General features: G+C 42.6%; 1 protein-coding gene across 1 annotated transcript; it reads left to right on the top strand.

Annotated features, from left to right (window-relative positions):
- Positions 1-12998: 12998 nt before the first annotated feature.
- Positions 12999-27133, top strand: CD83 (CD83 molecule). The gene is made up of 5 exons (XM_048837170.2): positions 12999-13273; positions 13406-13536; positions 22445-22676; positions 22815-22918; positions 25136-27133. Exons 1-5 carry the CDS (start codon positions 13231-13233, stop codon positions 25307-25309), a joined length of 684 nt encoding a protein of 227 aa, XP_048693127.1. The 5' UTR covers positions 12999-13230; the 3' UTR covers positions 25310-27133.
- The last annotated feature ends 44956 nt before the right edge of the window (positions 27134-72089 follow it).

A 72089-nucleotide genomic window follows, 5' to 3' on the forward strand; every position in this document is an offset into this window, starting at 1 on the left:
CCTTCAGAACTCTTGGTTGTATTAACTGTCTTTTTGGTTGGCTAAGTTATGCAATGACTTAAATGTTGAGAGAATGATTCAGAAACATTGCAGGCATGGAACTGCAGACATTCACAGGCTTAATTTGAACACACAATTAGCATTATTATTCATGCAGTTACCATGATTGCACACACAACTTAGGTAATCATGTGTGTAAATCATCAATACAGCATTTAACTGGTTTTTGTACGCATAGCTTCAGTGTTGTGCATGCAAATGAAACACACAAAGGTGCGTCTAAACTGTTTGACAAGTAGGCGCTTTTTGGATTAATCTTTTCAATGTAGGGTATCAGAGGAAGCCAACAATCTAGGAGTGAATCTGGCCTTGAATGCTCTTGACAGCTTGTTGCTGGTCAGATCACCTGGAAAATTTGCTTGGAAATGCTATTTATTTTTGCCTATGTATAAGCAACATTAAACAGTATTTTTCGGTGTTCTATCCAGTCTATGGTCAGACAGTGTGCTGTTGCCACCTAGAGTTGGTTTGTCAAAACAAATTTTATGTTTAAAATGAAAATGACAATGACTATACTAACCCTTCAACTTCCTTATCCCAAAATAAAACTCTTGTTACTGAGGGTCCAGTCCTGATAGACAAAGCAGACAGTAATGTGAGGAGAAAGCCAGGTCTTCTCAGGGTGTGGAAGAACGTTAAATCAGCATTTGTAAAATATTGTGCAATACAAGACAGCAGGCGAGATGTAACAGAAAACCAAATCCCTGCCAAAAATATGAGTGCATGTATGGAAAGGCAACTTATGATGCTATGAATTCCTGTAGCTAATTATACCTTCCATATTAGATTTAGGATTCTGCTAGAAAAGCATTTCCTACCATACCACTGCTTCTTGACATCTGTTGATTTACCATTCAAATAATGTAGCATCATTGATAGTAGGTATACCAACCTCAGTATTAAAACATTCTGCTTTGACAGTCAGCAATTAAAACCGCACAGCTTGTGTTGCTCCTGCAAAATCTGAAAGTATGTATGTGTGGCATATGTAGATCTGTACTGTAATTGTTACAGTTTTGTTTTCTGCATTCTGCACTTTTAAATGTCTAGGACTCTGCTGTCTGCGGAGGCAAGTGCCATTTAGTGAGGCAGAGTTGGTGCAGCATGTTAGAGAGGGAAGACACACACTATACTCTCTCATGGAGATTTGACTGATTCCACCTTGATTTGTTGTTTTCCTTCACCTAAAACAAGTAATTGACACTGACAGCATCTGGAAAATAACATGATGAAACTGGTATTCCTGGAAGAATATTACCTTTCTCCCCGAAAAATATCTTGGTCTTTTTCCCCAAGATGAGCCAAAAATATAGATTTTTAGAGTCTGAGATGTAGCAGGTCTAACCTAGCTACACTAACGTAGCTCCCTGAAAAGCCATAGGATAATCCTTAGACCTGAAAGCATCATAACAAAGCACAAGAAACAAATGTCATGTTCTACCTCATTTGGTTTTGACATTTTAAAGTTTTGCTCTCAGATTCATGTGACTCTAGTTTCCCTTCTGCTTTAGGTATATGTAGGCTAAATGACACAGCTAAATACCATATTCAGGGAGATTTCTACAGGGGATTTCTCATCCAACAACCACCACTGAGGATCCTACAGCTTTGCTTACTAGCCATGAATGGAAAGGAAAGGTCACAGCTTTTTCCTGCCCACCATGATCTTGCTAGTCTGCATTGGGCCAGACTGAGGATATTGGGGGAAATTAGGGAGAAGATTCTTTAGGAAGATACCATATGTGCTTGAGGTCACCCAGCCAAAGAAGTGGAGTGCTTGTACCAGGGCCTGTGCATAAGTGCCATCATTCTTAGATCAGGTTTCAGAGTAACAGCCGTGTTAGTCTGTATTCGCAAAAAGAAAAAGGAGTACTTGTGGCACCTTAGAGACTAACCAATTTATTTGAGCATGAGCTTTCGTGAGCTGTAGCTCACGAAAGCTCATGCTCAAATAAATTGGTTAGTCTCTAAGGTGCCACAAGTACTCCTTTTTCTTTATTCTTAGATCAGTGGGACTACTACTTGTGAAGTAAGAAGGGAAACAGATAGAAGTTCAGCCATTTCAAAATTTAGAAAAAAGTTTAAAATCACACAAGAAATACAATTTTCAGAAAAGCCAACGTCCATGTTATTGATATTGGAGACCACTCAAATATTAACTGTGGCGAAGGTTGCTGAACAATTTATTGGAAAGATTTGGCTACTTTCCAAATTAAATTTTCAATACTACTGTATGTGGGAATCCAGATGTTATCCTCTGCACACCATTGAAGCAAAACATTCCAAAATGGCTATTTAAATGTTTGGTAAAAGTTTAATCAGAAATCAAAAACAGTTTCCCAACTATCAGGCTCTTTGACCTTTATTATGATGTTAGAAGAGATAGAGAAACGATAAAGCAATTTATAATTAACTGGTGTGACCAGAGAGGATGATCTTTGGATCAAGATACTCTCCAGATTATACTTAACCTATGTCATATGAAATGTGCAAGAAGCATCTGTTCTTTTTCAAATGGAGACAAACAAATCAAACCAAAATCAGTATCAAATGTAGATCCTGTTGTATTTTAAATAGGACCAGCTGAAGAGAGAGTAATGTGGGATTTATTACATGTCACATAAAGTTCACGATTTACCAGGAAGTCTAACACCTTAAAAATGAATAAAACCTGGGCAAAACAATATAGCCAATCAAAAGCCCAGAATCATTAACAAAGCACAGACTGGCAGAAACCCCAGCCCTTTCCAACCTCACAACAACAGTATAAGACGCAAGAGCAGGAGGGAAACAGTGACAGCTGAGAATGGAAGGGGCCAGTATCAGTGAGGTTTTACTTTAGAAAGGGGGCAATAGCTGTGGTTTTGAGAGATTTGGAATGAGATCCAGTAAAGAAAGATCTTCATCCTGTCTGCCTGGTATTTATATAGCACCAGTCACTATTGTATATAACTCCTCCGGCTACCTCTCCACCCCTGTGGCCACCTTCTCCCAGAGAAAAATATCAAGGAGTGAGACATAATACCTGCTTTCCCAAGCACTGGACACTTCTTTTCCTGGCTCCTTTGGCTATGGAGCCACTAGGACTGACCAGACCCACCCAGGACAGATCAGTGTGTGCCAGCAATAAAATCTGCACTTCACACCTTCAACCATGCAGCTCTTAGCTCCTCTAGCTGCTGCTCTATCCCTGTAGCTGGCTCCACCCAAAAGCTATCAGCCAAGCTGAGTTTTTAAATTTGCTTCTTCTCCCCAGACCTGACATATCATTACAGACGTTAATGGTCTTTTATTGATTATAAATTCCACTCAGCACCTGCCGGAATATCTGTTAGAGGAGCATGTAGCAAAACAAGAGTTTCTGAGGTAGGTACCTGCCTGCACCTTGTGCTTGTTGAATGGCTCCTGATGGTGAGTTTATGTTAACTTACTCTAAGGTTATTTGAGGATGCAGCCAAGGTGGTGGTGGTGGTGGTGAACTGTGAAGATACTGGCTTCAGCTAAGTTGTGCCACTCACCTGACTACTGGAGAAGATTTTACTCAATAACCCATCGGAAAGAGCAGGTAGGTGATCACCCTTGATCCACAGCATGCTACAATTTTCCCTGCCTTTCACTGAAACATGGCATGAGCATGATTACATCCTGTCTATGTTATTGGATCCATGGCTCAAAAATGCTGTGTCTGTTTTCTTCTTCAGAGATCAGAAGGACCTTACGTCAATACAATCAAAAGCCGATAGTAGATGATACAACCTTGGCCCAAAGCGCTTACAATTTAAAGGGGCCAAGGAAGCAGAGGAAAAAGTGTACAACATCCAAAGCAAAGTAGCCAGGATGATACTAAGCACATCAACTTATTACAATTACTTATTGACAATGTTACTTTCTCTTTTTAAAAAAAAACTTTTACTGAAGCCGCTGCTTATGATACAGTCTAGAAATATTATACTTAGATTAACAGTGCATCAGCAACCCTAGCCAAAGCTTTCCATTTTTCATTTCTCCATTTTTTACTGCTGAGCTGCGCACCACCTGTTTCCTTCACCTCCCACTCAAAAAATCAGTGCTTCCCCTTTCCAGCTGTCATTTGCATCACAGAATTTTTCTGACGCTACAAAGTGAGCACTCTCATTCTGTGGTCCCAGGCAGGGAGGAAGGCTGTGGGGGCGTGTGTGCCCCTTAGTCTTGGGGTAACCATTCCAGAGAGTTGGGGGGCCCAGCCGGATGCTCTTTTTCCTGTCCAGTTGCTCCTGATGGTGCTGCCTCCTCATGAAGTTAGGGTCTTGTTATAAGTAGCCCTTGGGGAGGAAAAGTCCACTGTGGAACTAGGGACCCCATAGTCTTGGGCCAGAGTGTCTTGAGTCATTAGAGGAGCTGGGTGCTTTCTCCCTCTACATTTGAATACTCCAGCTGTTGCTGTCTCCCCAGGGAAGGTTAGCACCATTATAGGATACCTATGGGGAGGTGGGGGTTGCAGCTCCATGTAGTCTGGGGAAGGTCACTGAGGGGTCAGGTGCCCCATAGCTCTTGCGAGTCCTCGCTGCTCTCTGTGCTGCCATTGTCTCCTCATGGTAGCTTGAACCTTGTTACATTCCCCATCTGGGGAGCAGGCTACAGGGCTTTAGTTTGGTTTGAGAGGCAGCGGGAAGCGGGGGAGTTATCAGTACATTAAAATAATATAAAAGTAAAAAGTAAAAAAAAAATATATATATATATATATATATATATATATATATATATATATATATATTTTAAAACCTTTGAAATGAGATCATTTTGTTCTTTAATGTCCATGGAAGTGAGGGGTATCCAGAGTACTAGAAAGGCAAATTTCCATAAAATATTATTCTGCCTTGATCAGAATAATTTCAACCATGAAAAGGAATCAACACTTTCTCTTTCTTGCTTGGCAGAATGTAGACTACAGATTACACTTTCCATTAGCATTATTCATGTTGGGGTTTTCTCTCTGAATTTGAGTAAGCCTCTCAACAGAGATGAAAAAAACCAAAAAGTATTACTGGGATGAAAGCAGAAGGTGCAAATGGCCAACAACATGGACCGGTGTAGCTAAGCAGGGTGATATAGATACAGGGCCTGCTTGTGCTCCTGCTCCAGTCGAAGTCAGTGGCTAAAATTCTTAGAACAACATTTTCAAAAGTGGTCTTCAATTTTGGGTACCCCAATTTTGGAATTACACTTTGAGTCAAATGTTCAGAGTTGCTGTACAAGTACAGTTGAAGTCAATCAACACAGCTGAAAATCAGGCCTAACATGTTTCAGGCTGGGCACCCAAAAATGTAGGTATCATATCAGTGGTCATTTAAAAACAAACACTTTGTTATCATTGACTTCATTGTTAGTAGATGCTCGTCATTATGGCAAAATTCTCTCCAAGCCATGTCACGGAGTCCCTGGGCGATGCTCTGGAACTGCTCCCCATGAAGCCAGTCAGGACTCTGGGGCAGTCGCCTTTCTGTGAGCAGCCTGTCTTCAGGACACACAGCTCACACAACTTCCACCTTCCTGGGTCTGACCTCGGAGCATTCAGCATCCTCTGCCCCTCCGTGCGCTTCCCACAGCGAGTCTGCTCAGGCAGAGCTCCTGGGGAAGCCAGAGGGGCCTGCACCCCAACTTCGCAGTCAGACGTGACTCTCAGCCAGCCAGTAAAACAGAGGTTTATTAGATGACAGGAACATGGTCTAAAACAGAGCTTGCAGGTGCAGAGAACAGGACCCCTCAGCTGGGTCCATTTTGGGGGGCAGTGAGCCAGACAACCACGTCTGCCCTTCACTCCATGTCCCAGCCAGCCCCCAACTGAAACTCCCTCCAGCCCCTCCTCCTCTGGGCTTTGTTCCTTTCCTAGGCCAGGAGGTCACCTGATTCCTTTGCTCTCCAACCCTTTAGCTCTCACCTTGCAGGGGGGAAGGGCCCAGGCCATCAGTTGCCAGGAAACAGGGTGTCGGCCATTCTCTGTGTCCAGACTCCTGCACACACATGCCCTCTAGGGCTCTGCAATGATCATACACCCTTACCCCACCACCTAGATACTTAAGAACTGCCTAGGGAAAACTGAGGCACCCCCACACTATTCAGAGGAAACATTAAGAACAGTCTCACTTCGTCACAAGCCACATATCAGATTTCAATTCTTTCAACTTGCCCAGATTCCTACTGATTTAATAGGTTATCCATGCATGTGGAAAAGCAGAATATAAATCAGCATCTGCCAAACAGGCATAAAGAAAAGTCTGCCCTTAAACTTGTGCAGACTGCAGATTATTACTAGGCTTGGCAGATTTCAATTTTCATTGTTTTAATCATTTCAATAGATAATGTTAACATTTATTTTTAACAATTTGGAGAAAAAATCAATTTAAATGTTTGCAGATGTGCAAAGTTATGGGTTATACATTTTTTTCAATTTTCATCTATTTAAATTTTCAGTTGTGTCAGACAAAAGGGATCAGACAATTATTTAATGACAGTACAAGAGATACAAAAAAGTTAATGCTTTCTAACCATTAAAAGACAGATTTTCAACATGACATGTCAAAACATACAATGTTAATATCCTTAAATAAAAACTAAATCATTTTTCTTACTTTCCCTATCTGTAAATTTTGATGATAGTTGATGGAAATATTCATCAGTTTGGGTATGAATGGTAAAATCAACATTTACCAATATTAACCCATAAACATTTAATTCTTTCAAGACTAATTATGAGTAATCTACATGCACTGCATTAGTTACAGCCCTGCAACCTTCACTAACCTATAACTAATTGGTATGGATAGCCTCAAGCACCTTCTGTGATTAAGTGGAAGCCCAGCGACTCCACCCCTGGAAAGCCCCAGAAAATACAGCAACACCTTTCAGTTTAGCGGTTGTGGATTTCTATAGCTTCTTAGGAACATTCATTTGACTGAGAGTCTTGAGAGTGCCTGTGTGTTCTAACATTTAACATAATACATTTTTAAGAAGCAGTCACCTACTGCAACATAAAACAAAAGCCATTCTGTTTTTATCAGTGGAAGGGGTACAACACTGAGCTGTTCCTTTAGAAACGGTTTCTCTTTCCTGCTCAAGGGTTTTATAATTATCCGGACTCTCATTCGGCACACAAAGAGACTAAGGACAAAACTACTGTCTAAACTGCCTTCTTTCTAATCCCAGCAAAGAGTAAACATGAGCCCTCTTCCAGCAACAGGGTGTCTAAATCCATTGCCAAGACTTATTTACTAAGGATAGAAACTGGAGCTTCTGCAGGGGTTCTAAAATATGAAAAAAAGCATTCACATACCATGTGAAGGGTGCCAACATAGGAACAAAAGTATTGTAGACAGATTTGTCACCACTGTGATCTTGCACCCCATAATGCTTTATGGAAATATGCTTATGAAAGTAAATATGACATACCTGGAATATGTTTTATTCTAGATATGCCATGTAACATCTCTCTGCAAAGGTTATGATCTACTGAATATATTCATCCTATTTGTATGCATGTATCATTTTTCAGAGTAACAGCCGTGTTAGTCTGTATTCGCAAAAGGAAAAGGAGTACTTGTGGCACCTTAGAGACTAACCAATTTATTTGAGCATGAGCTTTCGTGAGCTACAGCTCACTTCATCAGATGCATACCGTGGAAACTGCAGCAGACTTTATATACACACAGAGATCATAAAACAATACCTCCTCCCACCCCACTGTCCTGCTGGTAATAGCTTATCTAAAGTGATCATCAAGTTGGGCCATTTCCTGCACAAATCCAGGTTCTCTCACCCCCTCACCCCCCTCCAAAAAACACACACACAAACTCACTCTCCTGCTGGTAATAGCCCATCCAAAGTGACCACTCTCTACACAATGTGCATGGTAATCAAGGTGGGCCATGTCCAGCACAAATCCAGGCTCTCTCACCCCCCCCCCTTTTTTCCCCCCCCAGGGACACACACACATACACAAACTCACTCTCCTGCTGGCAATAGCTCATCCAAACTGACCACTCTCCAAGTTTAAATCCAACTTTAACCAGAACGTCTGGGGGCGGGGGTAGGAAAAAACAAGGGGAAATAGGCTACCTTGCAAAATGACTTAGCCACTCCCAGTCTCTATTTAAGCCTAAATTAATAGTATCCAATTTGCAAATGAATTCCAATTCAGCAGTTTCTTGCTGGAGTCTGGATTTGAAGTTTTTTTGTTTTAAGATAGCGACCTTCATGTCTGTGATTGCGTGACCAGAGAGATTGAAGTGTTCTCCGACTGGTTTATGAATGTTATAATTCTTGACATCTGATTTGTGTCCATTTATTCTTTTACGTAGAGACTGTCCAGTTTGACCAATGTAAATGGCAGAGGGGCATTCTGGCACATGATGGCATATATCACATTGGTGGCTGTGCAGGTGAACAAGCCTCTGATAGTGTGGCTGATGTTATTAGGCTCTGTGATGGTGTCCCCTGAATAGATATGTGGGCACAGTTGGCAACGGGCTTTGTTGCAAGGATAAGTTCCTGGGTTAGTGGTTCTGTTGTGTGGTATGTGGTTGTTGGTGAGTATTTGCTTCAGGTTGCGGGGCTGTCTGTAGGCAAGGACTGGCCTGTCTCCCAAGATTTGTGAGAGTGTTGGGTCATCCTTTAGAATAGGTTGTAGATCCTTAATAATGCGTTGGAGGGGTTTTAGTTGGGGGCTGAAGGTGACGGCTAGTGGCGTTCTGTTATTTTCTTTGTTAGGCCTGTCCTGTAGTAGGTAACTTCTGGGAACTCCTCTGGCTCTATCAATCTGTTTCTTCACTTCCGCAGGTGGGTATTGTAGTTGTAAGAAAGCTTGACAGAGATCTTGTAGGTGTTTGTCTCTGTCTGAAGGGTTGGAGCAAATGCGGTTGTATCACAAAGCTTGGCTGTAGACGATGGATCGTGTGGTGTGGTCAGGGTGAAAGCTGGAGGCATGTAGGTAGGAATAGCGGTCAGTAGGTTTCCGGTATAGGGTGGTGTTTATGTGACCATTGTTTATTAGCACTGTAGTGTCCAGGAAGTGGATCTCTTGTGTGGACTGGACCAGGCTGAGGTTGATGGTGGGATGGAAGTTGTTGAAATCATGGTGGAATTCCTCAAGGGCTTCTTTTCCATGGGTCCAGATGATGAAGATGTCATCAATATAGCGCAAGTAGAGTAGGGGCTTTAGGGGACGAGAGCTGAGGAAGCGTTGTTCTAAATCAGCCATAAAAATGTTGGCATACTGTGGGGCCATGCGGGTACCCATAGCAGTGCCGCTGATCTGAAGGTATACATTGTCCCCAAATGTAAAATAGTTATGGGTAAGGACAAAGTCACAAAGTTCAGCCACCAGGTTAGCCGTGACATTATCGGGGATAGTGTTCTTGACGGCTTGTAGTCCATCTTTGTGTGGAATGTTGGTGTAGAGGGCTTCTACATCCATAGTGGCCAGGATGGTGTTATCAGGAAGATCACCGATGGATTGAAGTTTCCTCAGGAAGTCAGTGGTGTCTCGAAGGTAGCTGGGAGTGCTGGTAGCGTAGGGCCTGAGGAGGGAGTCTACATAGCCAGACAATCCTGCTGTCAGGGTGCCAATGCCTGAGATGATGGGGCGCCCAGGATTTCCAGGTTTATGGATTTTGGGTAGTAGATAGAATATCCCAGGTCAGGGTTCCAGGGGTGTGTCTGTGCGGATTTGATCTTGTGCTTGAAGTTATGATTATTGGCTGTGTACTTGTTTGATTTTAAGTAGCCTTATTAAGGCATTTGGTCAGCTTCTATAGAAAGGGATTTGAAAGTTAAGTGACCAATCAAGAAACACTTAACAGACAATGGCTCTTGGAAGACTCCTATCCACATAAGAAGTCTACCTAAGAATGTTCAAGGTAGCATGTGAACAATGGCTGCTACCTGTAAGTTCTGAGTCATGCATGGACATGTGACTTGCCCATGTGACTCCAAAACTCCATCTTGTAGCTGGGATTCCACACAGGGGGAGGGAGGGGTATCCACCCACAAGAGAAAGTCTATTTAGACCCCTTGGAGACCCCTCCATTTTGTCTTCAGCTGGCTCTTGAGATAGCCTCTCCACCCCCAAAGGATACCTGAAAGAAACTGGAACAAAGGACAGTAACCACTGGGGTGTGAATGATTACTGGACCCAGACTAGAAGGAGACTAGTCTGTAAAAAGAAGCTGACTGGAACACCTTTGAGGGTGAGATTCCATCTGTAATCACTTTCTTACTGTATTAGGCATAGGCTTGCATGTTTTGTTTTATTTTGTTTGGTAATTCACTTTGTTCTGTCTGTTATTACTTGGATCTACTTAAATCCTACTTTTTGTATTTAATAAAATCACTTTTTACTTATTAATTAACCCAGAGTATGTATTGATACCTGGCGGGGCAAACAGCTGTGCATATCTCTCCATCAGTGTTATAGAGGGTGAACAATTTATGAGTTTACCCTGTATAAGCTTTATACAGGGTAAAACTGATTTATTTGGGGTTTGGACCCCATTGCGAGTTGGGCATCTGAGTGTTGGAGACAGAAACACTTCTTAAGCCGTTTTCAGTTAAGTCTGCCGCTTGTGGGACGTTGTTCAGACCTGGGTCTGAGTTTGTAACTGGCAAGCGTGTCTGGAACAACCAGGCAGGGTTCTGAAGTCCCAAGCTGCTTCCTGGTGGTCATTGTCTTGTAGAGAACCATATGGAGTTGAAAAGGAATTTGAGATGTCTCTATCAGGCAGACATAGGGATGAAAACTAATTTACATACCACATTATCAGGTGTGCGCATCATACTAATATCTTAGCAAACCAATATCTGATTAGGAGGGAATGAACTGATACTAATATTTATTGAACACTGTCAGTGTTCAATAAATCCCAGACTTTTCAGCACTCTCTATGACACCTTGGATTTTCACACTTGTTTCTATTTTAATTAATGGTCAACTTCCACTCTTGGATTTGACCATGCAGCTCCTGCAATTAGTTGCAGCCCTGCAAAGAGGTGGACTTATTTCATCTCACAGACTGATAAAAAGTAATATAATTCTCAGTAGTCTCCCACCTAAACTAGTCCTACTAAGCTTTGATTGCTTCTTATGTACATAAGTGGAAATGAAACTCAAAAGCCACCAGAATGCTTAAGATGAGGGGTAGGTTTGTGCTACAGAATCAATAATCATGTACATATAAGAGTGTTCAGGATCGGAAAGTACAGTCAGACTCAAAGTTTCCACAAGGGAAAATCCCTGCAAGGGAAATTTTAGAAGCAGAATGCTCTCCCACAGTCAAAGCAAATAAAATTTCACTTTCTTTTTCCATATCATGCTTGGTTGCTGTCATGGCCCCTGCAGACTGTCCGTATATTTTATTGTGAGGATGACAGACAACTGAGTTTATAAATATTTGCAGGGGGAAAAGAGCGAAGGATTTGTCTGAGGCTATAACTATCCTAGGGGAAAAAAATCATATTTTGAAATGTGTTAACTAACTTGATACTAAACACAAATTAACACCCTAGACTAGACAGGACCAAGTCATGTTTTAAAACATTTTAGCTAATGTGTTTTAAATGACAGTCTATATGAAGGGAAAAGTCTTGTTTAATGTCACGGTAGTTAAAATGTGTTAATTAAAATGTTTTAAAACTGAATGCTTTTTCCTCATGTAGACTTGAGCTAAGTGGAGAAATGTTTTCTCCAGCAGTAGCAACAAGGATACCTCTCATACCTGATTCCATCTCTTCTCCCTTTAGCAAGGATGTTATGATTGTTTACAGAAAAGGGTACAAATAAATTCCCAGATGAAAATTGACTTTGTTAAGAAAAAGGATTGGAACATATTCCCCTGTCAAACACTGTTAATAGAAATTATAATTTAAATTAAACATCACCTATTGCTTTTCATCCATGTATCTCCCAGTACAATACAAATGTGGTTAGGCATCATATCCCCATTACTCATTTAAAAATAAAAGCTCAGGTTAGGTAGAGTAAAGCTTGTAATATTTACCAGACGTCACACAGAAGCGATAATGCACAGAGATGAAAATATATGTATCATATCCAACTAAGTAAAAACATGGTAAAATAGCACTAGCAGGGCTAGCTTCCACAGGGGAAGCGGGCCTGGATTTCTAGAAGTGCTAAACATACAAAATTAGCTGCTTTTGAAAATCAGCGCATAAAACAATTGTGAAGGTTTTACGGTAAATCCCTTGAGTTCTGAGTGGACAAAAAGAACCTGAACCATTTTCAAAAATGTCAGCATCTTTTAAAGCATTATGATTCATAAATGCTTTCTGATGAACCTCAAACTTCCCCAAAAAGTCTGCCCTGAGAATGGGTTATACAATTTTAAGGAAATAACTTCGTCAGAAAGTTAGAACGGAGTGTCCGAATTGGGCTTCTGACAGAAACCATCTGAGCTTGTCTATGTGGGGAAATTTACAGGGAAAAATTTACTGGTATAATTATCTTGCTGTAGTTGTACTAGTGTAACTCCCCATGTGAATACCCATTTTCTGGAATAGGAGTGCCATATTCTGGCTTCTGTTGCTTTCAGCACAAGATAAACTAAACCAGAAAAAATGGAATATGAGTGTCCACATGGGGAATTTTAACAATACAACTACAGCTACATAATTATACCAGTCTCGTTATGCCCGTAAATTTCCCCATGTAGATATATCCTTAAAGCCTGAGCTATGGAGTCACCCTGGTGTTGTAATCTGAGGGTTTAACTATGGTTTCTGAAAAGGCAGTGAACACGGCTTGTCCTTGGCTGCACTTGCAGTTATACCATATTCAGCACTCACTGCTGACACCTACTGTCATCAGTGAGTAATTTTACTTTTCTGTTCAGTCCTGTTAAGGAGAGGGGCAGGAAAGGAGACGTCATCAGCAAAAACAGAAAGGGGAAGTGGGGGAGCCCTAGCAGGGTTAAGGGGAGGAGCCGTCACACTCCCACTCAGGGATTTTCCCTGCGTCTAGGGGACTTCAGACTCAAACTGTTTGGCTGGGACATACCCCTGCTGACCGTTCTCTAGAGCTGTTTGCCTAGGGCTGGAAACAGCAGCTGCTTCACCTCTGTTCACACAGCTCCTCCTGCAAAGAACAAATCACAACTCCTCTGCAATCCAAGACAGCAGCAAGCCATGCTTTCGGCATACTACACCCAGCTTGTTATCCTGAGCAATGGTAAACATGATGCTTTCATTTTTAATTTTACTTCTCATTGATTTCTGCAGGGTGTATTTTGGCAGTAATTCTTCTGAAGATTGGAATGCTTAGGCCTCTCTTTTTAAAGATGATTTGTACCTGTGCTTGCAGTATGGTGTTTCGTTCGTGGGACTTCTGTGGCCATTCCAGAGGTTGCAGTGATGTGTACAGAAGAAACCCTGCTGCCCTGTGAAGCTCCTCGGGACCCACACGTCACCTATGAGGCAGTGTCCTGGCATAAAGTAAGGAAATGTTACTGTGATTTATGAAGACTATGCATTTTGTTTTGCTTTCCCACCTGCTTCTAACTTTCCTCATAGGAAATGCTTGGTTGTTTTATGGAGAAGCATCTTTCTGTCAGAGCAGTGGAGGCATGAAGGTAGCATAGGCATTGCCTGCCATGACTTGTCACATGCCATAGGATATTTACACACTGCTGTATGCAGATGATTGAGCATGACTCTTTAGGTGTCCCTTGCCTGCTCACCAGCCTGCACTGTGTCAGAGTTCTGAGGATGCCCACACTGCTATTCTAGATATTCTGCTCTTCACAAGGCTGCATCTGTAATGTTGCTCCAGCCCTGGGCTAACCAATGTGCATTTGGTGCAGTTGCACAGACACCCCCATTTCAGGCCCCTCCCCCCCCCAACTACTAGAAAAAAACAACCCCCCAACTGACTGGTGCTGCAGCCCTCAGCACCTGCTCCAGTTCGCAACACCACTCGTTCACATTTGACCCAGTTGCTTCTTCCATGATGGAGGAGCGGCTGGGCCAAACCTGAGTGGTGCGGGGTGGATGATGGGAGTGAGCAGAGTTGGGTGGCCAGCACCTGGAGGAGCCACCCTAGCTTGGGATGGGAGCAGAGCAGTGGGTGGGTGTCACTGGTGAATGGCCAGGAAGAGGTCCCTACATACATAAAGATATATCTAAGTTAGTCAGAATTGTTCAGAATTTCTCTAGTTGTCCATCAATAAATCTAAAGTCTTTCTACCTTCAGGTTTTTTCCTGAGGGGTTGGGCTGAGTGGAAGTGAGTGCTTAGAAAGGAGGGCCTTCAACTTGATGGATTTGGAGAGTTTCAGTGATCCTTTTTTCCCCCCCATCCGCTTTTAAAGACTGAATAAGCAAATATTTTACTTATAAATATTTACTAATCAATTAATACCCCATGTTTCCACCTCTGCACTGGGAGCCTGTAAAATGGGGGAATTCCAACTGTGTGGGATGTTTCCCCAGGGTGGGAATCAAGGGAAACATCTCTACAGGGCTTGGTCTGGTTTAGGTCTGTGGACCTGAAGAAAATGGACAGAGGCAGGCTAAGGGTGGAAGAAAACAGGGGGACAAACTGGCTCCCAAATGTGCAAGTTAAAACAGCCTGAGGCTCTATTGTGCTGCTTCCCATACTGCGGGCAGAAACCCTCCTACATAGGGGTGAGGATCAGTTCTGATCAGTGGAGCACCAGGAAGCACAGCTCTTGCAGGAACTGTGCTTTCCAGAGCAGGAGCTGGTGGGGCCAGACAGCAGAACAGAACTGAGAACCATCATTGTGAGAGAAGAATTCTGAGGAAACACTGCAGGACTGATTCGCTGTACCTCTCTGGTGGCACAAAGAAAGAGGATCTGGCCCTTGATGAAGGCCACTGCATGCTCTCTCCTTTGGTTAACTGAGTGTTGCTCTCACCATCCACACCACTTTAAGGAGAACAAACAAATGACAGAGTGCAGCTAGGCAACCACATGTAGAATTAATCAGTTATTTAAAAAACAGCTACCGAAGGATTAATCAATGAACACCACATATGGCCCCCAAAGGGCTAATTAAAAAGTAATTCCAACAAACGGTATGAAATTTCAGACTGTAGAGTTCAAACAGCTGTTAGGCTAAATCTTTTGTACGAGGTCACTTTGAACTGTGCCGTAAATGCGAGCAATTAATCTTTGGCTTCTGCTGCTTTTTAAAAAATGATGGATGATGATGTGCCTCTGCAGTTTGTGTGGAATTAATGCTTAGATAACACACCTCGCAGGACATCATTGCCTTTTCTTAACAATTATTGGAGCACTTTTAGATTTTTTTTTTTTTTAAGATCTGCTTTAAAGAAGAGATTTTAGAATACCAGGGTTTTCAAGTTTTATCTTAAAAAACCCTTAATAATAATAATAATAATATTCTAGTGCAAAAACCAAATAAATATAATATGGGAGTACTAAGTACTACAACTATGTCCAATGTGCTAAAGTCTCAATCCTGCACGTGAGTACACATGCGCTTAACGTGGCATGCATGAATAGGCCGTTGAAGTCAATCAAGCTACTTGTGTGTAAAGTTAGACGTGTGTAAGGGTTCATAGGCTCAGGGCCTAAGTCAGTTAGCTCAAGTGCAAGGGTTTTTATTCAAAAATACTTACAGTAGTGGGGCCTAGTGGATCAGGCACTAGGCAGAGTGCCACACGCTCCTTGATGTTATTCCTGGCTTTGTCACAGATTTGCTGGGTAAGTTTCTGAAACTACACTTTTCATAACTGGGACCTGCATAAGGGTGATCTGATCTTCCTGGGATGCTGAGCACCCACAAGTACAGACAAGTCCTCTGGAGGGGTGGTGCTCAGCATCCATACAATCAGGATACTTCTATTTAAGCGGCTAAAACTTTAGGGAGCGAACTAGTGAAATTGTGGCTTTGATCACTCCATGTCTCATCTATAAAATAGAAGTGTGGATAATAAAACTTTATTCACCTACCTCTTAGGGCTCTTGTTTGTATAGAAATTTGAACATGTGAAGCATTTTGTAAGGGCTAAGAGCCATTCTTTTACTTTCAATTAATTTTAAACAGGATAAGAAGATATACACATTAAATTCTAGTCGATATCTGGCGGTTTTATTTGTGCTTTAGCTAGGAAAAACCTGATCTAAAAGTAAGTTTTGTTAAAAGGGGAAAAGCTTTTATTTAGCTGGGGGAAAAAAACTCTTAACGCTCTAGCTCTTTCTTGTATAATGTAAAAATGAGGCAAAATGCTTTGGATAAGTATCCAAAATACATATCTGATAACATATTTAAGTTAGTTTTTGTCTGATGCCTTTACATAAAGCACAGAGGGTCAGTTTCTATCCGCATATATATCCAATTAGAGCTGAGCAAAAAATTTCCATCAAAATCTTGGAAAAATGCCTTTTTGACTGCAAGAAATTTTGGGGTTTTTTTTGCTTGAAAAACATTTTTTTTCCCCTGAAAAAATTCTAAATGAAAAATTTCAGTTTTTTTTCTTAAGAATTTAATTGCAGTAGGAAAAAGACCAAAACACACTTTCACTTTATTTTTAAAATTTTTTTACACTGCGTAAAGGAGAAAATGGATTTTTTCCTCCCGATAAAAAAAGCTTTCAAAACGTCAAATTTTTTAAAAAGGAATTTAGTGGCAAATTTCAAATTAAATACAATTTTTTAATTTTGAGGGGGGTTAAGTTTCACAAAATATACTTAACTTTTTTAGATGAGTTCATGACTCAGTTTTGCCATCTGGGCACAACACTGGGTTGTTGCTGGGGCTGAGGAGAAGGGTACACTCTAGGGTAAGCAGCGGAGCATGTGTGCAAAGAGTACCTTACCTTCTCCAAATCTGGGCAATGTGTGATGGGTGGGGCAGAACAATGGCTCCTCCTCATCCCAGCACCCTTTGTGTGCTGCATGTCCTCGGGACACAGGGATGGAGAAGTCTCTGTGTTTCAGAAGGGTGTGAGGATGAATCCGCTCCTTTCATCTTTCCTCCCTGTATATACTGTGCACCATTGTAAGGCCCAGAGCACACTGAGTTTGCCTGGGTGTAACTGAGAGCAGAATGCACCGTCACATGGAACTTTTCTCTTGAAGTGAATTTACTGCCGTGCTAGGGAAGGGTAATAAATTCAGAGCCCTAAATAATAGTTCTCTTCACTAAGAGCTAGATTCTGCCAGGGGTAGAGTTCTCCAGTGGGTTTTTAAGAACTTTGCTGGATTGGGACCAGACTACACATGGGCCAGAATCTGTGACCAATACTCACACTGAGTAATACTTTGAAATCAGTGGGACTACTCACCATCAATAAGCTGGGGGGGGGGGGAGGGGGCGGGGAGGGAGAGGGGAGAAGGGGCAGACTCTGGCTCAAAATTAGGTAAAGCATAATAGCAGAAGAACAATCTTATTTTATATGCTGCCCCTCCACTAATAAGCCTAAGCACTGAATGGGAAAAAACATTTCTTCCTCATTCTGTCCTTGATCTTTGCGGCGAAAGTTCATAAGAAACCCATTAGTGCCAAGTGACCATGAAGGTGTTTTCGTGACACCAACATTTATCCACTAGGTAGTCTCAGTTCAGTTCCAGCTCATTCTGTATTAGCCACTGGACACTACACACTTGACATTTGAAAATAAATTCCTTCTTGTAATTATTTTTATATTAAGATCAACAATTTATTTAACAGCGAAAAAATTCAAGTTTATTATTCATAGTGAATTTTTAAATGAAACCATTTCCCCAAATGATCCTACACTCAGAAAAACAATAAGTTAATAGTAACACACCCACCTTGATTATGACATCAGCCTTGGAGCAATACCATTTTGCATGTAATAAAAAGCTGTTTTTATGATGAAGGGAAATGATATTGTCAATTTAATGTACCATTTTGCTTAAGGAGAGTACTATGAAAGAAAGCCATTTGATGAGACTGGAGTGTGTATGTTAACTGAATAGCCATTTTCTTTCAAACATATCTAATAAAATTAAGTTTAGTTGATTATTTTTCCCCAAAGCGCAGGGAGTTGTGTGTAGGACCTCTGCACTGGGTGAATTTCACTCTTGGTTAACGTCAGCTAAATTAGATGACGTTATAGTTTGTATTCTAAAGAACAGCTAAAAAAAACATTTTCTATCTGTGATCTAGAGAACAATTCTTGTCCCATACTGCACCTTGTTTGGTTTGCTGAAAGAAAGTCTATTACAGAATGTTTGCTGAAAGTGAATTTAAAATTTAGAATCGCAATTATTCTCCCCTGATTCCAAGAATTACATTCATCCAGTCAGAGACCAGAAGCACATTATGTAACCTATATGTTCAATCAATTTTTGGATATCAAATATTCACAAACAACACCTTGTAAACAAGCTACAGATAAAGAGCCATTTGTACAAATTATTCATCAAAATTTAAATAGTGAATACATTTGAGAATATGGCAATCTGTATGGATAATTCAGAGACAGAAAAAATACAACATTTATTTGGTAAATTATTCATTACAAATTACTTACCCAGCTCTAGTAACTACAAATTACTGTAAGGAACTAATTTTTTGGAGCAAAGTACTCTTTACATTGTGGTTTCTCGCCATTTTTCTCGCCTATCTCCAGAGAAGACAAAAGGCCTCAAATTTTGCTGTCAGTTAAACTGGTGTAACTCCTGAATAATTCCATCAAAATAATGGAATTAGTAAGGATTTACACTAGTATAAGAGTAAAAATTTGCCCTAGAGAATTATTTTAAAGAGGTAAGAAGTCTTGCAGCTCTTAAGCCCTGTCTACATTGGCTCCCCAGTCATGTTTATGAACAGTGTTTAAGTACAGTTCTAACTGAACAGTGCTTAAGCATGGTATGAATGGTGCCAAGGTACATGAAAAACCATTAAAAAAAACGGATCTAGTCTAGAACATCTAAAGATGTGTTTAAGAGAGTTCAAACATAGCAGTAGGGAGAGCCTAAGAAACCCAGTACAGAAAGGGGCCCCAAATCCAATGTTTCGGAGAACCAAAGATTTAAAATGATTTGCAGAAACAAAACTATAGTCAATCAAATTTGATATATGCCCTGGAGAAAAGACAACCTTTCCTTTTCATGAGCCATTGATTTGTATTCATGTGCTGATTCAAGTTGTAATTGGGTTGACTCAGTTTTTGTCTTCCATCCTATTTCCCCGCTTGTAAAAAAGGCACTAAATTATATTTTGTTAGGACTGGAATTTGGAAAAAATGCACACAGCTTCATGGGTGAATCCCCATGTGTTGATTGCCTCTTACCCCAGCATTTAAAGTAGCGTGCTTTTCCTCATTGCCATGAAGGTGATGAGCAACAACAAAGAGCAAGCTGTCTGGGTGGTTCTGAAAAGTTGGAAGCCTGTCAGAAATGCTGTCCCCAGGCCAAATAAATAGGACAATAAAAATAAACTCAATTCTTTCGTTGTTTAATTTATTTCAAGCAGAGAGGCAGAAGAACACTGCCTGCAGGTCCCTGTTTCCCAGCAAAATTCTTGCTTCAGTAATTCTCAGCAGCCAGCATGCTAATGAATCAATTTTTATGTAAATAAGTTCAACATTATATATTTCTGTGGGTTCCAGAATTATTCATAATGTGCCTTTTGGTTTTGAAACCTTGTAAAGGAATTACAAGAAAAAGGGGTATAGGTAAAGCCCAACTCTCTTTCATGATCCTAAGTGCTTATCAAGAACATTCAACGCTATGTAGCTCTATCAACAGTGGTAGCTCTACAACATGGGGTTGAACTGAAACACAAATCTAGGCAAAAAACATTTTGAGTCTGATTAAAGAAGAAAGAACAGGATGGTTTGTATGTGTGTGGATTGCAGCCACTTACAGTGTCCTGAATCAACATCCGCTGATTGTGTGTCGAATTAATTAGACATACCCCATGTCATCCACCTTATGTTGTGCAGTTGTGGCATCACCTGGAGAAAATTTGGCATGGATTAGTATTGGATTATCATGGGAACCTGATGTGTTAAATGTTCTGTCTAGCAAAAGTTTGCTAAGTATCATGGGAGGAGGCAAAATGATGAAGTAGCATTTTGGTGACTTTAATTAGGTTTGGGAAAAATAAGTTAGTAGTAACGTAGACATGTGTTTAAGAGACAACATGACTGCTGCCTCGCCTCTGAATATTTTGTTGACTTTATTTTTTAATGACTGTGGGCTATGCAGAGAGACTATTCAAATCCTTAAATTCCTTCAGATCTTTTTCTGCTAATTTTACAATTAAAGAAGATTTTAATATACACACACACACACACACACACGGATATATATAAAAATAAAGACTGCAAAGAGAAATTATTTACTTAAAGCATCTGAGGAAAAATAGAATCACTGATGAATGTGATGTCTTTTTACGCAAAGGCTCTAAAACTACCACCAGATGTCCCTGTAGCCTAAAACATGTAGCAGGGCTGTTATGCTGTACCCTCAAGTGTGAGTGACACTGAGAACTGTATTTTCCTGTGTTGAAAAGGAGACCACATGGAAATAAAGGAAGTACAAAAATAATAATTGTAAAGTAGAGATGGGCCAAGATCGGAACCATTTATGTGAATATTCCTTTCTCCCAATATTTAGAGATTTGGATAAAACAGGATCTGGATCCAAATAATGATCAGAGTTTCCATAAATGAGGGAGGAACTGTAGGTGGTGAAGCTACCTGTTTTTAAAAAAAAAAGTATATTCTGTATGTACAGACCATACAGAGGGTATATTTACACTTCACACTAAACCTGGGTCTGTGAGACCAGGTTTGTAGACTCAGTGTTTCCAAACCTGCGCTTGACCATCCACATGGCATTATAAATCTGAGCTTACAGTTGGTGGACCAGGTTTCACAGCTGTGCTAACGCAACCATACTGCATTATGCAGACCTTCTGACACGGGTTTGCGGCTTGACCTGCATCCACACTGCAAAATAGCAAGGCTTGGATGCAAGTCTCAGCAGGACATGGGCACTGACCCACCCCCCTACGACATGAGTCCTAGAACTCTGCTGAATGTTTGCTGATCCAAGTCAGACTGATTTGTGTGTAGACGGAAGGGAGGTTTGGGCTCAAATCTAAGTCAGGGCCTGGGTTTAGTTTGTGCAGTGTAGACATACTCGGGGTGCTTTGGTGAATGTAAACTGAAATCATCTTACTCGTCTGTCTCTCTCTAGTGATAATTCTACTATTTTGGAGTTCTATAGTCATGCCTTACACCAGACCATCTCAAAGAACTTTAGAGCTAAAAGTGAATCCTACCTCACAACACCCCGTGAAGTAGGGAAACATGATTATCTCCATTTTACAGATGGAAGAAATGAGACATCAAATGGCAAAGTCATTTGCCTAAGGTCATACAGGAAGTTAGTGTCAGGCCAAGACTAGAACTCGTGGACCTTGTTTAGTTCTCATTTGCACCAGCTTTTGGTTAGCATAATTCCATTGACTTTAGTGGTGGTTCTCCTAATTTACAACAGCATAAGAAAAGAATAAAGCATCCTATCTCCTGATTCCCAGTCCTCTGCCTTAACAACAAGACCATCCAATCTTTCCACTCACTGTTTGCTGTCAGGGAAATCAGAAATTGTACAAGAGGATGTACAAGAATCTACATAATTATCTGAAACTTATATGTAAAATGTTAAAAGGAGTGTTCTAATTGGGTAGCCGAGATACTATGAGAGCAGGACCTGTATTTTAGGGCAAAGGGATTGACAGCCAGAGCGGCTTTCTGTATTGCATTATAGGCAATTTTGCATTTCATTAGAGAGCTAGGACCAAATGCACACTTGATGGAAGCATGTCAATTCCATTCATTTCACTGAAGTTGATCCAGTCCCACCAGATCTGTATCTATTCCTGTATTAGAAGTATAGATCCCGATTTCCATATACACCACTCTGGCAGTAATAAAAGGTCTTAAAATGCTTAAGTCCATGTGACAAGGTCAAGGCGCTGCAACCTGTAAAAGGTTAACAGGCCCTCCTTGTTTGGGTGGAGTGTAACAGGAAGGGGAAGTTGAGTCAAAGGTGAATTAAGAATATATATCCAGATTAGATAGATTAAGAAACCATGTTGAATAGTTGCATGTTTGTGTGTATGCACGCACACACATTCTTAACCACTGGAAATGTAGATAAAACTCATGATGGGCAGGATCACTTCAATTGCAGGCAGAAAATATTATACCATCATCCTGGAATTTTTCCCCTTCAAATATATTGTGCATTTTCTTTTTTAAACAAAGCTTGTGTTTGTATAAAATATCATTCCCCTAAAACTGAGGAAAACTGAGGAAAGCCAGCAGATTATGCTCACTGTAGCTTTATCAATAAAATATGTTGGTGTTTTCCAGATTGTTGGAAATGGCGAAGAACTGGAAGAGATGGTACGGAAGACCCTTGAGAATGGTGTGGAATATTACTATCCAAAAGAACTTAATGGATCCTTGCAGCTCTCTAGTGACACCTCATATTCCTTGAGAATCACAAACACTACTAGCCACAACAGTGGGACATACGGGTGCAACTTGTGGGCACCAGCTGGAAAACACAACCAAAGTGGCACCATCATATTAAAAGTAACAGGTATAGTAGGGTATTTGACTTCTTCATGCTTGATATGGCAATTTAGTGATTAAAGACCATTTCAAGATATGTTTTACTTCAAAGGTGAACAGAGGTACCAATACATCTTTAAAACATCTCATTTATTTTATATTTCAGGTTGTACTGAACGATTAGATGAAAAATTTGAAAAATACAGAGCGGAACTTTTATTGCTGTCCTGCCTTGGGATTTTTTACTTGCTGCTCATCTTTTTTACCTGTGTAAGTAATGTTTTCTACATGTTTGCTTTTGCCTTTTCAAAATATTTCATTTACCAATAGAAGCTGGTTTCCATATCTAGTTTATGGCCAAATTCTGAATTCTTTGTATGCCCAAAACTTCTGTCAAAGTCACGGAGAGATTTGGGTGCACAAAGAATGCAGGATTGAGTCCTCAATAGATAAAGTATTTATTCACTCCATACACCAGTTTGACTCACTACATACTGTCCTTCCGGAGCACCAATGTGCTCATTTCTGCTCCCAGTTACGCCAAGTATAGATTCAGAGTAAGGCCATTAACTTCAGTGGATGCTCTCAGCAAACACAATGTGGCAACTGGAAATACAATTTGTCCAAGAATGAGGTACAGACCTACAGGATATCTGCTCCATTTATTATGTTCCCCAGTCTGATGGACTGCATATTGTCCAACCTGCACACTGCGATCCTGATACGTCCCTCACTGAAATCCTGAGATTTTTGCCTGTTTCCTTATCTGTAAAATAGGGATGATTACTTCAGAGGGATGCTGTGAATCTTAGTATTTGCCATTATATGTCTGTAAAGCATTTTGAGATCACTGGATGTGGAGCAGTATAGAAGTAGAAAGTAATATTATACACCAAAGGTAATGAAATCAGTAGTTTGCAATTGACCATGAATTACAGCTCATTGAAAGCAAAATACAAAAGCCACTTCTTTGACCTGGCTGCACACAGCACCACCACTTGTAATGCCACCCCGGACAAAAAACAAACAAACCAACCAACCCACCCCAAACCAAAAACAAACAAACCAACCAACCTGAAAAAATGAGAATACCATGCAATGTAAACTTTGGTCCTTACTATCAGGAGGGAAGAGCGAGAGTGAAATATATTTTTCTCCGCACACTTAACTTTGAGATGGTTATGGGGATCTGGAGAGAGTAGGCATGTTAGAAGCTAGCTAGACAGGAATGGGATGAAACATTTATGATACTAGTGAAACCATTCCCTATGGCAGAAAAACCAGGAAGTCTATAGTTCATCACCTTGAGGAGGCAAGTCCCACAAGTTTTAAGTGCTAATTAGATTTTTCAGTAATGGTTCTGTTCTCCCTCACCCCTTTGGGAATCTTACATGAGAGTTTTGGTGCATTTTACTAAAAACCCCAAACCCTTCACCATTCACTTTTAAAGTTTTCTTGGCTAAATTTTATTGGTATTATTGTCATGTTCAGTGACACAAATCATAAATGCTATCTGATTGGAGAATTAGCTGCAGCTAAAAGTAGCTTTTCATATATCTTCAGGGAGCAATTAAACTCATGTCTGCCTGTTTTTTAGATTGACAATTTCTGCCAGTAATTTGTGCCATTCAGAATAAAGTTTGACAAGCTAAATCTTGTAGAAATTTGCTAAGAAGAAAGTATGAAAGCAAGTATATCACTCATTAAAAAAAGATGCCCCCATTTTGTTCAATGTCTCTAATGTGGCTCGTGCTGGTTGTACATATTACAACTGTAAATTTTATTTGCAGTTGAAGTTTTGTGATTTAAAAAAAAAAAATGAACCTTATGCTGGAGGTGACCATCCTGATGAAAAATTACATGCGACACTCTACTAGCATGGGAGCCCAATCTCAGGGAGACTAAATCAGCTTTCATCAATGTTTAATATTGCCTTAATCTTAGCAAAGAACTTTGCTATTCAATATGTCTGTTAAATTCTTATAAGCCTCATTATTCCTGAGCGCTTAACAGCCATTGAACTCAATGGCAGTTTTGAGTGTGGATCGATGGGAGGATTGGGACTTTAATAAGATTTATACTTCACAATTTGATGAAGATATTTCAGACTTTAACTGGCATACAAGTCAGGTGAAAACAGGTTTGTGATCCAACACTAGATTGTCACTTTTCAAAAAGATTACCAAACGGAGGCCCATTTTCACCAAAGCCTGTAAATTTAAAATAAGGTTCTCTGTTTCCCTGTGGTATCTAGGTCTTCTTATTATGTGATACTTCAGATAAGTGGGTAAGCAAGACAGTTGAACATTTTCCTTTTATTGGTGAGCCACAGTTTGGTGAGAAATGAATAGAGAAGGTGTTCTAATTAATTGTGGTTAGCACTGAGCAAACTCTTAACAGTAATTTTAATGTATAATCCTTACTTTAAAAATGTATTTAAAAAAGAACAAATTAACATCAAGTGATCCTTTTCTTTGCTTTTTTTAGACATGCCTAAAAAAAGAGAACATGCTTCCAGGTTACCATAAACACAGAAGAGAACAGAAACACACACTTATCCTTGTCAGTGCACAAGAAAAGAAGATTATCCAGTGTTTAGGAAGCAACAGCACTTGCAAAAATGGACCTAATTTGAGTTCTGGCCAAGTTGATGTAGTTTAAGAAAGCATGGGCTCATTAATAAACACGTCATGAAGATGGATGGTTGGGCAGCATAGAGAGGAAATAAAAGCTAACATACTGCCTCTTTAGGGTAGCCTGATAGCTTGGGTAATCTGTCAAATACCTGCTTGTGCTGGACAAGTCTTCAAAGAGCATTTTCATACGGTACACTAGCTGGTGAATTTAAGGTGACTAACAAATACTCAGTGCCGCCTTACAGCTTTGTTACAAGGCTACTATAATGTTGGCGTGTGCTCCATTTCAATTCATTATAGCCTCTCTCAGAACAAGATGGGTATTTCTACCATCTGAAAACTACGTTACAGAGAGGATTGGACAGTGTTAATTTAGGGGATTAAGTTATCGACTGAACTAATATCTCGGCTCTTTTAACAGTCATGCACTACTGCTGCTGCAGTACAATTTTTCAGAAAGCTAAGCATATAGGCCTCACTCTCCTCTGGACGGTGAGCTCTTGTTTTTGACGGCATTTGCTACCATGACTGTGAAGTATGGCTACATAAGCATCCTGGAGTTTCACCAAAATCGAGCAGATATTTTTATTTTTGGGGAGTTAATCGCAGAGTGATTGATGGACAGAGATGTAAGAGAGATAGACAACATCCTGGAAATCTTTCCCTAGTATGCAGACCCTTCCATTAGTGCAAGGAGTGCAGATAAATAAGAGGCCTGTCAGTGATTTCCCAAGAGCACCTTTACTTGAGAGAACATTTATATGTATTACACATACATACACACACACTCTGCTACAAATTTATTATGCTTTTTAAACACACCACATCAGTGAAGAAGCACATGCTATTCAGAAGACTTATAAACAGATGGATTTTTCTATGGTTTTATAAAACACATGAGACTGAATTTATCTCTGGTTTAAATCAGTGAAATTACACTAGGGCAAATAGGGCCTGTGGCTTGTAAAATCAGTCATCTGTGGGGGGTTTTAACCTGCCCTTGGAATATACTGAGAAAGCCAAGGGATATGAGAGGAGAGCACCTACTTTTGGCTGCTCATGGTGTATACGGAGTATATAAAATGAGGATTGAGGAAAGCTAAGTTCAGGTATCTCTAGGGAAAGGAGACCCGTCACCTTGAACCAAAGAGAGCAAGGGAGGTTCCAGACCTCAGATGATGGAATCTGAGAGAACAGAACTTCCCTCACTAGCTTGCCTGCATGCACGTTCAAGTAAGAATACAATTTAGAGGAATTCTAGAAGTTTGTGCTTGAGGTTTGAATCTGTGAAATGAGGAGCATAACAGGATAGATTCACAATCACTTAACAATACCATTAAAATAATTGTATAAAAATTGGATTCAATAATTATAAAAGCTAATTGATGTAGTATAATTTTTAAAAGGGATTGCAATTCTAAATTGTGTAAAGAAGACTATCCTTTGACTGTATTGAAGGTTTAATGGGAGGAAAGCACAACTGTGTCACTCAACAACGCCCCTTTTGCCAATTAAAGTTCTGCACCAATTGAGTGTCAAGGGAATTCTGTTCAGTTGTTGGCCAGAAGGACGGTGAGGGTGCAGGACTGAATGTGTTATTTATTTGGTACATGCTAGATTACCACCACACATTTGAATTTATATGTAAAATTAATTACATAAAAGCATGTACTGTAAGTGAAATTAAATTCAGAGGTAACCTACCTACCTGTATTCCTGTGTGCCATGTATTGTAAATAAATTGCTCCATAGCAACTGTGGTTTATTTTACATCTGATACAGTTAACACATTAAGATGCCTGACTCTGTGTGTGTGTGTTTAAGTAAGTAAAACTGATTATTTCGTGTATTTCCAAGTGGTTAAAATTATTCATTTACTCCTCAAAGTTCAATTTTAGGTAAATTAAACCTGTTCCGTCGCTAATAGAGAAATGTATCCCCCCTAATTTTACTCCATCAGTGCCCACTTTTAAACGCAGGGCGCCAGTAAAAGTGATATGAACATTTAGTAGGTGATAGAGTGGATTGGACATTAATACATACAGATAAAAGAAACTATTTAAAATTTCATTCTTTTGCCATTCTAATTAGGTTTAGTTGCATGCAAACCACGATATTGAATAACACAAGCCTCTTTACTGACCCTCCTAATGGCCCCAGGTTCCATACATGTTGAACAAGAAAGGTGACAAGAAGAGACCCAATGAGATAGACTTTGGGGTGGACCAGCAATTGCCCCGCTGGACCTCTGAGAAAGAAAAGAAGAGCTATTCCATCTCTCCCTGAGATATCAACAAAACTCCACATATCAAAGGCACATGGTAGATCTAAAAGAATCAGTATGGACAACTGATCATCATCCCTCCTCAAGAATCAATAATAAACCAATCCAGTAGATCATGCTCTTCTTCTTGAAATCTTGTCCACCTTTGGCTTCTGTGACTCTGTCCCCTCTTGGTTCTCCTCCTACCTCTCTAATTGTTCCTTCAGCATGTCTTTTGGAGGATCCTCCTCATTCACCTTCCAACTTTCTGTAGGAGTTCAACAAGGCTCTATACGCTTGGTCTCCTTTTTTCCCCTCTACACTTTATTTCTGGGTAATCTCATCCACAAACAAGTTCAGCAGTAATTTAAACACCAATAATACCATCATCTCAATGCTGATGGCTCACAGATTTACCTCTCTGCCTCTAAAATCTCAGGTTGTCTCTCTGACATCTCCTCATGGATGTCTAGCCATCAGCTCAAGCTAAACATGGCTAAAACAGAGCTCCTAATCTTTCCCCCACCAAGTCCTCTCCGCTACTTCCTTTCTTGAGCACTGTCAACAACGCTGCCATCCTGCCTCCCGCTCAGCTTGTAACCTGGACATCATCTTCCACTCAGACCTCTCTCTAGATCCTCACATCCAGGCTATATCTAATCATGCTGAATCTTTGTACATATGACCGCTAAGAAACAACCATTCCTAGCTATCCACAGGGCTAAAATTCTCAGGCTTTCAATATCTCTTGATACTGCCACACCCTTGTCTCCGGCTTTGACAAATGCTATCTTGCCCTGTTCGTATCCATTCAGAATGCTGCTGCAAAGCTCGTTTTCCGAGTCTGTTCCTTTGGCCATGTCACCTGTCTCTTTGCATCTCTCCACTAGTTGTGGATCCCTCCACTGTAACAAAATAAGCCGCTTGTGTTCACTTCAAAGGTCCTTCACAGTCAGTCCCCACCTGACCTTCATCTCTCCTTCACTATTGACTCCTGCCATCAATCAGCCCATGATGCCAATACAACAATAATAAAACAGAAGATCAGTCTAGGAGCCTAAAACTTGCTAAGCTATTAAGACTTGAGGGCCAGGCAGAATCACAACCAAAATGTATGGCCAAAGACGGTAATAAGACTCAGAAATGAAAGATATTTTAAGATCAGATTCAAAAGTCCCTCTCACAGTAATCGGTGTATGAATTTCAGAAGGTTAAAGGACTGAGATCCTGAAAAGATAGGAGTTGCCTTATTCTACTGTTAATTGAATTGTCTCGTTAGACTGAAACCCCCCCGCCGGTAAGGCAACTCCCATCTTTTCATGTACTTTATATATGTGTGTGTGTGTGTGTGTGTGTGTGTGTGTGTGTGTGTCTATATAAACACACACACTTACTTATGTCTGGCTATATGTATATAGCCAGACGTAAGTATTTACACACACACCCCCCTGCTACTGTATTTTCTACTCCATTCATCTGATGAAGTGGGTTCTAGCCCACGAAAACTTAAATTTGTCAGTCTCTAAGGTGCCACAAGGACTCCTCATTGTTTTTGCTGATACAGACTAACAACTCTGAAAACCTGAGGTATAGTACTCTATGCATATAGCTACACTGCACTTATTGTGCCTTCCACCAGAAGATCTCAAAGTGTTTTACAAACATTAATGCATTTAATCTCAACACCCATGTGAAGTAGGGAAATTATATAATCCCCACTCTACAGATAGGAAACTGAAGCACATGGAAATTAAATAACTTGCCCATGGGTACTTAAGGAATCTGTGTCAGAACCAGGACGAGAAACCATATTTCCTGACTCTCCAATGTCTGCCTTAACCACAAGCACATCCTTGTTAATATTTTTTCTGTAATAGGTGGTCTGTATTTTCCCATTGGGTTATCTGAGGCTGAATGGAATGCATCCATAGGTGGCAATTTTAATTTTTTTTCCATTTCACATACAAAGTGTATATATAAATGGAGCTTGTTCAGCTTTGATCAAATCTGATGTACAGGGAAACACTGTACCAGACAAAGAAATGGCTCCAGCAAGAGATTACAATAGTTATACACTCACTGAAACTAAATGAATTTGCAAAATGGCAAGTAGAGGAAGATATAAGAAATAATTTCTGAAATGCTGAGTGCATGAATTATAGCCCTTAGCTAAGCCGGATTTGTGTGACCAGCACTTATGCAGCAGATAACCCAGGCTGACAATGACCCTTGGCAGTATTGCAACATTAATATTTTCAGTAAAGGCTGAACTATTCTTGACCAATTTCTCCTGAGTAATAGCCAAAAGCATATTTGTATTCAACATCATGAACCAAATTCAGACCTGGTGTAACTCCGGATGATACTGAGGAAGAATTTGGCTTGCTATACATACATGGGCTGTTTTCCTTTCTTCTTTCCCCTAATCTTTCACAATATGAGCGCACTATGGATAGTGTGAGAAATGTAATTCTTTCACTGGTGTACGAGTTCTCTTACATTCCCTCATATAGAAGAGCAGTGGTGCAGTAGAGACAGGATCTTGTTCCAAGCCCACGGCACAATTGCCAGTATTTAGTGACCTTCTGCACCAGTAAGTCTGTCCTTTGGGGGTTGAAATAGATTTTCCTCACCTCTGTAAGTGAGGACTACACCTTTACACTATGTTATAGATGCTGTGAGCTGCTACGTATTTCAATATACATTGACGTGCATTTTTTAAAAGTAAATACAAAAAGCTGTGCAAAATCCCAAGTTATTAACAGAGTATATGTGCAGGTTTAAAGACTTACAAACAAATACATTGTAAAACAAAATATTTGACAATCAGTTCCTCCTTTACTTAGCTGCCAAGTGGTGTTCATGATTCTCCTTTCGTGCTGACTACAGTTGGTATTACTTGCATGTAAAGCAGCGTGTAGAGTGCAGCTGATCCTCTAGGAAATCCTGACAGAATCATCAAGAGAACGAGTGTGGTGGGGTTCGCGTGGATCCATGCAAGTAGTGGCCCTGTTAGTGGTATTTAAGATCTAGGCATTATTACTAGTAGTATGTCTACACCTCATTTGAGTGGACATGAAGTCTTTCCACCCTTTACTAGAAAATATTAATATTTTGCAATGGATGAATTATCCATGCATTTATTATATTGCAAATCTTGACTAATCAGTAATGGTTATAGTTAATTATGATTATTTCAAATTGTCTGGCTTCTATCCACCGCTCAAGCCAACTCCAAAAAATGTAGATGCCGGAGGAGGGTCCGGGGGGGAATCTAGAATTTACCAACACAAAGTTTTCATTCAGATTTCCAATTACACAGATTTCAAGACTATCTACCCAGCCAGATCCCCAGATCCCACCTGATCTGTCAGCATCAAACCTTCCACTTATGAGCCCCCAACTTCCTTACGGGTTTTCAAGGAAAGATGCGCTATACAGAATGACTGGAAGGTTAAGAAATCAAGATTTTTGGAAGCACTGTCAAGGAATACCCCTCATTGTAGCAAGGGAGCTCCAGCTCAAGTGCCTCTGCTGATTGTAATAGTGGCATTACAGCATGGGCAGGGCCATCCTTTGGGATACGCAGTACACAGTGCAGTAGGGCACCCGAAAATTTTGGGCACCATTCCCCTCGCTGGCCATGGCTGGAATCCTCTCTTCTCCAGCCCCTCCCCTGTGCGGGGCCTGCAAGCTTCTCCCCGCCCCCTCGCTCGCTCCTCAGCCAGCCGGCCGAGGGTCCCAGCCTCTGGCTCTGCTGCCCCAGCCCCGGGGAGCCCAGAGCAGCGTGGCCGGTTACTGGTGGTGCAGTGGTCCGGCCCACCACTGTCTGGAGCGGAGTCTCTCCCTGGACCCTGCCTGCCTGCCTGCCTGCGCCACTCAGTCTCTGGCGGGGGCCAGGCCGCGGCCAGGACAGGAGGAGCAAAACTTCCACATGAGTCAGGGAGAGGCGGGCGTGGCGCCGAGCTGAGCGTGGGGGGAGGAAGAGACCATCCAATGAAGTGAGCTGTAGCCCACGAAAGCTTATGCTCAAATAAATTGGTTAGTCTCTAAGGTGCCACAAGTACTCCTTTTCTTTTTGCGGATACAGACTAACATGGCTGCTACTCTGAAACCAGTACACTCACTGTCTCTCACATTTCTCTAACACATGCTCACACACCCACATACACTCTGCCTCTCATGAGTCACATTCCCCCAGTACAGGTTGTCTCACACACACACAGTCTCACACTCCGCAACACATACTCTGTCACATAGTCCCCCAACACACAGTCTCTCTCTCTCTCTCTCTGTCTCTCTCACACACAAACACTTGTATTATTGTTATTACTGCTTGGTACTTCCTGTCAAAATGCTCGTGGTGAGCTAGGGGCTGCAGGAGGGCCATGGGCTTTGGCAAGATGCAGCCCCCATGTGACAGGGCGAAGCCTGCTTTGAGCCACTGCCACGGTGTCTGCTGAGTATAGGGTGACCAGACAGCAAATGTGAAAAATAAGGTCAGGGGGTGGGGGGGGGGGGTAATAGGAGCCTATATAAGAAAACGACCCAAAAATCGGGACTGTCCCTATAAAATTGGGACATCTGGTCACCCTAGCTGCGTACGAAGCTTGGTGCGTGTCAGCAATGGGGGCGGGTTCTGGGGGTCCCCGAGCGGGGGTGGTGGCAGTGCCCCCTTGACACATTGGGGTCAGCAGCGCCGGCTGGGGACTGCCTTCAGTGGAGCATGGGGCATCAGTTTAATAATACTGTGTAGGGCCCCATAAATCCTAAGGGTGACCCTAAGCATGGGGAGACAGTCTTTCAGGTAAGCCCCATTTAGGGCTTCAAAGGTTCAGACCAGCACCTTGGACTCAGTCAGGAAACTTGCTGGAAGCCAGCATCTGCCTGAGCAGTAGTGTTAGTTACTTTCTGCAGGACACACCACTCAGCAAGTAGGGAGCTGCATTAGTTTCGGTTTCCCAAGCCGTCAGGGCAGCGTCCCTGCCCAGTCTGATTTAGAGCTCATGACAGTAGCCTAGTTTGTACTGACAAAATGTATGGATGACAGTCACAAGGTCCACATAGTAGAGAAAAGGTGACACCCTTCTAGCCAGAAATAAATGCAGAAATTGCCCCCACTTCTGACCACTCCCCTTCACTATTTTGGTCTTCTCTGATTACGACTGAGCCAGTTCACACTCATTTATTCTCCATAATGTCTTCATGGCACCACGTTACTTATATTTATTCTACTGCACCACATGAATCTGTATGTCATCAGCCTGCTGAATACGCTGCCGCTCACTAACTGTCCTAGTGTCTTTAGATATATACTGACCACAAGAGTGGCATAACTGACTTCATGGTGGAAGAACAATTGCTCAAAACCACCCTTTGAGACTTCCCACCCAAGAATGAATAGAACCACCCGAGAGTCATCCACCCTCAGCCAGTAATGAACAAATGTGTCTTGACAAAATCTTGTCGTCAATGGCATCAAAGACAGATGACAGATCTAATGAAATCAACCTGGACACTTAATCCTTATCCATTGCTAAGAAAAGATCATTAACCAGCTCAATAAATACAGTCTAGTTTAGAGCAAACCTGACTATTCCCTGGCTATTGGGCTGACCTCTTAGCCAGATGATTCATACAGCAGTGACAACATCACAGCTACCTCTCCTAGCTTTTCCTGATCTATAGCATTTCTGTTAGTTGCCATCTATGTCTGAAGTAGGAGTCCATAGATTGAAACACTCATTTTCCTGTTTCTGAAATACTTTTATCATGATGTTTAATAAAGGTAATGTTTTGCATGTATGTAGCTCCTTCCATCTATAGATCTGAAAGCACTTTATACTGAAGTGCTTGGGGACAAAGGTCCAGATCCTCAAAAGTATTTAGGCCATTGATTTCAATGGAAGTTAGGCACCTAACCCCCTTTGAGGATCTGCCCCAAAGTGACTTGCCCAAGGTCACACAGGATAAGCCCATTGCACCAGTACACTCTTGTCTTGTACTGCCATCTTGCACTCAGAGAGAGAAACTTATCTTTAAGTGGATATTTTTAAAATACTTGAAGTGCAACAATGCAAAAAGAGCCATCACACTGTAAAAAAGTCAATGATGGTTGTCCCACACTGGGAGAAACTACTTGGCCTTATAGCTCCTATGCTTGGGAACTGGATTGTTGCCTTACAAAACATTTCAATGGCAGTGTTATTGTTTATCTACTTTTCTAGGCTTCCACATAGCAGAGGTGTCTGTATGTGTCAATAGGGATCACTTGCCTCTGGAGTAGAAAGTAATGGGCTTAACTTCCAGGGACTGAGCATGTACACATTGCTGATACTGTAACCTAAGGCACCACTGTGCCTAAGGAAGCATTGCTCTGATACAAGGGCCGTCTCTTTGATATAAAACTAATGTCCTTTTTGCCCACGTCTATTGGTGGTCCAGGTAGAAGGTAAACATCCAATGGCATCTTTAAAGGAGTTGAGGCACAATGTTAGTATCCTGACCAAAGGATTAGAGTTGCACAGATATCTAAGGTGGTATGAGCAATTTCAGAATACAAAAATGTCTGTCCCCTTTGTCTGCAACAATCCTTTGGCCTGTTAATGCAACATCGCCATCAACACTACTCTGGTTTGGCACACCTTTGAGTGTTTATCTGGAACACACAGCTCTATGGGCTATATTCACAAAAGAATGTAGGTGTGACAATACTGAGCATCACCATGCCTAACTTTTAGGCACCTAGAAAATCACTGTGATTCACAAAGCCTGTGTTAGGCACCTAAGCTCCCTATACAATGACTGGGGAGAGATAGGAAGCTGAGAATGGGATTCACAAAAGACAGCATGCTAGGCAGTTCCCCATCTAAACTAGCTAATGGGAGATGCCAAGGCAAAGGGAATGTCCTAAGCCCCACACCAGTCGGAGTTCAGCAGCGAGATGTGGGCTGCAGGGAGGTGCCTTCCTCTGTTTGGGATTCTCAGCTGCAAACCCTCTCTTGATGTGAGGCACCCGTTGTAGCAAGGTGGTGTGCAGAGAGGAGGAGCGGGCGCTCCCTTGTAACTGTTAGCCCAGATGCTAGAGTACTCACCTGGGATGTGGGTGAACTCTGGACCAAGTACCCCCACTGCCTAGGGGGAAGGGATTTGAAGAGTGATCTGACTACTGAGCTATAGGATATTCGGATATGGGGTTTCCACCGTCTCTTCTATTGAAGCTGTTCCATTGTGTCTAAATAATGAAAGACTCACTGGGCCAGAGAGAGGGAGTGGAAGCCTAAGAATGAATCTGTAGCCTGCTGGTTAGAGCACTCAGGTGGGAGACCCAGCCTCCCAGCTACAATGAATTTTTAAATTATTTTTCCACAGTGGAACTGCTTCAACAGAAAAGACTGAGGGAGCCCCACTGCAGAATATCCCATAGCACAGTGGTTATATTCCCCACCCCCAGGCTGGTTAGTGTGGGTTTGCAGACAGGGCCTGATCTGGTAAGCAAGCTCTGAGTCCACTTACTGGACTGGCCCCACTGGTGAAATAGTCAGAGGAACGCCTGTTTCCCCCGGTTCATGCATTGCTCTGGGGCTTAGGCATCCAGACACGTAATGTGGGGTACAGCACATATGCACAGAGGTAGAAACATAGGCACAGAGAGAACTTTTACTGAAGAATTGTAGGTGCTGAGCAAGTTTAAGGGCTTACAGGTTTGGAGGCAGCTGAGCTGGAGTTTTGTGAATCCCTGTGGGGCCTGATTCTGGGATTTAGGAGCCTAAAGTGACAGGTAGGTGTCAAAGTGCTTTTTTAGGTCTAGTCCTATGTGACTTGTTTCCTTCTCTCCTCACTCTATTTCCCTCCCCTTATGGGGGAATCTGATAGACTGAATAGGGATGATACCAACAGGGTGCTATAAACATTTAAGAGGGTTCTACAGAACTTCGTTTAATGACCCTACAGAAATTAATACAGAATGAAACCCTTTCTATAAATTTTGTACTAGTCTATAAAATTCTACAGCAAGAATATAGTTTGTCCTATAGAATTTAACAAATTGGAAAAGTCTGCAGAAAGGACATCATTGTCTATTAAATTCTACACAAGTGCCTCTTACTGGTTGCTAGGATGACCAAGTGTCTGCTTTTTGACCGGAACACCCGGTCAAAAAGGGACCCTGGCGGCTTCGGTCAGCACTGCCAACTGGACTGTTAAATGTCCGTTCGGCGGTGCTGTGGCGCTAAGGCAGGCTAGTCCCTATCTGTCCTGGCTGGCACTGCGCTGAGCCCCAGAAGCGGCCAGCAGGTTCGGCTCCTAGGCGGTGGGGCCACAGGGCTCTGTGCGCTATCCCCGCCCCGAACTCTAGCTCCGCACTCCCATTGACTGGAAACCGGCCAATGGAAGCTAGATAGGGCGATGCCGGTGGGTGAGAACAGCATGTGGCGCCTCCTGGTCCCCCGCCTAGGAGCCAGACCTGCTGGCTGTTTCTGAGGTGCGAGCAATGCAGTGCCAGGACAGGTAGGCAGCCTGTCTTAGCTCCCCACCCTGCTCCACTGACTGGGAGCTGCCCAAGGTAAGCCCATGCCCCAACCCCAAGCTCCTGCCCCAGCCCTGAGCCCCCCAAACCCAGACCCCCCTCCTGCACCCCAAACCCCTCATCCCTGGCCCCACCCCAGAGCCTGCACCCCAACCCCCTGGCCCAGCCCAGAACTGCCTCCCACACCCTGAACCCCTCATCTCTGGCCCCACCCCAAAGCTCTCACCCCCTCCTGCACCCCACCGCCTCAACCCACAGCCCCCTCCCACACTCCAAATCCCTTGGCCCCACCCCCTAGCCTGGTGCCTCCTCCTGCATCCCAAACCCCTTATCCACAGCCCCACACCCAGAGACTGCACCCTCAGCCAGAGCCCTCATCCCCTCCCACACCCTGAACCCCTCATTTCTGGTCCCACCCCAGAGACTGCACCCCTCCCACACCACAACCCCTTACCCCAGCCCAGTGAAAGTGAGTGAGTATGGGGGACAGCAAGCCACCGGGGGGGGTGAGGGGAATGTAGTGAGCAGGGGCGGGGCTAGGGTGTTCAGTTTTGTGTGACTAGAAAGTTGGCCACCCTACTGTTTGCTCCCATTCCACTTTATTTCATCCCAGGTTCTTCTTCTAGTACCATGCTCTTAGTCCCTTCTTGTCCCTTCACATATACTCCTGTGATTCCAAGACAGACAGTAATCTGCTCACTTGGACAACTTTTTTATCCCCTCTCCCTTGGCCTGTGATCTCATCATATAGGAGCTGTCCTTACACAGCTTCCTCACAGCTAGTCCACATGATTTAAAATGGAAATTAAGTGTATCATGTACTATGCTGCATAAGCTGCTAACTACTGGCTCCTCTTCCATTGATATCCAAAACCAAACATGGGCCACGGGATGGTTAAGGTCCTGATGTACCAATGAGCTCCATACAGATGGGCCCCTGCATGGGCCCCATTGATTTCAATGGCTTCACAGAGGAACAGGTGTCCTGCTCATTGCACAATACAGTTAGCATTATGTGTTACAGGTTTCCCATTCGGGGCCTACACTGTCAGCGCACCACCAGTATTTAAAGGGATAGCATAGATTTTTAAAAACTCAGATTTAAATTAAAAATATATAACTGTTAATACCACCATCAAAATTATGGCACAATTTGTAATATAATATACTTTTCATCATTTTAGGAACTTATATTACTTGTGAATTTCCCAAGACTTGGACAGTGAAATTAGACTCGTCAATTTTATTTCCTGGTTCTGAAGCACTAGCAAAATGGTCTAGTGTTTGCTTTTCCAGCAGTGCAGAAGAATGTTTCATAATTCCTTAAAACCGTAATTTTCAGTTCATTTCTGTATACATTTTATAACACATTTGTATTCATATTTAGTGTAATAAATTAAACCTAAATTTGTTACAAAACCTATGGTTTCGGCCTTAGGTACACGACAATATAATTTGAGATACTTTTAGTATGGAATGTGCTGCATAAAATCAAATTCTATTATATTGTAATTTGGGTTAAAATGAATTTTGCTGCCTTTACCCACAGATAGTGTGAGTGACTGCATAAATACAAAGCTTCGACATTAGAGAAGTCATTATTACTCACCAATTTCAATGGCGTTACACCACAGATGTATTTGACAGCCAAGATGTTTAACAGGAATAAACCCTATGTAATCACATAACATTCTGTGATAAGCCGCAGAGTATACATCTTAGAATAATTTTGGGACAAGCATTGGCTGGCTGATGCACTTACCAGGATGCACACACTGCAAGCCAAAGAGAAGTAGGGGCCAGAATTTTTTCCCTGATTCTGGTTTGCCACCAAACCCTCTGAGTGATAGGAACTGGAAGGGCATAGAATCATAGGACTGGAAGGGACCTCGAGAGGACATCTAATCCAGTTCCCTGGACTCATAGCAGGACTGAGTATTATCTAGACCAGGGGTCGGCAACCGTCGGCACGTGGCCTATCAGGGTAATCTGCTGGCGAGCCGCGAGACATTTTGTTTACATTGACAATCCGCAGACACAGCCCCCTGCAGCTCCCAGTGGCTGTGGTTTGCCGTTCCCAGCCAATGGGAGCTGTGGGAAGCAGCTCGGGCCTGGCTGCCAGGCTAACAAAATGTCTCGTAGCCCGCCAGCAGATTACCCTGGTGGGCTGCGTGCCAAAGGTTGCCAACCCCAATCTAGACCACTCCTGACAGGTGTTTGGCTAACCTGCTCTTAATCTCCAATGTTGGAGATTCCACAGTCTCCCTAGGCAATTTATTCCAGTGCTTAACCACCCTGACAGTTAGGAAGTTTTTCCTAATGTCCAACCTAAACCTCCCTTGCTGCAATTTAAGCCCATTGCTTCTTGCTCTATTCTCAGAGGTTAAGGAGAACAATTTTTCTCCCTCCTCCTTGTAGCAACCTTTTATGTACTTGAAAACTGCTATCAAGTCCCCTCTCAGTGTTCTCTTCTCCAGACTAAACAAACCCAATTTTTTTCAATCTTCCCTCATAGGTCAAGTTTTCCAGGCCTTTAATCATTTTTGTTGCTCTTCTCTGGACTCTCTAATTTGTCCACATCTTTCCTGAACTGTGGTGCCCAGAACTGGATACAATACTTCAGCTGAGGCATGAGCACAGAGTAGAGCGGAAGAATGACTTCTCGTGTCTTGCTTACAACACTCCTGCTAATACATCCCAGAATGATGTTTGCTTCTTTTGCAACAGAGTTACACAGGTGACTCATATTTAGCTTTTGATCCACTATGACCCCCAGATCTTCTTCCGCAGTACTCCTTCCTAGGCATTCTAATGCAGGGATCAGGGATTGTGATCAGTGTGTTTCATGGTCAGTGACACCACGTGACCAGGTAATGGTCCCTTTCATGAATAATCTGCATGTGGTGGGCATGTGCTCTGGCCAGTCATCCTACAGGTGCAAGAAAGAATGGTTCAACGGTTATGGTGCTTGCCTAGGGCTCAGGAGAGCAGGGTTCAGTTCCCTGCTCTATTACAGACTTCTTGTCGGACGTTTGGCAAATCACACAGGCTATTTCTAATCTACAAGGCAAGGGTGTGATTCCCAACTCATGTAGACATAGTTGGGCTAGCTCTCACTTGAGCTAGCATACTAAAAACAGTAGTGTGGCTGTACTGGCAGGGGCTAGCCACCCTGACTGCAAACTTGCCTGAAACCCACGGGTATCTATGCAGGGCTGCTAGCAGAAACCAGTCCTCCCTGTGCTACTGTGGCTACGCTACTACTGTTCCTGTCAGATGAGAGCTAGCAAGAGTATGTGAGCTGGGAATTACACCCCGAGCTCATAGTCTCTCTGGGCCTCAGTTTCCCATTTGTAAAATAATGGGGGTAATAGCACTTTCCTACCACACTGGGATGCGGTGAGGATAAATACATTAGCCATATAAGTACGATGGAGGCAGGTTGGTGCCATGGCAGAATTGAAAGCTTTGAATACTATATTATTCTTACACACTTATCTTGGAGCAGCACCTAAAGGCAAACTAGGTTGGGGCCCCATAGTGCTGGGCGCTGTGCAAACATACAGAATATGATAAAGTCCAGTGAAGCCTAAGACTGGATCTCAACCATCCAGTGGAAAAAGGGAGCAGTTAAAAAGCATCTTCTCTAAAATGTTCTTGCAACATTTGCTGTACTGTACTTTCTAAACAAAAGAATTTGGCAAAACCTCAACAGGCCCAGAATAAGAAACTCCACACTTAAATACATTTCCTGTCACCTACACAGATATCAAACCTCCTGGGTTTGTCTTCTCACAATTTCTTTCCATTTTACTCCATCTTAACAACTGTAAATGGCTTTGGTAAATTGTGCTAGAACATTTCCATTAACATTAGACAAAATTATGTCAATTGCACAGACAACAATTGTTGGCATATAGAGACTCTAATCTTTATACAGCATAAAGAACACAAGTCTGCATTACCTCTTCAGCGCATATCATACTAGTATTTCCACAACACCCCTCCTCTGTTCTCAACAGCCCCTTCTCCAACCAATCAGCTTAATGCAAAATAATTATGTTCTTACATTAATATCTGCACATCACTATTTTCTCTGTCTTCTCAATTTGCGTTGGAGTCCATGACAGTTTCCCTTCCTACAAACCCCTTCGCAAACAAATAAAGCTTGGTTTGCTTCCCTGCTATATTGCATACTGCTGTACTTATGAGTTGCTGGGGGGTGCTTGACCCCCACTTCACCCCTTCCCTCAAGCCCCCATCCCTGCCCCCACCCCGTTCCTCTCCCTTCCCCAAGTGCGCCCTGCCCTCGCTCCTGCCCAGCACCTCCTGCATGCTGCTGAACAGCTGATTTGCAGCAGGTGCTTGGAGGCAGGGGGAGGAGCTGATCGTCAGGGGCAGAGGGAGGAGGGGGGGAAAAAGAGGGCTGCCAGTGCATGCTGACCACCTTTTTTTTTTTTTTTTTTAAACTTCTCCTTCCTCTGTGGGTGCTCCAGCCCCTTTGCTATACTGAAACTCCTAGGTAACAGAAAGTATTGTTTTATTCCATTCGCAGAAATACTAAAATACATCTGAACACAGACAAGCTGTCCTGCCTGAAGTATGCATGGGTATGTCCCATGGCACTGAAACCTAATCAATTTTCAACACTAACACATTTGACCACACAAGGTGCCTCGCTCAAAGAATACTTTTCAGTATATCTAATGGCACTGCAAGTGTTAAATCTTTGTATCTATTAAATTAGCACATTTAAAACCATTTTAGTTGGGAGCAATTTTTGTACATTTTTAAAAATGTATTATAAAACTCCCCAAGTAAAGCAGTCTTTTAAGGTCAGTCACACTGAAAACAAAAATGCATGAACATTTGACATAATCACTCCATCCATAAATGTAAGCATGCCTGCACTGCAGCTGGATTTTTCTTTTACAAAAGAGCATATGGAGGCAATTGCCTGAATGTAAATGTGATAAGGAATGGATGAAATGTGAACCAAATGATGCCTTGTTACTTAATATAAAGAGACTGGTCTGTGAGATCAAAGTTCTGTGACAGGGAATAATGGACTTAACTAGAGAGAAATGTTGCCTAGCTTTTGGTTTAAAACATGGCTATATTTTGATGAAATAGCATGTAGACAAAACTGGGACGTGTTTAAGAGCTAGCCAGAAACAAACCAAATGTGTACTAACATCTACCCCCACACCCACAAGAGCAATTCCCAGGTGCTCTGGGGCTAGTAACAAGAAACTTCTCTCTGCAGCAGAGATCCAGAAATCATGGCTGCAGTATGGGAACACCCTTTTTACTCTTGCCCTTAAGAGAATGCCACAAATAATGTCTCCTTTTCTGTGAAACTCCATTTGCTTTATTGTTAATTCACCCTCCCAAATTTCCCCCCCCCCCCATTTATTTGTACTGTCCAACTTTTGCATCCTATCATGCAGACTGTGAGCATTCTGGGGTAGGGCCTGACTGTCATCTTTGTTACATGTCTGTACAGAACCTAGCACTCGATAGATGTATCTGGGTGTTATGATAACATAAATCAACAACCAACAACAACTATTCAAATCTCTGTGAAAGAGAGTGACCCGATGTCAGGGTAGTAAGCACTAGTTTAAAAAAAAAAAAAGTGTATTAAGGAAAGAAAACTGGGTCTTGAGTTGCTGAAAGCATTTTAAATAGACTGATTTTAAAAGGTCGCATAGAGAATTAAAACTGCCTACCTTCCACAGCAGTATCTTCTTGATGGGAATTTAAATGTTAAACTCCTCAAGAAATTCATTTCAGTTCTTGTTTTTTTTCAGTCTTTTGTTTTTCAATTACATTTGATAATATGGAACATTTTGTAAATTAGTATGAATCTGATGTCTCTGGCAGAACACTTGCACAAATAAGGTAAGGCATCCAATTTAACATACTTGTAATTAAAACAAAAAAATGGGGTGGGGGAAGAAGAAAACATCCTAATAAAATAAAATGGAGCCAGACATGATACTCATTTTCCAGTGATGAGGGTAAGTATTGTTTATTGAAATTACATTTTTTTTATGTAATGTTCAAAAGGTTCTTTGTGGCTTATTGAACACATAAAAAACATAGTCCCAACCTTGATTGTTTAGGAAGATTCTGACCCTGCAAACACTTACTGTTTGGTTTCAATGGGAATATTGCCCCTTCTGACACCTTGCAAGTCACCTTGCAGAATCTGATCCTTCAAGTGTAAGCCATGCCACATCTACCCCTAGTTAAAGATGTGTCTCATCTACCGGTTGACCACTCATGGTGCCCCGTTTGGGCAACTCCTTTAAAGAATCTTGATTGCACCTCCAGATGGCAAACTATGTGGGCAAGAACAAGCTTCAGACATAGCCAATGCCTATCTCATGAGAAATACAATTGTCCATTCCCCTAGTTTTGACTTTCCACGCCTTCTGTGGGCACTGCTCCATTACTTCAGATGTAGAGTGACCAGATATGCTGCAAATCAATATAAGTGGGGCCTTCATGACTCACCTCCACCGCTTTGCCACTGTGGCCAATTAGAAGATGTAGATCATATACTTGCCAGCTGCATCCATCGGCAAGGGCAGCCTGGTTCCCTCATGGCCATGCACAATTCCCTTCCCTCAGCTATTGAGGGGTTAAGACGTTTGGATTAACACGCTTGACTTGAACGTTTATGCAAATGCAATAAAAAATAAAATGGGATTATTCCCAGAAGCAGCTGCTGGCATGACATTAAGTGTCTGCAGGATCAGACCACAACCTCAGACATAAACATTACAAGTTATAAGGCAAAAAAGAGGGGGGGGGAGAAGAGATAGAAGGACAAGGGTAGTAAATAAGAAGGTGAAGTTTCCTTAGGTTAGTTACATACTCATTCAGCATGCCAGTTTCCCCCCGCTCTGATTTCCTTTCCTCTCCCCTCCATCTTCCCCCCCGCCCCCCAGCTTGCCTGGTAAAGTTAAAGAAGGCAAAGAGAAGGAGGAGGAAGGCCAGTGGCCTGGGTAAATTGGCAACAGAGATGGAACAATCAGGGGTAATGGCAATGCAGGAGGCACAGCTGCCAATAGAAACATCCCTTTGTACAGACATAACTAAGAGTTTTAAACGTGTGACCTTTATATTTCTGTAAGATCATTATTAATGTTCTACATCAAATTCAGCTCAAAGACTGGACAAATGAAGGGTTAGAGCCTTCTCCCATTGAAGTCAATAAGCATTTTGCCAGTCATTCACTTTAATGGGAGCTGGTTCAGGCCTTAAGCTTCCTATTTACAATAACTCTCGTCGTCTTCCTTTGCTCACATACCAGGGCTAATGGCCAGGTCAAAATAACTCACTATCATGGGGTCAGATCATTTGGAGCTCATTTTGTGCACTCCAGTGGATTACCAGTTTAATACTTCATCAAGCACGATTTCTTCAGAAAGAATCTTTAAATAGTCACTGCCACACTCAAGCTAACTTTAAAAAGAGATGGGACATTCACAATGTATTATGAGATCAATCCCACGTTACTATGGAGCCAATCTATTTCTACATTCAGAGGAACAGCCGTGTTAGTCTGTATTCGCAAAAAGAAAAGGAGTACTTGTGGCACCTTAGAGACTAACCAATCAAATAAATTGGTTAGTCTCTAAGGTGCCACAAGTACTCCTTTTCTTATTTCTACATTATGGATCTACTCAGAGCGAGAGTGTTTTCAGCAAGGAGTCTGACTGGAGCTTTCAAGAGCTTCAGGTTGAAGTTGTTAAGTTGGTTTGCTCTCCACAGTTTATCTATCCTTTCAGGGTTTTTCTGGGAAAGGACTACAATGGAGCCATTAGTGGATGGGAGGAAGGGTTTGAGACTATTTTGTGGGGAAAGGTTTTGAACCTTGGCTGATACACGATATGTTAATAAAAATCCATAATGTGTATGTATGTATACACAGAGTCTGGGGCCAGTCTTGCAGGCAAAACTTCCACTGGCTTCCGTGGTACCAATGTCTCTTTTTACAGGATTAACTCAGCTTTAAACTCAGAGGGCCAGTTTTTTCCTCAGTTACCCATACTTCCCACAAGTATAACTGTGAGCAGAATCTCACTCTCACCTTTGAATTTCTGCAAGATTGTTAGTAATAGTCAATATCAGACTGGACAAAAATTGAATAAAGCAAACTCATCTGCCACATATCTGTTTTAGGTAATATTTTAATCAGTCAACTAAAAGATTTAGGCCTAAATTGAAAACATGTGCAATGATCTCAGTTGCTTAACTTTGGACACCTTCAGGGTATCTGATGTTTCGAAGATGGATATTCAGCAGTCTCAGAAAAAACTAGATCCCTAATTGTTTATTTTACATTTTAATATGCTTAGAAGCACTGAGAGGATGGGGCCCCATTAGGCTAGGCATATATATTAATTACACACACAAACAGAAAAGATGATCCCTGCCCCCAAAGAACTTGGAGACTCAAAAATGTAGGCATACAAAATTATTAGTCACTTTTGAAAATCTGGGACTTAAAGTGAAGCTGTACAATGAAAAATGATTTGGTAAATGTAGCACAGGGGGGATGCATACATAGTGTCTCAGTACCTCCAGATCAGCTTTCCAGTCTTAAGGGAGGATGCATATTCCTCCTTGCTCTGCCACCAGTAGTTTCCCCTTCTCCCAGTCCACTCTCTACCCAGCTGCAGATATCCAGCCCTGGGTTGCACTATCCATGGGGTAAGAAGAAAGAGGAACAGAGCTGCAGAGATAGACACTCAATACTTTGTAGGATAGGTAAAATTCCTAAGGGGCAGTCCCTTCATACGGGAAGTCAGGGGGAAACAAACAATTTGTTACTGTACTATTAGTTAACAATTCTGTTAACAGTATGTGAACCAGAACAAATTCCATCTCTTCTAGAGTCTGTATTGGCTCTTTAGGGCTAAGAGGAGTGAAAAGCAATAAACACTTACTTTGGTCAGTAAAATCAACAGCTAGGACTCTCAATTAATGCAGGGAACACAGCAGCCAAGTTAGAAAGTGCCCAATATAGAGAGAGACATTTTCAGAGCAGAATCACACTTCAGAATGCCTGTGTGTATTACACAAGTTAATTAGCACACCAGGTGCCTGCTGTGTTCTTAATGGCTAGAAGTTCCTGGGAACAGCTGAGAGAGGATACTAATGGATTAGTCAACACCCATGTTTAATTAGTTTGTCTAGATCAGAGCAGTGCTGACTGGAATGTGTGCTGGCTTCTAAACAGGTTAGATCAGGGGTGGGCAAACCTTTTGGCCCAAGGGCCACATCAGGGTTCCGAAACTGTATGGAGGGCCTGGTAGGGAAGGCAGTGCCTCCCCAAATAGCCTGGGCCCCCACCCCCTCCCCACCCCCCTGACTACCCCCCTGAGAACCCCCAACCCATCCAACCCCCCTGCTCCTTGTCCCCTGACAGCCTCCTCCCAGGACCCCCTGCCCCAAACCACCACCCCTGACCCCTATCCGCACCCCTGCCCCCTGCCAGGCCCCCCGAGACTCCCATGCCTATCCAACCCCCCTGTTCCCCGTCCCCTGACCCCCCCAGAACCACATCTTGACTGCCCCCTGAAACTCCCTGCCCCTTATCAAGCCCCCCTGCTCCCCACTCCCTTACCATGCCGCTCAGAGTACCAGGACTGGCAGCCGTGCCGCCCGGCCGGAGCCAGCCACGCCGCCGTGCAGTCTAGAGCACTGGGGCAGGCCGGCGGCTCTTGCAATGGCTCTGCCCAGCAGGAGCTTGCAGACCCGCCGCCCAGAGCGCTGGCAGCATGGCGAGCTGAGGCTGCAGAGGAGAGGGGACAGCAGGGAAGGGGCCGGGGGTAGCCTCCTCAGCCAGGAGCTCAAGAACCGGGCATGAGGGTCCTGTGGGCCGGATGTGGCCCGCGGGCCGTAGTTTGCCCACTTCTGGGTTAGACTGTTATATTGTTCTGCAGAAAGTCTTTGGCTTTTCCTTTCTTTCTGTTCTGTGTTAAATAAAAGTGAAGCAGCATTCTCTTAAAGCTGTCAGAGAGAATGCCTTGCAAGCCTTTGTTATATAACACTTACTTTCAGTTACTCTTATCTTCATCATGAAAAGGGCCCACATATTAGAGCATGTTAAGATAAAATAATTATACGTTGGGCCCAGTCTTGCAACCCTTACTCGACAGAGTATATCCCATGCCAATATTTATCCATTCACATAACACAAGACCATTGGATTACCCAATGAAATTAATAAGCAGCAGGTTTAATACAAACAGAAGAAAGTACTTCTTCACACAACACAGAGTCAACCTGTGGAACTCATTGCCAAGGGATGCTGCGAAGGCCAAAGTATAACTAGGATCAAAAAAGAATTAGGTAAGTTCATGGAGGATAGCTCCATCAGCAGTTATTAGCTAAGATGGTCAGGGATGCAACCCCATGCTCTGGATGTGCCTAAACCTCTGACTGCCAGATGCTAGGATTGGACGACAGGGAATGGATCACTTGATATTTGCTGTTCTGTTCATTCCCCCTGAAGCACCTGGCACCTGGCCGCTGTCGAAAGACAGAATACAGAACTAGATGGACCATTGGTCTAATAGTATGGCCATTCTTATGTTCTTATTGTAATATCATTCCTCTCTGGTATTATAAGTGAAAGTAGAAACAAACACACACCTCCTCCTGCTTTTCAAGCATTTTTTTGTGGAGAGTTAATCCTTATTTACTTTGAAAGTCACAATTTAATCTCTTTCTAAATCAGTTCTAAGAGTTTGGGTTTTTTAAGAAAATAAATCAGCAAATATTTGGTTTTGAGAGGAAAACGAGTACCCCAGAGCAGTGGTCTCCAACCTTTTTATGCACAGGATCACTTTTTGAATTTAAGGGCAACCTAGGATTTACCCCTTCCCTTCCCTGAGGCTCTGCCCCACTCACTCCATCCCCACTCCCTGTTGCTCGCTCTCCTCCACCCTCACTCACTTTCTGCGGCCTGGTGCAGGGGTTGGGATGTGGGAGGGGCTGCGGGCTGAGGGATTCAGAGTGTAGGAGGGGGCTCTGGGCTGAGGCTGGGGCAAAAAGTTGGGGGGCAGGAGGGAGTGAGGGGTGCAAGCTCTGGGAGGGAGTTTGGGTGCAGGAGGGGGGTCTGGGATGGGGCAGAGTATTAGGGTGCAGGAGGGGGTACAGGGTGCTGGCTCCAGGAGGGGGCTTGGGGCTGGGGGTTTGGGGTGCAGGAGGTATAGGGTGCTGGCTCCGGGAGGGTGCTCAGGGCTGGGGGCTGGGGTGCAGGCTCCTGCCTAGCGGCACTTACCTTGGGCGGCTCCCCAGTCGGTGGTGCAGCAGGGCAAAGGCAGCTCCCTCCCTGCCTTGGCCCCATGCCGCTCCTGGATGCGGCCAGCATACCCTGCAGCCCCTGGGGAGGGAGGGGACGTGGCTTTGTGCACTGCCCCTCCCTGCAGGCACCGCCCCACAGCTCCCATTGGCCACAGTTCCCCATTCCCTGCCAATGGGAGCTGCGGGGGCGGTGCTTGTAGGCAGGAGAAGCGCGCAAAGACCCCTTCCCCCCGCCCTCCCCAGGGGCAGCAGAAGCATGCTGTCCGCTTCCGGGAGCAAGTGTGGGGCCAGGTCAGGCAGGGAGCCTGCCTTAGCCCCACTGTGCTGCTGGACTTTTAGCAGCCGGAGAGCACGATCGACTCTCAGAGGTTCCAGGATCGACCGGTCGATTGCAATCTACCATTTGATGACCACTGCCCCAGAGAAATGCAAGCTAGTAGTTTGAGTGCAAGCCAGGGAGCCAGGAACTCACACGCCCCTTCTTTGGCTCTAATGCTGGCTCCTTCTGTGGCTTACGCAAAGAAAAAATTGTCATCTACATTTTCCATATGTTCTGAATTCTTTTTTAATACTAATGATTTATATATAAGCACTTTTCATCTTGAAGGATCTCTCAGTGCTTGACAAAACAGTATAAATAATAAAATAGAGTAGAAAATATCTACATTGTAAAACATAGACATGACAATTACATGCAAAACATACTACTAATCTACTGAATTGCTCGGAGAGTCCTATTATCCCGATTCACTTTTATTGCTCCATTTTATGACCAAGTTATTTGTGTGTAAGTAGGGCTTTCCCCTTTTTAAGCAGCCCCCTCCTGCCTAATTCATTCAGTGATGACATAACCTAGTTCTGGTCATTTCCATGATGAATTGGATTTGTCAGACTCTGGACTGTGGTCTTATAATGTGCCATATCATTACATTTGTTTGCATTAAGACTCCAGTTAACTGAATAACCTCCTTGTCTTTTATTGGAAAGAGTCCACAGCTTTATTGAGTTACATAATTTACAACCAATAGCATAATCAATAAAACTTTAACAAACACGTAACCTTGGACAAACCTCATATATTGATTTATTTAAATATTCTTACAAGGTCTGCCTCTAGCTTGAAATATAGTCCCAGCAACAGCAGCGAAAGTTGCTAACCTTAAAGACACACAGTGTAGAATAGAAAGAATTATCTACTTGGAGACACCTCATCCATCCTTTAAATTCCTCAGCTCTATGCCAGAATTGTCGTCTCCCAGAGCCTCACAGTGCCCTATGGCAGTAAAGCTTTCTGCTCTCCCAAAACCTAATTTCAGTTTACAAATGGAACCCTTCTAGCTTCATCTCTCCCACAGGTTTCAGAGACTCTCCCTGACTTCCTTTTTCTGTCTTTGAGGAAAGGGATATCTAGGATCCCAAGGAGATTCTTTTTAGCTCATGTGTAGCCTTTGACTTTGGAGAAGGTCTGATGCTCTCACCCTGGCCTTTTCTGCACTGGGAAAATGCATCATATTAGAAAACGTATTAACTAAGATGAAACATGCACTAGGAAACTAGCATGCCAAGGACAGTCATTTTTAAGAATGTGTTAGCAGGTCATAATTAACCCTGAAGGCAAGAGGGTGGGATCTTAGACTTAACTACAATTAGCTAATGCATTTTAAAACATGACTTGTCCCTGTCTATACTAAGTTGTGTTTAACATCAGGTAGGTGTGACATGCTGGGGTGCAATCCAGACCAGTCAGGGGCTGTGTCTCCTCACCCTGCAACCTTGGGTGCCTTACAATGCCTTGCTGCAGTAGCTTCCACCTGGGCCACTCACAAACAGACTTCCAGCATGCAAGCCATACCTGGAGTGTGTGTGTGTAACTACAACCTGCCAGCCACACACAGGTTACACTCTGGCTTTTACCAGCCCTGGTTACTTCTGCATGGTGACCCCAACATACTCCCAGTCCTGGATTATCCCCCCAAAATGTATGTCTTGTACTTCCCACCCCTTCTTGAACAGTCCAAATATATTAAGTCCGTTGTTCCTTTAAGGGAATAATATACACTAACTTATTACCTTAAATAGAATTACCCATAGAGACAATGTGAGTGAGGTAATCTTTTATTGGACCAACTTCTGCTGGGGAGAGAGACATGCTTTTGAGCCACGTAGAGCTTTTCTTCAGGTGTGGTAAGGTACCCCCAGCATCAAAGCAAAATGCTATAACTACATTGCATACATAGAGTTTCCCAGACATTTTAACTCAAATACCTTGGATTAGATAAAACAATAAAACAAGTTTATTAACTACAAAGAGAGAGATTTTAAGGGAGTACAAGCAATGAGGCATAAGAGTGAGAAATGGATACAAGAAAAATAAAGATGAAATGTTTTCCAGTGTCTAACTTAGTGGTGGGCAACCTGCGGCCCGCGGGCCACATGCAGCCCATCAGGTAATCTGATTGTGGTCCGGAAGACATTTTGCTGACTTTGATCGTCTGAAGGCACGGCCCCCCGCAGCTCCCAGTGGTCGCGGTTCGCTGTTCCTGGCCAATGGGAGCTGTGGGAAGCGGCAGCCAGCATGTCTCTGCGGCACACCGCTTCCCGCAGCTTCCATTGGCCATAAACAGAGAATCGCGGCCACAGGGAACTGCGGGGGGCTGTGCCTGCAGACGGTCAATGTCAGCAAAATGTCTCACGGCCCACAATCAGATTACCCTGATGGGCCGCATGCGCCTGTAGGCCACAGGTTGCCCACCGCTGGTCTAACTTAACAAACAATATTAGATTTGAAGCAAGGTTTCTCACCCCATGCTTTCAACAGCATTACTGACAAACCTCTAGGTCAAGACCCCTCCTCCAGAGTCCAACAGCTGCTTCTTTTGTCTTCTCAGGTCAACGAGTCAGAAGGACAGGGAGAGAGAGAGGAGGCGTGTCTTGGGGTGTTTGCCCCTCCTCTGTTTATAGCTTCAGTCCCCCTCTTAAATAAACCTTTCCAACAGAGAACCAGGAGACAAAGGGTCTGTGTGAAAGAATGTTCCCTTCTGAGTTTTTTCATCTGTGTATGCTCACATGCAGGTTTTCTTTTGTTTCCTCTCTTCCCCCTTCCTGCTTGATGACTCTGTTTACCAATTAAATGCAAATTAAGGCAAACACACACTCCTTTGTTCAAGACAGGTCTGTTTGACCAGTTTGGTGCTATGCGAGTGGGAACATGCATTTTTAACACCATAAGGGAGAAATTTAATAAATAATTCTGCTACACACATTTTATCATGATATTACTGATCAGCAAATTATGTCATATCTTGTACAGAGATTATTACAATAGTGTGTAGGGGGTGAATACAGGGGTGCATTCCATCACAGTAGGTAAGACTTTTCTAACATGATGTATCATGTTAAATTTATTTTCCCATTATACAAAAGGCCTCTGATGTCTCATGAGTGCAGTTAAGTGGATGATATCTGTATAAATGCAGTTATGGAATTGATACAACCTAGGAAGCTAGTATTTTATTATCCCTACTTCTCTAGTTTTAAGTCTATGAAAAAAACCAACAGACAGTATCTGCTAGGGAATCTACATACATTATAGCAAGAGAGTTTTGCGTCAATGGGAATTTCACAGGTAATTTAAATCTGGATAAGACAGAGCACTAGAAAAAGCAATCTACACTCCTGCACTAGCATTATGCAGAGTAGATGATTTTATAGGTCTTTTCCAGCTTCAGTTTCAGTGGTTCTGTGAATATTACTGAGGTTATAGATATTATTAGGAATAATTAAGACGGTTAATGTTTTTCTAAGCTATGTAATATTTTTGTAACCTAGAGCAGGCCATTTATTTAGAAAATGTATATAGACTTTTCTTAGAGAATAACGCATTCATTGCCAAATGCTTTGAAAGGTTTCATTTTCAAAAGGGATGCGTGAGAGATGCTGCAATACAGCTTCCCAGGAAATGTTGGGGGTTGGTGTTCAAAGTTCCCATGGACCCTTTGTAGACTATTGTTCAACAGCCAAAACTGCTCCTTATTAGATCACTATAAGACAAGTGCCTGGAGGGAATCAGAAATGAATTGAATTCTTTAGATGTAAATGATTGTGTGGGACCATTTTGGTTTAATAGATACCCTGGAGAGGTACCCTAGTGGAACATGGGAACTTTATTATAAGAATAATTGTTTAGCTAGAGATTTTTATCTCGTTAAATTAATGATTCACTGGGGGCTTATGCTGGAAAATGAAGGGAAGATTTTAGACAGAACATTAGATAAAATGTTTGAATGGAGCCATGTACTGAGATGGTCAGCAAAGATTTATAGGCTAGGGAGGTTAAATTGTTTAATATGAAAATTGCTATTGCCCTGTAGACACAGGGCTTCCAATAAGCTCAGAATCAGGGCTTCTGGGTATTGCTACATTGCAGCTGGGAGTGAGCCTACCTGCCCAGGTAGACAGACTCGCACTAGCTCAAGCGGAGCTAAAAATAGCAGTGTGGACATTGCAAAATGGGCAGCAGCTCAGGTTCTCAAGCCACCTGCCCCACTACTTTTGAGCTCAGGTGGCTAGCCCGAATCCTTGCTGCAGCCACTATGTCCACACAGCTACTTTTAGCCTGTTCGTTCGAGTGAAGGTAGCGCACAACTGTCTACCTGGGCTGGGAGGCACGTTCCCAGCTGCAATGCACGGCTACATGTCCTGCTGCTCAGCGCTGTCTGCAAATCAGGGTAACGAAATGCAAATCACAATGTAACCTTGAGACCTTGGAGAGACTCTAGTTTTGCACATAGTGAGCAAGGTGGGACGACTCTTCTCAGGATTTAAAGAAAACTTATTGGCAGAAGATGGCAGGACAAAGAAAAAATATTTAGGGTCATATTAAGGGTCCTAGTGTTTAAGCTACCCTGTAGGGGGTGGGAGAGCTCCTTTGCTTGCCTGGTTGTGGCTGCAGAAGTTAGGAATAGGCAAAAAGCCATCCAGGCACTCTGTGCTGACTCGTTTGCTTGTGCTGCTCCTCCTTTGGTAAAGGTGCAGGATGTGTTTCCCCCTTCTTCTCTCCTCTCCCCAAGTGGTGGCCTCCCAGCACCGTCCAGTGTGCCAAGGCCAAACCTCCACCTTGCCCAGACATGCTCCTTCTGGTCTCTCCAATGCTGCCAGCAGAACTAGAGTCCTTCAACCCCTTGCATTCAGTGGCTTATAGACAGCCAAATAATGGAAGCTTCAATGGAAAAAAAGGGGACCTCCTGCATCTTCTTCCTCCCTTGCACATCTGTGCTGAAGCAGACATAATTTGGTACTAGGATACAAGGGAATCTAGTCTGATTTGTTGTGAATGAGATGATGAGGCTAAATAGCATAAACTGCTACTACACCAATGGGAGAGCTTATCTCATCAGCATAATTAATCCACCTCCACAGGATGGAGTGGAACAAAGCCTCCGGTCAACATAGTGCTGTCTACACCGGGGGCTAGGTCGGTATAACTGTGTCGCTCAAGGGTGTGTATTTTTCAATACCGATATTGCTCTGTAGGGTAGACCTGACCTAAGAGATGCCCATTTTGGTCTCAGTGGGAGTTGAGGGTGCTCAGTGTCTCTTGGGATCAGGCGCTTTGTGAGCGACAGATAAACTGGATGAAACTCCTGCAGAGATCCTGTGAAGATGTAAAAAGCTCATTGTGAGGAGTGCAATACACACTTCACTTACTATAGCTTCAGAAATAATGTCAGAAGAAGTGAATTTAAATTTCTCTAAATGCAATTAGAGTTGACAAGATTTCTCATGGTGAGAGACTGGGTTAAAACAAGAGCTAAAAGTTCCCATCCAGTTCATAAAGCCTTAGGTAGCTATTGGTAATATGAATTAAATTAATCAAAATGGGTAAAAGCTAATGATCCACTTGGGAACAAAATTAGCTCCTTAATGAAAGAAATGGAGTTAAGAAATTATAATAGAATATTAACAGATGTGCCCCTTAGAAATTATAAATTTGCAAAATCCCTTTACGTACATATTAGTTTGAGTCAAATTATCACTAAATCTGGCCCTGGAGATGTGATGTGAATTTATGCATTAGAATCTGTTCAGAGGGATGTGAAAACCTCCCTCAGGTGTTTTTACTGAAATAGGAAAGGTGTCAAAGAACATTTTTCTGAGTGAGAGCCTGGATATGGTTAAAAAAAAAATCTAACTTTTCATTGTATTTTGCCAAACTCTTTTAAATTATCCTTGCTCTCTTTTATGGAGGTTGGATCCTTGGGAATAATACTTCTACAGGAAGTTCACATTTGAGTAAACCATAGAGGACCCAGTCCTGTTCCACTCCAAGTTGATGGAATCTTGCTGTTGATTTTAATGGGAACAGGATCTGGCCTATCCCAAGAAACTGAAGTGTAAAGACAATTTATCTATATGGCTCAGTTTAGTGAGGAACAGTAGATTCCTTACAGATTAGAAAAATGTCAGTGTTAATTACAATGAAAAATGCAATAAGATTGCTGAAGTTGTGACTATAACGCATTTATTTAAAAATGGTATTACTGTTTCCAGCCAAGAACTTTTCTTAACCATTTATGGAAAACATAAAAGCCACTGGGAATTACTTCGGATAAGAACTAGATTCAAGTCATTTTTACACATGCTGCTCACATCAGCATACAGCTGGTTTTTGGCATTTTGAGTCTGAGAAAATTTTAAGCCATTTATAATAGCATGTGATTTGTACAAAAAATAGCAAAGAATTTGTTTGTATTTTTTTAAAAAATATCACTCTAGGGTGCTGGATACAGGCATCCAGAGGCCAAGCAGAATGTCTAAGTGCTTATTAGAGAGACAAGGTGGGTGAGGTAATATCTTTTATTGGACCAACTTCTGTTGGTGAGAGAGACAAGCTTTTGAGCTTACACAGAGCTCTTCTTCAGGGCTGGGAAATGTACTCTGAGAGTATGTCTATGTTGCAGTTAGACACTCACAGCTGGCCTGTTCCAACTGACTCAGGCTGTGGGGCTGTTTAATTGAAGTATAGACATTTGGGCTTGGGCTGCATCCCAAGCTCTGGGACCCTCCCACCTTGCAGGATCCTGCAGCCTGGCTAGAGCCTGAGCCTAAACGTCTACACTGCATTAAACAGCCCCTTAGCCCAAGTCAGCTGGCACAGGCCAGCCATGGATTTCTAACTGCAGCATAGACACAGGCCAGGTCTATAGCTATGTCAGTATAACCACGTCGATGTCGGTATAACTACATTGCTCAGGGGTATGAAAAATCCACACGCCCTGAATGACATAGTTATACTGACCTCACCTCCGTATCGACAGCGCTACGTTGGCGGGAGAGCTTCTCCCTTTGACATAGCTACCATCTCTCGGGGAGGTGGATTAACTATGTCAGCGGGAGAAGCTCTCCTGTCGGTGTAGTAGCATCTTCACTAAAGTGCTACAGTGGCGCACCTGCATCTGTGTAGCCATGCCACTGTAGCTCTGTATATGTAGACAAGCCCACACCCAGAGTGTCCCAGCTAAATATAAATCGCAACAGACTGTTTAGCATAAGTAGTTATCATATAGTTCAACGGACCATTCAAGGGGAAGTCATAGGGAGGAAAGGATGGGAGGGGGCAGGAAAGGCAGCTGGGTAGGGGGGAGTTGTTAGTGGGCTACTGATTGTTGTAATAAATCATAAATCCAGTGTCTCTAATCTGTCCATGATTTTTAGTGTCTAGTAAAGTTATAAATTCAAGCTCCCAGGCTTGTCTTTTGAAAGTGTTGTGCAGGTTTCCTTTGAAGATGAAGACTGAGAGATCAGATATAGAGTAATTGCTTTGTGAAAAGTGTTCACTCACAGGTGATATGGTATTTTTGGCTTTTATCATTTTCCAGTGTTAGTTCATTTGAGAGCGCAGTGATTGTTTGGTTTCACCCACATAGTTGTTACTGGGGCATTTAGTGCACTGGACGAGGTACACCACATGTTGTGATAGACATCTGTAGGACCCATGGATTTTGAAAGGTGTGTTGTGGGGAGTGTTGATCATTGTAGCAGTGGAGATACGGCAGCAGGTTTTGCAGCTCTTCAGCTGTTCTAGCAGGGTCTGGGGCTGCTCTGAGTTGGTGTGTCATGGTCTGTGCGGAGCTCACATCTGATGATGAGCTTGGAGAGGTTGGAGGGGGGTGTTCGAAGGCCAGAAAAGGGGGTTCAGGAAATATTTCTTTCAGGATGTGGCCCCCATTGAGTATAGGTTGTAGTTGTTTGAAGATACCCCATATAGGCTCCAGTGTAGGGTGGTAGGTGATGACTAGGGGTGTATAGTTGGAGGGGATTTTATCTTTGTATTGAAGCAGAATCTCTGTGGCTATTTGGGTGGTCCATTCCACGATGTGATCTACTTCTCTGGTGGAGTGTCCTTGTTTGGTGAAGGTGGTTTTGAGTGTGTCAAGGTGTATATCCCAGACTTTCTCCTCAGAACATATTCTGTGTATTGGCATGCCAATAGTGGCTGTAGATAACAGATTTCTTGGTGCGTTTGGGGTGGTTATTGGCATATCAATAGCTCGTGCTATTTCATAGCAGTCCTGATGCCAAGGAACAAGCTAAGAAAGAAATTCACTCCTGTATAGGATTATACATAACACAAGACACCCTTAAGCCTCATTTTGAGGCTTAAATGTTACATAGCCCAGTGAATTAGGTCTTCCTTCTATTTACAAGCAATAAAAGACTCAGCACAGGCAACAGCACCACAAGCTTCCCCACACTGCCTTGCCAATGTACTTTAACCCTGTTAGACCAGAGAGGAGTCTCCATGCCTCATTCAATAGACTGCCAACCATTATACAAGGATTTGGCACAAGGAAAATTTGCCCTCAGGGCAACTTCATCCCAATTTGCATGAATCCAAAACAAACAGAAGGTGGACGAATATAAACAGGAGGGGACAAAACATGTCAAAGATAAATCTATCGAAATAAAAAGGCCTCCAGTCGTGCCTTAAAAGCGTGGAACTTCTCTGGGAAAGAGATATGGTATCAAAGGCTGTTGGGCTAGGTCAAGGGACTGAGATACTGTAATCATGGGCGGCGTGTGAACCCACCCGTCCAGGGAGGCTCCTGGCCCTGCCCCTTCTGCCTGAGGTCCCGCCCCTCCCCTCCCTCACCCCTTCTGCCCCCACTTCCCTGCCAGAGCACCGAGCCCCACAGTGCATCCGAAGGAGCCCTACCCCAGCCACACCCAGCCCTGAACTAGCTAGCAGGAACAGTCCCAGGCTGGCCAGCCAGAGTGCCCCCCAGCCCTTGGCATATCCAGCACCCCCAGCCCCGGAGCACTGTGCGGCCCCAGCTGCTCCGAGGCCTGGGCTCCCGGCTGGCTTGCCCTAGCCCCAGTCCCCGCATGCTTCATGGAAGAGGTGCAGCCTGGGCTGGAGCCACAGGTGAAGAGCAGGAGGGGGCCTTGGGACCACACCTGGCTTTTTGGGGGGGCTTAGCCTCCCCTGGCCTACAATATCCACCACACATGATGACTGTAATGTTAGAATAAATGTACAGTAATAATTAGTGCTTTTTGTAGATAGATCTCCCAGTTCTTTACAAAGGTGAGTCAATATTATAATCCTCATGTTATAGATAGGGAGACTCAGGCACAGAGTGGTAGAGAGATTAGCCCAAAGTCACAGAACAGTTTAGAGATAAAGCCAGGAATTAGAGGTGTTTGGGGGTTGGAAATTCTGTTTTGCAAAGGATTTTTGACATTTGGATTCATTCTGAACCAGAATGAAAACTGAAAATGTAGAAATTCTTCAGAAAGGATACTTCTGAAAAGATGTAGCTTCAGGTTGACTGAAACATTGTTTTGACATATTCAAAATGCTTTATTTAATTCTGACTTTTTTTAAATGTGTATTAAAATTCATATATAACATGAAATAAAAAAAATTAGAAACAAAAAGTTGTTTCAAAACAAAACAAAAAATCAAAATGGTACTTTTCAACATTGTCAGAACTTTTCTCCCTTCTTTTCTTCCAAAATGAAGTTCCAGTAAAGTCGACTTGATTTCACGAAGCATTTTTTATTTTCATGAAACCATATATTCCAATGGAATATGGTTCACCAAAATTTTTTCTCTGAGCAGCTTTACCAGGAATAAAACTCAACGAATTTGGATTACAAAGTATGGTAAGATATTTCTGAGTAACAACTGTCTTAGATATATGGAAATAAACATAATTAAAAGAAGTTCACTTTCATGCCATCACTAAAGAATGAATTGCCCAATTCATGGCTAGCTCCAATATTAAACTGTACTGAATAATAAATACAGGATCTTATTATTTAGATTTAATGCCTGGATTATCTCAGGCTTATTTTGTAACAAGTACATATGTGAGAAGCCATACAGTTAATCATTGCAGTTAAATTTTTCTGTCATTTGCTGGAATCTCTATTATGCCTGCATGAGTTGAGAAAGGATACATGCACCATAACCTTGTTAATTCACACTTTATTCTCCTGACTCTTAATATGGGCCTAGTTCCCTACGTGTAAAATGAGAAAGATGGTGCTTCCTTACTTCATAGGTGTGTTGTAACAATAAATACATTAATATTTGTGAGGCATTCAGATATGAAGGTGATGTGCACTGTATAAGTACCTACTGTAGAGAAAGAATTTTTTGAACTTGACTGCTGTGTGGTATATGTTTTCTTTGGCATTCTCCTTATCACAAATTCCTCATTATTTGTTTATTGAATATGGAGTCTACTCACTCAGATGTAGACTTATAACTATTTAAATAGATTTATAACTATTACGAAAGTATTTCCACTCTCTTTGTGCATAATGCAATAACAAGGGAGTACCTTGACTGAAACTCAGCATCCAAGGCAAGTTCATGCATAACAGGGAAGAGTGAACCTCATGGAATACAATGTTTTATGATTCTTACAAACTGCCTTTAGGGAATTTTAGGGTTTACAAAACTAGATTGCATTTGTGACCCATATCCTTCCTGCTATTTAAACACATGGGCTGTGATTGAGGAGCACACAGTGTGTATCAGAAGAGCCAGCTATACACACAGTTTAAGGCAGCAGTCCTCAAACTTTTGAGGGTCATATCCCCCTAACCCCTTTCCACACAACCTGCTCCCCCTGGAGCTGGGCCTAGGAGCGGGGCCAAGGCTTGTGGGGTGAGGTGAACACGGATGGGGTAAGGGGGCCGAGGCTGGGGCCACAGCTGGGGGTGGGTCTGGGGCCAGAAGCAGGACCACTGTCATGCGCTGAGACTGGGGGTGGGGGCAGGAGTGGAGCTGCAGTGGAGTGGCTCCATTCCTAGCCCTCCTCCCAGCCTCAGCCCTGGGCCAGGAACCGAGCCGTGGCCAGCAGCTGAGGTTGGGGACAGAGGCAGGGCCGGCAGCAGAGTCACACCAAGGCTGGGGACAGGGCCGGCCACAGGGCAGGGAGCCAGGGGCATGGCTGGGGGCAGGACCGGATCAGAGCTGGGGGCAGGGATGGGCTGGATGGTGCTCCCTCCCCGCCTCCTGTGGGGGCTGGCCAGGGCCCCAATGCGCCCCCCTGACATTCCTCCATGCCCCCATAGCGGGGGCATGCCGCACAGTTTGGGGACCTCCGGTTTAAGGACTACTCTAATTTACGGCCAGCTGCCAATGCCCCAAGGGGCCATTATAGCAGCTAGGGATTACTGGGTTAAACATTCTACCTCACCTGCTTCTTCCCCCTGCTCTGTGGCAAAGCGGGTGTTACGGGGGGGTGAAGTGGGTGTAACAGGGTGGCAAAAGAACACTGCAGACTGGTGATCCTGGGCTGGTGGGATGTTCCCATGGGGACAGTTCCACACACTGCAAGCTAGAGCAATTCTGAAGCCTTGAGCCACCTCCAGGCAGAGTGGGAGTGAAGGACGGAAACTTACCTATGCCCTCACTTCAAGTGCAGTGATTGGTGCTCAGACACACCTGAAGGGGTGGCCCAATGTGCCCTTCTCTGAGGCTGAACTTTAGTCTTCCTAAACATATAATGAAACACTTAAAAGTTTCATGCTCGCCATAATTGAAGTACTTAAAGGGTCACTTCTAAGGAGTACTAGCTGTCTGTTATAAGCTCGGAGTTCATTAGAACTTATGCAGGTCTGACATTGAGTTGCAGGGCCACCTGGGGGCTGTTTGCCCCAGCACGCTGTTTGAGGGGACCCCCAAACCTAATGGCATTGCAACCCGGCCTCCCCTCAGTGTTTCTGTACCCCTAGTTTCGTGATTTCTGTGGGTATTCTTTTTGTCTTCAATTTTTGTTAGAAAGGGTGGGCTCAGTTTCAGATTTTGCCCCAGGCCACCAAAGACAGGGTAGGAGAGAGACAGTTAGAAAGAGTCATTTGGATTGGAAAACATTTTGTTGTCTGTTCACATTAAAAACAACACTTTTTTTGGTGAAAATTTTAAAAGGGCAGATAACTTACAGATGCACAAAAGATAATCCACTAATGCCATGCTGTTCATTTGGATACCCTCTAGGCAAAAAGGATCAAAGATAACAAGCACATTAAATACAAACAGACACAATCATAAAAAAAATTACATGCCTGATTAAAATATCTTTTTCAAAGCACTTTTTACATTTGCTAATAAAAGTCTCCATATGAATATCAAATGACTATTTTCCATATAAAGAGGCAAAAAATAATGACATCTTGGCCTTATTTCTGGTGACCATGGGAGATTTCTAAAAGTTGACATTTATCTTTTAAATGCACAGAATTGTTAGTAACGTATTTTGATGAGAATATCAGATGTAAGATATCAATATTAGTTGATGGTACCAGAACTGGAGAGAGACAGAATAATGAGCAACAATGTAACTAGATTTAGAGTGATTTGGATCTTTCAAGCAACTGGGCCAGTAAATAGAAAATGTAGTTTAAATAAGGCAAATGTTACATAATAAATCTAGAGGCAATGAACCAAGACAGACAGAGTACATTTTAAGTGAAACAGTAATTCAGAGTGAACTGACCAGAAAAGGAATTTACTCTGGGGGTTATTTTAGTAAAAACCCTTCAAGTCATTAGGACAGTGAATGGCTTGAGCACAAAAGGCAAATGGGATACTGGGGTGAATCAGGGAATAGAATATAAATCAAAAGAAGTGATAATATTATTGCACAAGGCACTGCACTTCTTCATTTGGAATACTGTGTTCAGTCACCTTTTCAAATGAAAAGGGCATTATTGCCCTGGAGTTGGTGTAACCTAGGACAGCCAGAATCACTGCAGATTTTAGGAAGATTTCCTGTTAGAAAAAGCTAAAAAAGTGAAACTTATTCTCCGGAGGAGAAGACAGCATTTTAAAGTGACCAAATAAATGTGTTCCATTGACAAAAGAGTTGAGTCTGCCCGGTGGCCCTTTGGTGAATATCTGCCCCATATTTCAAGAGAGAGACAGATTACATTACTGTCTAGTTTCTTTCTTCCCAGGACACTAGAAGCAGGCATTATGGGTGAAATTCAGGCCCCATTGAAGTCAATGGTAAAACATTCCCATTGAATTCAAGAGGGGCAGGATTTCACCCAATGCCTTTGGGGAAGAGGTGGGGGAGCACACTCACTGGTGTCCCCTGTTATACAACCCAAGAGTCCCTGGCCAGTGCATGAGAATGTGGGGCCACGGTGAGATGCACAGACCTCTGACTACCTGCATTCTTCTCCAGACCCGGCCGCATAGGTATAATACAGTAGCCATAATTTGGCTTTAAGAGTGTGAATAGACACTACTGTCCCATACAGGACTCCACCACGCCAGAGACGCTAGCATGTATGTGATCATTGCACGTTTTAGTAGTGGCAGCTTACAGAAACTATAAACCCTGTTATTGTTAGGGTGATTCACCCTTAGCTCAGGCAATAGGGATTTGTGCTGTGATGCCAGAAGTCCATCCAAGTCCTACTGTCTAGCATATGTGATTCTCCTTATATCTAGCTCACAGAATAGTTAAAACTGCAACACCCTCATAATAGAATTTCTGCTATCAGTGCAATGTACCTTCTGCCAGCAGAAGGCAGGTCAGAGTACAGCTCTTGATTTATAATTGTATCTTAAACTTCTGAACCTTTTTGTAATTTCCACATAACTAACTTCTACTGGTGGTTTTGGGGCAGACGGCTTACAAACATTTGTATTGCTGACGTGCCCTGACATATATTGCCAGCTGTTTATTGGGAGTTAAGGAGAATACAAAGGACCATCTTGAAAATATTATTGAAGGATCGTTTTGGACTAATGGCTCTGCAAGCAGGAGTGTAAGGGGACAGCCATAGAGGATGTTGTTATATTGTCCATACCTGTTGAGAAATGAGCCAGAGACTGCCCTAAGTATGTTTCAGCCCTATACTGAAGGAGCCACTTCTAAGTTTGAGAAGGTAGGTCAGTCCCCAGACTTATTTATTCTTTCCTAGTTATACTGTCAACAAGGGTATCAGTTATAATATTGGAGGTGGGGAGGAAAAATTGTGTTGTGGTCACCTTTGACCTACTCCAGGAAATGGACCTAGAGCACCACCTCATTTCACACTGACCACCATCAAACTGCCAACTATTTTTGGTCACTATAGAATAGGGTGAAATCCTGGCCCCACTGAAGTCAATAGGAAATTTGCCATCAAGTTCAGCGTGGCCAGGATTTCACCCTTGGTCTGGATTTGAATTAATAAAGCTAAGGCTAAAGGCTCCAGATCCCTTAATTAATTCCTTACAGTCTCCAGCAATCTGTATAATATATACAGGAAAGTAAGCAGATGCTGTTTTTTCTTAATTTGTATAACTAACTGAATGGGGACTGGGGGGAGGGGGTCCATTTCATTATATCATTGAGCGATACCCACTTACACTACAGATAAGAGTTTGAAAATTGGGCTTTCTACGCTTGGTTTCATATATTTCTTGACGGTTATGTTAACTACATGGGAGCAAATATTTCATTATAAGAATACTTAATTATAGGAAGCTCACTTTAATGCCATCATGAATGTATGAAATGTCCAATTCATGGATAGCTCCAATACCAAACAGTATTTAATTATAAATACTGAATCTTATTATTTAGATTTAACACATGGAGTATCTCAGGCTAATTTTGTAAATAGTACCTTGTTGAAATACCAAAAAGTTTATAATTACAGGTTCAGTAAAGTTTCTCTTGAAGTTTTTCTGTCACTTTTTGAAATCTCTATTATGTCTGCATGATTTGAGACAGGAAATGCAACATAACCTTGTTAATTCACACTTTGGTTGTTCAGAAACCAAGTAACAAATGACTTTGATTCCAGAAAGCTGTCACTTTATCAGTTTGAGGATTGGCATGGCTTTGTCTAGTCTTTTACTGAAATTGCAGTTTCTATCTTGGAGTCTCCCCCCTTCAGAAGGAGTGGTTCCAAGATAGCCACTGGCTAAGTGACTCTCTGGTGCCTAAGTAACCAAGAACCCTTTTGTAACATAGCTTGAGAAACCTCAGCTTGTGCCCATTGCCAAAAGCTTTTACTCCACTGAGTGACAGAGGGCTAGCAGGTGGACTGCCTACACCCTACCCTCACAGGCAGATTCAAGATGGGGGAGAGTTACTCATTTTCTCTCCCCACTGGACTGCCTCCTGTACAGTAGTTCAAAATTCTAGGGTTTTGTAGGATATTGTTAATACATTTAATACAAACAACTGAGAAACTCTTGGGAGAAAAGAGGTCTTTGTTAAAGAGCCAGTATACCCAGTTAAGAGTGGAGCTTGCTCACAACCCACATCTGAGACCTCCAAGGAGTTCAAGCAAGGAAAAAAAATCCTTAAAAAAAAACCAACCTCAAACCCCAAAACCTTACAGGCCTTCTTTATACTTGGTAAAGAGGCACACATCAATGTTTTTTCCTTTACAGGTCACCTTTAAGTTTGTGTGCTGTACAGCGCCAACGCAATGGTGGCACTGAACAACAAAACAAATTTTATGCATGCCACTAGCCTGCTTTCAGTGAAACAGCAATGGATTTACTGTCAGAGAGCTAAAAATGGGTTAAGGTTTTGGGACACATCCACCAGTTTCTCTGCCTCCTCTTCCCTGAAGTACAGTAGTGTGACACTCAGAAAGACCAAGGATGTGTGTTAGGCCTGGTCCACACTAGGAAATTAAGTCAATATAATTATGCTGCTCAGGGTGTGAAAAATCCACCCCCTTGAACAACGCAGTTAAACTGACCCAACCCCCGGTGGTGCAGATAGTGCTGTGTTGACAGGAGAATTCTCCCGTTGACCCACCTACCGCCTCTTGGGGAGATGGATTACCTACCTCGACAGGAGAAACCCTCCCTTCAGCGTAGGTAGTGTCTACACTGACGTGCTACAGTGGCACATTTGCCATAGTGCAGATGCACTGCTGTAGCGTTTTAAGTGTAGACGAGCCCTTAGATAAATACACAAGTGATCTAGCATCCCAAATATCTATTTGGAATAGAACAACAACATTTTGGAATAACTGGAAGACCTTTGACCCCCATAAAACTCTCCCTGTGCTGTTCCGAGCCTGTTGTGGACAGCAGAGGTGCATGAATAGGGCCCCCTTGCAAAGACAGGGAATTTCCAGCAGGGTGTTTTTCACGAGGGGTCTTTTAGTCTGAAATGTATAGGCCACAATTCAGGGTAAAACCCATTTCAGGAAAGTGCAGTAAGCTCTGTGGCAGGTTACTATATGGTTGCCCGGGGGTATGTTGGGGTACTGGCTGGTTAATCGTTTTCAGGTAAACTGCTGACTTTATGCTATTGTAGTTTTTTAAAGTGACATTAAGATCACGTAGCGCTTTGTATGGAGCCTTTTCTTTTTGTGTTAAAAATCTGAATAAATCAATAAGATAAATGAATATTACTCCCAGGCCGCATCCTATGAATCCCCAGCAACCCCCTTTCCTGGAATGAGACACTGTTGCCAGCCCTCATGATTTCATCATAAGTCTTGTGAGAGTTCCAGCTCCTGGAAAGTGAAATCTCAGCCCTTTTGTTTTGGTTTGTTTATTTATTCTTTTAAACTAAGTGACTAATCCTTGTGGCTGTGGACAGAAACTTGAAAGTGTGAACTCTAACGGCTCAGAAAACTGAATGCAAAGAACAAGAACCCTACACTGATAATTTTCTTGCCAGTCTCATGACTGGAGACCTGACTCATGATTTTGGAATCCTTGATGTTATTGATACTGCTGATGACCTACCAGGTACAACCATGACAATGATGGGTGCCCATCCCCCTCTCCTACCTTTCCCATAGTCTTCAGGGGGGCACGAGTGGACCCTCTACTCTTTCCATTATGAATCTTTGTTAGGGAGCTGCATTTTATACCAGCTCCCTCACATCTGCCAATAGGTTTAGAAAACAGTTAGCTGTTCCTACCCCCCAATAATAGCAGCAAAATCAGGACATCCTTGCCCTCTACTGACCTGGCTAACTAGCTCTCTAGTGCTTGAGATGTCCCTAGCTCTCTGGTACTCAAGATGCCTGGTGCTTGAGATGTCTGGTGTAGCACAGCCTGGGAAATATCAGCAAACTGCTACTACCAAAGGCTTTTTCTGGACTGGGTGGGCACAGAACCACTAACTCCCACAGCCCGGCCCCTCATACAAATTCAGGATGAGAGAGGGAGTGTCTGGATCTCCCAGAAGAGTTTGGGAGAAAAGGGGAAATGGCCTTCTGGCCCCAAAGACGAAGGCTAATGGAAGCCTTCTCCGAAAGGCATCATAAGATAAAGGGGCATATGTTAGTAGGGGATGAGGGAGAGAGGCAAGGGACTTGTAGGACAGCAGGACTTCTGGAATCCTGGAAGCAGGAGGCCTTTCAGGAGGTGGGGTTTGATTAAGCAGAATATACTCTGAATCTGTGTTTAAGGCAACTGACAGCAATGTCAGTAGGTACAATGAAAAAAGCTTTTGATTTGCCAAGGCCATATCCATTTTGAAGCAAGTCAGTTTTTCATTTGTAGAAATGAAGGACTATTTCTCCAGCCTAGCCTTAGGAGAAAAAACTAAACTTTATTTACTTTGGGCTATTTTACTCTGTAACACGGTCCTATGCAGTAAGCGGGCGACAAGCCTCCCTCTGCAGCCACACATGGCTTAGCTAGATTGAGGGTCTGAGGCTTTGTCCACACTTCATAGAATCATATCATATCAGGGTTGGAAGAGACTTCAGGAGGGCATCTAGTCCAACCCCCTGCTCAAAGCAGGACCAACACCAACTAAATCATCCCAGTCAGGGCTTTGTCAAGCCAGGCCTTAAAAACCTCTAAGGATGGAGATTCTACCACCTCCCTAGGAAAACCATTCCAGTGCAGCTGCACCACTGTAGTGCTTCAGGGCAGACACTACTTACACTGATGGGAGGGGCTCTCCCATTGGCGTGGGTGATCTATCTTCCCAAGAGGCAGCAGGTAGGTCAGTGGAAGAATTATTCTGTCAATCTAGTGCTGTCTACACAGGCACTTAGATTGGTTTAACTACATTGTTCAGGGGTGTGGATTTTTCACAGCCCTGGAGTGACATAAGTTTGGTTGACCTCATTTTCTAGTGTAGACCAGCCCTGAGTATGAGGGGTCAGAGCGGGCTCTGCATAGCTGCTATCCATCTCCAGGAGCAAATGGTGGAGAAGTCAGGAGTGGGCACAGCCTTGATTCTACCCCTTCCAATTCACTGGCCTGCAGAGCTGTGCAGTGGGGAAAGCTGTGCAGGAAACAACTACCTCCTGGAGCCAGGAGGGAAAAAGAGAAAGAATTGTAATTCTGTTAGACAATTCCTTCCCAGCACTCCAGCTGGGGACATGCCACTTCATGCCACCCCATATTTGGGGATAAGAGTTAGCTCTTGCTCTAACCCTTTGTTTTTTCCTTTTTTTACATTAAGTACCCTTATAGACAAGTCTTATAGGTATAACAACTTATAACCATTCTATGGGGTTTTTTAATAGAGAATTCTATCTCTGTTGAAAGATGCTATAGGATGTTTCAAGTAACATAGAAAAATTCTAATATCTATTCATTTCTATAGGTTTTAAAAGTAATGTAGACAGAACTCTGTTGATTTTATTCTCTGAGGCTTTCCAAGAAGGGCGAATTTATTCTGAAGGAGCTCACATCTGGGTCATTATCCTTTCACCATGACTTTTTCCTGAAAAATAATACTGGCCAATCTAGACTCAACAACAACTTTATTATTATTATTATTATTAATATTATTATTATTGTATATTTTTCCCTTTCTTCCTCTCCACCAAAGTGACACCCCTCATCTCAGGACTCTGGCACAAAAAAAGATGAAGCAGCATGATGCTGCTGCTATGGGCTAGAAGCCAAAACATTTTGTGCAGGTTAACTCTCCTCCTAGGCAGAGGACATATGCAATTCAGACATATGCTTTAACAGCCAGCTACCTTCTCTTTCCCTCCCCAGTGATTCCTCCCACTCAAGCCTTCATGTTCAGTCCAACTTGATTAACATGTTTCTGCCATTTTAAAAGTCTCTTTCCCCACAGTGGCTTCTTCTGTCAGATGGCCAGTTGCTTTTAAACTGTTCCTGACAGAAAGCAGCAGTACTTTCTGGCTTTTCTTTAGTCTCTTCTATTAAGAGCTCCTACACGGAGGTGTTTCCACTCCAAAGCTCTTCAGGAAAAATGTCCTCAAGCATGCTCTGTGTGAGCCTCTGACAGCATCTCTTCTAACTGGCTGATGCCTGTTGCTAACCCACGTGACCCATTTTCAGAGCACATGATCTTACTGAGTGAAGACCTGCTCCTGTTACCATTCAGAAAGTTTCTAAGCTCTTAAGCAGACCCAAATATAGGGAAGTCGGACATTTGTCTTAATTATAATTCAGATTTGGCTCATCCCTACAAAATTACACTGCCGTAAAGTAGCTATACTCCAGGCAGACACAAGATGGCAGTGTAGTTCTGTTTGTTTATTACAAAGGCAAAGCATGCACAATACTCTAATCTCTCTTATACTTGTCTGAAGAAGAACTCTGTGTAGCTCGAAAGCTTTCACCAACAGAAGTTGGTCCAATAACAGATATTACTTCACCCACCTTGTTTCTAATATCCTGGGGCCAACATGGCTGCAACAACATTAAAAACACACTTTTTTGATTAGTTTAGAAATGGGCATGAATTAAGTTTGCAAGTCAGAACATCTGTGAACTTTTAGAGTCAGTTTGAAATTTGAACGTGAATTCAGATGTAAGATACATAGCTGGCATTATCCCTAAAACAGGGCCAAATCATAATCTTTGACCCACACACCTCAGAACTTTGCGGGGGGGAATCTTCAAAGCTGGATCTGAGGCCTAGTCTACACTGGCAATCCTAAAGTGCTGCCACGGCTCGTGTGGTCGCGGTGGGAGAGAGATCTCCCAGTGCTCTAAAAAACCCAGCTCCACGAGGGGCGTAGCTCCCAGCGCTGGGGCACGGTCTACACTGGCGCATTGCAGTGCTGAAACTTGCTGCGCTTGGGGGGGTGTTTTTTCACACCCCTGAGCGAGAAAGTTGCAGCGCTGTAAATTGCCAGTGTAGACAAGCCCTAAATCCTACAATTTAGGTCATCTGTATTTAAATTATAATTAACCCAAGAAACTGATTCAATTCATTTTCTTTCAGGTTGACAATTCATTATTTGAATTGGGAATTCCCAACAACTTTGAGAACTCATCCCTATCTCAACCATCCAAAAACTCAAAGGGTGACCTCCAAAATGTGCGGCAAAGGAAATAAGCTCAGAGATGGACTTGTATTTGTTTAAGGTATGCAATATACTGCATATTTACAACAGATATCAATATTTCCAACCACAAAGGAAATAAAAAACAATTAGAGATTCAGGCTGCCTTTTCCAGTAAGCAGACATTGATTCCGGTTGCCTCAGAGACAATGACACTGAGCTCTTTTGAAAGTGTGTGCTGTTGCTGCCCAACGCCTTGTCTGTACTGGCAAAACAATACTGACTCTCAGCTTAAATTTCACTGGGGCCAAAACAGCTTCTAACCGAGTACAGGCCTAGGCCAGAGGAAATTTTTTGAACACAATTTGGCCAAGTCAGGCAGGCGGTCACAAGTGTCCCATATGTTACTCTCTTCTCACTCGTTGCCTTTTATCCTATTCACACTAGGCCTCATGACCATGTTCGAAGCAGTTTTCAAACATAGTTATAGCTGAATGCAGTTGTAAGATGGCTTACATCCACAGTCAACATGGTTACAAACTGCTTCATTAGCAATAAGTGCTATGGGCAGGCAGGCAGAGTTGGAAGGGGGTCTTTGCTAAGCAGGCACAGCGGTCTGTGGTTGTCTGGTAGAAGCCTGGGCCAGCTTGCACTCCTAAGCGCCTGGTGTCACAAAAGAGGTCCCTTCTGCAGCATGATCCTCTCTTTCCAGTTCCACTCATGTATTACACAAATACATTTAGAAACTCTGCTAAGAGGAGAGCCTGTGGAATAGTTTCTACCAGCGTGGATGTTTTATTAAAATTTCTGTTCAATTTCTGCCAGAACTATACTTTGTCAACCTATAAGTACCTGATAGGACTGGTGTGTCTCAAACACAATCTCTGGTTAAAAGGGTAACAACTTTATCCCAATTAGAAGCCTACACAGAGAGCTTCAGCATTACAAAGTAGGGATGGGGCAAATTTAGGCCCTCCTTGCACTTCAACAATAACTGAGTGAGGGGATCGGGTGACTTCTAAGGCTATGTCTACATTAAAAAATTATGTTGACCTAACTTATGTCAGCATACAGCCACCACAGTTACTAAATCGCCTGAATACGCATGCACTCCTTGTGCATATAGATAAAGAAGAGAGATCTATATGCACAGTAAGGCAGGTAACAATATAATCTCTATTTCCTACTAGTGGAAGATCACATATCACATCACATTTGAATGCAGTTGTTTGATCACATCACATTTGAATGCAGTTGTAGCATCATTCTGAGCCATGCATAGACAGGACACATGCATGCTCTCACTCTCTCTCTCTCACCATCCCTTTATTCTTTGTCTTTCACTAGTCCTTTCTTTCTTTTATTGCTCTCAACTTCAAGGACCTGGTCTCCCTCATGGAAATGGACAGAGTGACTTAGGATTTAGTTTTGTAAGACAGAGAAGTCCAGTTATAGCCCAGTACATGTTTAACAACAAGTTTAGGAGCAATTAATGTAGTATGGCTAGTATTACCATAGCACCTACAAACCCTATCTACAAACCCTGCATTAGGGCACAGTTCATTAGTATTACTATAGCACAATTTCGTCACAGAGACAAACCAGATAATGTTACAGCAAAATGCATTTAAGCCATCACTGTGTTCAAGCCTGATACTTAAACAAATTGGCCTAAATTTTAAAAAATGACTAGCAATTTTGTTTGCCCAGTTTGAGAGACCCTACATGGTCTGATTTTCAGAGACTGGCTGCTTGGTACTTTTTGAAAATCCAGCCCCATGTAAGGTTTGGGCTACCAAAAAATGGGGTCACTTAAAATAACTAGCCGCATATGAAAATGTAGGCTAGCAAATTTTGTAGACTAGAATGGGCAGATAATAAAAGAACTGAGTCACTGAAGCCATCATAACCAAAACAAAACCTTCAATTTTATTTTATTAATCTATTTAACCAAATATCAGTTCTAATGTCATTCAAATCATATGCAGAGCTGGTCAAAACTTGGAATGTCTGTTCCTTTGGCAAAGTGCAACATTTAAAAATTTGTTTTTGTTCAAAATTAAAATAACAAAGCAGCTCTAATTGCTGTACATGCACATGGGTAGGAAAAGAGCACAAGAATCCAAGCTGACAGATAGCTGACAAAAACTTCATCCTAGTAGGATCTAAAATGATTGATACATGACCTCCTGGAAAAGGGCTAATGGAAACACCAACTGGCCCATTTCAATGACACACACAGTGATGCTAGAATTACAGACATTAATGCCGATTAGAGGATGCAGTTGTTCAGAGAGCATTTGCATTGCACACTAATCTCTGGATATCCTGTGGGGAAATACTTTGAATTCAATACCTGATAAATAAATCTGGCAAGTGAATAAACGCTCCACAAACCTATTACTGAAATGTTATGCACCTGTTCAGAGAATACTGCTGTGCATTAGCCTGTGTAGCGCCATATCCCTTTTAAACTGATATTTGATCATGAAGTGAGTAAACCTGATCAAGAAAATATGCTGCCTCCTTTACATTACTTTGAATGTGGTGTGACAATCAGTGACCTCCTGTGAACCTTGACTCTTAACAGAGTCTAAACACGTTGGGCCTGATTCACCACTGCAAAACTCCAGCTGCTTTGAACTGCTCTGTACTGAGGGCAATGTGGTTTCACCTCCTGCCTCCACAAACATTCAGAGACATGTCGAGCTCAATTCTCCTTTTCCTTATACCAGTTTTCCCTGGTGTAACTCCACTGACTTCAGCGAAGTACATTCTATTCACCAAGTAACAAATGAATAAAGAAAACCACAAACTGCTCATGGACAATTCTTAAAAGAGAGGCCAAATTTATTGAATAAATTATTTGCTATAAATCATTCACTCTCCTCTAATTAACAAGTGTTGTGCACTCAGCTTCCTCTGCAGCATTTTAACAATCTGCCCCTGAGGGTCAGAGTCCCTGAGAAATCCATCATTTTACTTTTAAATATGTTTTCATTACATGATAGTCAAAAATAATGACAAAGACAATTTGAGAGAGAAGTTACCACAGGGAACTAGTGATGCTTGAACTGCAGTTAGATTTGGAGGAGTTCTACTTCATCACTGAAAAGTTTAGATGTTTATCTGAACAACTGAACAGAACATTTTGAGGAGCCTCTCAGCAAGCTATCCAATCCTCCCCTGCTCCCTTAGACGCCATAATTTCCCTAATCAGTCATCAAACCATGCCATTCTAATCCTCCCCTCTCCCCCACCCCGCAATATTCTCTCCCTGGATTGCCACAGACACAATTAGCCTTTCATTGCATAATTCCTACAAGATTAGAGGTTCTTGTGGGAATGCACATAGGTCTCTAAGAGGTTCTGGCAGGAAGGCATGGAGGGCTCCATGAGATTAGAGATGTTAAGCTATGCACTTTGGGACGTAACCTCCAGATGACTTTCTACATTTTATAGGAGGAGCTCAGGCAAACCACGCAGAGGAGTTACTGGCGCTCACTGCACCAGGGCAATGGAAAAATCCAGAACATTACATCTCTGGATCGGAGAAATGGCCTGCGCAATTCACTTCCTGAAGATGAGACTCTAGCACTGCAAGCCACTGAACCTTTCGTGCAGGAAGATCTGCCACCAGATAACAAGGGAGGAAAAGAGTTTATCAGGTTTACTCTTTACCCTCCCCCTCCCTTTTTTTTCTCCAGTGAAGCTGCATAGTCGTGTTCTTTGACCTCTCTTCCTGCAGCTTGATAACACACTCACAGGCTCTCTTTCTTGTGCCATTTTTCAACATGGTAGAATTTCTTTCATTCCCATTGACCAAAGAGAGTGAGAAAGTCTGGCTGAGATTAAATAAAAGTTCACACAGCTAGATCATTTTCTCCTATACAATCACTCCGGAAACTAAATAAACGTCAGTCTATTGGACAGACCAAAAAAAAAAAAATGTATTTCAAACCA

Source organism: Caretta caretta, chromosome 2, assembly GCF_965140235.1.
Source record: "Caretta caretta isolate rCarCar2 chromosome 2, rCarCar1.hap1, whole genome shotgun sequence".
NCBI lineage: Eukaryota > Metazoa > Chordata > Testudines > Cheloniidae > Caretta > Caretta caretta.

Bases quoted from the DNA above. Each gene is read 5' to 3' on its own strand.
- CD83 (XM_048837170.2), top strand. From the start codon at position 13,231: ATGCTTTCGGCATACTACACCCAGCTTGTTATCCTGAGCAATG. The intron at 13,537-22,444 runs GTAAGGAAATGT...GGTGTTTTCCAG, and splicing joins AGGCAGTGTCCTGGCATAAA to ATTGTTGGAAATGGCGAAGA. The intron at 22,677-22,814 runs GTATAGTAGGGT...TTTATATTTCAG, and splicing joins CATCATATTAAAAGTAACAG to GTTGTACTGAACGATTAGAT.